The sequence below is a fragment of the Sceloporus occidentalis genome, unplaced genomic scaffold, assembly GCF_023333645.1.
Source record: "Sceloporus occidentalis isolate IW3139 unplaced genomic scaffold, rSceOcc1.0.p SCAF_25, whole genome shotgun sequence".
NCBI classification, from domain to species: Eukaryota; Metazoa; Chordata; class Lepidosauria; order Squamata; family Phrynosomatidae; genus Sceloporus; species Sceloporus occidentalis.
Window position 1 is genome coordinate 3,233,028 of NW_028317005.1, and position 72,089 is coordinate 3,305,116.

Genomic DNA, 72,089 nt, shown 5'->3' on the forward strand with positions numbered 1-72,089 from the left:
TTAATTCATGTAAACAATTTTTTCATATTTAATAAAAGCTATGATTGAGAAAAATATATATTTTTTTATTTCCTTTTATTTGCCAACCTGCCCCCCCAGTTATGCACATCTGCCCCCAGGGTTGCCACTCTGCCCCCAGAAATGCCTTATATTCCCTATTTGCCACTCTGCCCCATGATGTGCCTTTTAACCCTCTATATGCCACTCTGCCTCCAGAAATGTCTTATACCCTCCTATATGCCACTCTGCCCCATGATATGCCTTTTAACCCCCTATATGCCAGAGTGGCATATAGGGGGTTAAAAGGCATATCATAGGGCAGAGTGGCATATAGGGGGTTAAAAGGTATTTCTGGAGATATATATATATATAAACTGCTAACAGCAATCACACTCCTATCAAGCCAAGGTAGCTAGTACATGCTGGAACCTGGGGATGATGGGAGTGTGAGTACAGCTTCCCTATGCCATGCTACCACCACCACCCCCTTACACATCCATGCTATCACACACACACTCATTCACAAACATTTAAATACTCATTCATTTTATTAATCACACATACTTCACACATTAATCACAAAAAAAAACTCTGTAGCAACAATACTAAAAGCACATTTAGGAAGAGCATATAACTCCAATTCCTTTAAGGCATAAATTGTGGTGAGAAGACATGGACATTCAATAATAACACAAAAAGATTTAACAATGGTTGTACAATTCACATATAATGTTGGTAGGAGATAATTAGGAATCCCATCTGGCTGTAGCAAAAAAGAACAATTGATTTCTTCTTATAATAAATTGTATAGTCTCTATAAATAATTACTCAGCTGGCCAATCCAATCATTTCCATGAACATCATATTTTCTAGGCTTATCTCATAAGGAATATGTGCTTGCGTAAATTAGCATTGTTTCTCTATAATCTACATCAAAAAAATAAATGTGTTTCTTCAGTAAAGTGAGAGTTGGCAGGGTAGCTCAGATCCCAACCCATTGAGTATACTATTCACTATACATTATAAAGGGCCATCACTGACAAATTTCTCAGTAAGATCAGCTAAGTTAATTTGAGCAACAAATGTATTTTTCTGCCCATTCAGTTCGTCCAAAAATTCAGGAGCATTTTTGATTCAGGAATGAAATTTGTTGCCTGGTACTCACATTCACTCTCTCGCTCTCATGCTCTCTAAATGTTTCCCTATCTTTTCTGCTGGCCACTTCCGTTTATTCGCATCTACTTTCTGCTATCTTCATAATGCAATTTCTGTATTACGCTAATTCAGAGGAAACCATAGTTCTCCTAAAAATCCTCTCCTTTTGTGAAGGGTCTCCAAAGTCTCAAGTTATAATTACTTCTAAATGTAAAAATATTTTATCTGATAATATAAGCAAATGTATAACACTGGTATACTATGAGTAACAATTTACAATGTTATATATAGAGAAAAAAAATGTCCTACTACTAATGCAAGATATTAAAATGTCTATGGGTTTAGTATATGACACAAAAGAACAGAAATATGACCTTTGAGGTATGAGAGTAAACTTGGTTGGATTTAACACTGAATGAAACAGATGCTAATCATACAGACATGCCTTTCGGTATATTTCAGAGTAAAGGCCACTGTCAGTTTCAGCTATTTTATATTTTGAGGCAATCATTGGAACAAAATTATACAGACAGTGGTTTTCAAAAGGAAGTCTCATATAGGGACAATGTATGTGTTTAATGCACCTCATTTTAATCTACAAAATATTAGTTAAGGTATTTTAGGAGCAATAGAATACACATAATGAAAGAAAATAACCAATAGGCCCATCTTAATTGAACAAGATCAATAAAAAGTGACCATCATTTTACCAGTGACAGCTAAACTAAAGAGACGAGAAAAAGGAAAGGGGAGAGTAGAATGAGAGAGAAGGCAGAAAAGGGAAAAGCAAATGGAGAGAGAATAAAGAAAAGAGAGAAAAGCAAAGGCAGGAAGGAGATGAGAAAGTAGAGAAAAAGAGAGAAAGCAAAGAAAGAAGAGGAGAAAAGGAGGTAAGAGAAAACCAAAGATAAGGTACATACAAGTAAGATGGGAAAAAGAAAAAAGGAAAGAAGATGAGTGGAAAAAAATGTTTTCCTCAGTTTATAAATCCTCAGCACATGCCCACCTCTATATTATAACCCGGACTGGCCATCTGGCACGCCAGGCAAATGCCCATATTGTTCTATAAACACATCTGTAGCTGGAGCTGTAGTTTGTGGCCACCAACTGGAAACGGCAGAATACATAGCGTTCCATAAAAATGCAAGGGCCGTTTCATTATCCTCAGCCTGGCCCTGACTATAGCTCAACCTTTCTCTTACATGTTAGGACATGCATGCCCAGCTTATAAACTCTTCCTCACGCAGATACATCCCATTGCCCTAACACAACATCTAAACAGTATAACCCTCCTGCCCCCATTCACAGGCCCGTTAAGCCATAAGCATAAAAATTCTATGAATAATGTACACCTTATAGTATGTTCCCTATAAGTGCTTGGAAAGTATGGAAAATCTATATAAATTAGGTATTTCTGAAATCAGGACACCTGAATTGATAAACTTGGAGGGAATTTTCCACTTTACCTAAGGAGTATAATCTCTGAACTAACATACCGCAAAAAGGGCAAAATTGCTCCGGGACTTGAGGTACCAAAAACCCCTGGGACTGAAGGGGTTAATTTCTTTGGTGTGTTGATAAATACAGTATATTAGATTTATTGGTTAGTGGTGTAGTTTGAGTTAACCCTAAACCTAAGTGAATAGACTCTATTTTGAAGTTTCTTGACTGACAACTGATCTGCGATTTATTTTTATTCCAAATTGGTAGAAATAATCTAGTTAATATTCTCTACATTGTTCTATGTAGAAATCATGTAACTCACTGCAGAAAATACTAAGGTAAAAATATATTTGTATATCAAGAGCTTTCAATTAAATCAGATTCCCAGGTTGACAGAGTACTCTGCAAATAAAAAAATTATCACTCAACATTCATCAAAGAAATGGGCTGTTTTATTTTTAATGCTACGAAAGGTCATCCTCAGTTTAATATACATTATGGCTCTTCATATTTAGCCTTGTTTCCCAAATGAGCCCATTATAACCAACATTAAAGAAAATGCTTCCGAACAAAAACCATCAAGGAAACAGGTTAATAGGATAGTCTATTCATAACAATTTCAATATATACCTAAATACAGCTCTAATTTAGTTTTTCTATCTCCAAAATGAATAAAATATAGTGGATATCAATTTAGTCAAAGTAAAAATTGTTGGCACATTATACCCTTCCAGACTCATTAACATTTTAAAGATTGATATTAAAAAAGAAAAACCTCCAATTCTGTTTTTTTGTCTGAAAACTATTTCATATTTCTAATAAACACAGCAACACATTCTCTCTATTTGTTGTGCTTACATTATCAGTTTTGACAAAGCAATAAAAGATCAATAGGTAAAGATACTGCTACATGAACAATCCAGTGAGGCCTGGATGCAGCTTACTCACGAGTCAGTTCATTCGAGGTAGTGGTTGATCAAGAGAGATCACTGCTACCACGGAGGCAGCAGTGGATGTAACGGTGGACCCCATGTTAAAGAGGACTAAGCACATTGGATACTGGAACCCAGGAACAGTCATTTGGACCATAACCAATCCAATGAACTAATTAATGAAGAGAGCAACTAGGGAACCGGGAGTTCAAAATGCTTTCAATTTCAAATGCATCACCCATTACAGTCTTCATAGGTGAAGTTCTTGAAGATTGCAAGTAAAAGGATTAAGGAGAAATGCATGAAAAGTTGCAGGCATGCAGAAGGTCCTAGGTAGGGAAGGTTCATAGATTACAGGATTAATATGCCTCAAAATGTAGAAAAGGACCAATAAATTTATGGCCGTGTTTCATGGAGGGAACCTATAAATGGAGGTGTTGGGTAGACAGCAATGTCCCCATGCAATCTCTCTCTCTCTCTCTCTCTCTTACGCTCATTTAATTTCTTTCCTCTTTGGTTTTAGAGATCTATGTGAGCTACAAAAAGTAATCTTTCACAGAGATGCACATCTATATTAACCTTTAGTAGGATGAGATAGAGGGCCTTACATTTCACTATTTTACTTTTAAAACTTTTCCTGTAATCCTCAATTTTTCTATCTTATGCAGAGGCATTATTCATCTAGACACCAGAGAAACCATCTACTGAATATATCGACCAAAAACACAATTGTAAATATGTTCTCTGAAGAAGAAAAGTAACAGGAATGTTATATGAGTCTAATAAAACTGGAATGCACAAATGCACGGACATATTTGGTTACTATTAAGTTGCATTGATTTGATATGTAATATTATATTTTTTTTCACTGGGAAAAGCAAAAAATTACAGTAATGACTTACACATTGAATACGATTCATAGAACATAACCAAATGTTCTCATCCCTAGGGACATTTGAAAAGGATATAGACAAGCTATGAGAATAATGTAATAATGCTGATTCTTGCAGAATCATACATGTATACATATTATTTTACTGATCGTCTACCTTGTGGGAGCGGGGTCCTGACACGCCCATTTCTCCTATAGACATACCTATATCCTTCTGGAGATAAAGTTTCCAGTACCATACACAATACTCCAAGTGAGGTCTGACCAGTGCTCTGTACAATGGCATGAGCTCTTCCTCTTTCTACTGCTAAAATCTAAAACTTTTGTTTTTGTGTGGTGTGACTCAGTCACTGTTCGCATATTAAACCACACAGACTGATGATCACTAGATCACAAACTTTCACCTACAGAAATATCTGCTATCAAATCTCCATTTGTGAACACTAAATCTAATAGGGCCTCCTTATGAGTTGGCTCCTCAACTACTTGTTTTAAAGATAACCCCAGTAGGGAGTTAAGAATATATGCTCTCTGGGCACAACCAGCTAATTTGGTTTTCCAGTTCACATCAGGAAGATTAAAGTCACCCATGATTATAACTTCCCCCTTCACTGTCACTATAGCTATTTCCTCAATTAGATTATCCAGCTCTTCTACTTGTCCAGGGGACAGGGCCGGCCTTAGGTGTTCAGGCGCCCTGTGCGGACTACTTCTCTGGCGCCCCCACTCCACAAAAAAGAAAGGGAAACAATCTTGTAACAGACAACTAGTTTTAATTAGATATTATTTATGTGCAAGTGCAAACAAGTACAAAAATATATAACTGGAAACACTGGTAACAATAATGTTTTGTAACAAAAACATTTTTCCTTTAAATATTGAAAAAAATGGACCCTAGGCAATTATTTCCTTTGCACCCCCTCCAAGCACCCTAGCATGCAATCACTCCCTCCGCTCCCACACCAAAAAAATAATAATATTTGCCACACTAAGAGTAACTAATTATACTGCATGTGTGGCCGCTCGTGCCAGAAAAATGAGAATTAGAATTGTAGTCTATAGAATTAGACACGTATAATTACTTCCACTGCACGAATGCCAGTCAGCCTCATTAATAGGACTGGCCCTTTGTGAACAATTTTGAAGCGGCATGGGGAGGCATGAGATGTAAGCTGTGGGCCCACTGTGAGCAGAGAGCAGTTTTAAAGGACCCAATAGAGAAAAATGCCAGATAGCGAGGTGAGGGGGTGCAAAATGGTATCAAGGACAGGACACCACTGAAAGCACAGCCATTTTGCCTTAAGGTGAACTTCAGCCAAAGTTGTGATGCTTTTAGTGACGTCCTCTCCCCTGATTGGAGGATCAATGGAAAGGACGTCACAGGTAGTTTGCACCACATTATGTTCATGGAGATGTGGACAAGGATAGAAGAGAGAAGACAAAGGGGGAGGTGAAAGTCGTCTGAAAGAAGGTAGGGAAACATTTAGAGTGCTTAAGAGCGCTTAAGAATGTGGGCATTAGGCAAATAACTTCATTCTTAAATTAAAAATGCTCCCCGATTTTCACCTGATCCAAATGGGCAGGGAATGTAATTCATTGCCATTAAAAAGAATGAGCCCAAAAATGAAGCAAGAACATGTCTAATAAAAATAAAAAAGTTAAAGAGCCTGCATTTAATATACTGTCCCGCCTCTGTAGAAGCTGAAATACTGCTTTTAATTATTGTTAAATTATTAAAGTGGCTAAATACTAAATCTAGATACCAACCAAATATGCACTGAAGAAAAAAGGTTTAGAAAAATAGAGTGTCATTATACTGCATCTTACTGCATCTTACTTACTGCATATTAAATGGTCACTTCATCTTTGGTTGTCCATATATATATACAACAAATAAAGTTGATGCACTCAGCGGGTCTTCTTTTTATAAAGTTTACAAGGTTCAACGTTTCGGCTCTCAATGAGCCTTTCTCAACTTTATTTGTTGTACATACTTTTTGGATTGTTAGCACCCGGGCATATTACAACTGCTTCCAGTCAAGTGAGTGCGTTACATTTGTGGAAGTTGAAGAATTTTGCTGATTCTGGATGTCAGCACAATGATCTTTACCTCATTGCTTATTCTGCTGATAGCAGATAAGATAACACTACAATCACCTGTCTACCTCATTTCTTAGTTTACTTATGTCTTGTTTGTGTCTCGGAAGAATGTGTACATATGGTATGTTTTCGTATGTTTTCTTTGCTCTAAGTGCCTTGTTGCAAAAGAATCAGAGTCCGCCACGACAAAGGACAAGTTGTCCCTTTCTTGACCTTCTGTAAGTAAAGATTTCACATGTCTGGGGTGCGGGGGTATTTTTCTTGACCTCTTTAAACCGTGTGTGTCAGCAAATCAAAGTAAATATACCAACAGATGGCTAGACAATATGCTAATAACTAATTAAGGAGGGAGAGAGAAGTCTGCGAACTGGACTCTCCCCTGTGCGCACTTGAATAAAGAAGCTCTTGCTTACTCAACTCATTGAACTGGTGTCGTCAGATTTCTTGCCGACATTCACACTTGGGGGCTCGTCCGGGATCGTCTCGGAAGCGGTAACCGAAGGAGCGGACTAAACCTTGATCCACCTAATCCTTGGCCATCAAAAAGAGGTAAGGCACCTTTTGAAATGCCTATAGTTTAATTATTGGGTGGATGAGGGTAAGGTCGTCCTCGGTATTCCATCCGGGTGACGGGATCCAGAGTTGAGTAAGTAAGACCTATAAGATCTTGAATTGTTTAATTGTAACTATTGTTTACTACATGGTCAGGGACCATTGTAAAGTACCTAGTTGTGAGAGACTAGTGTAACTATTGTTTACTACATGGTCAGGGACCATTGTAAAGTACCTAGTTGTGAGAGACTAGTGTAGCTATTTGAGTACATAATCACGGGCTATTGTAAAGTACCTAGTGGTGAGAACTAGTGTAAATATTTTGAAGTACATAGTCATGGATTATTGTAGCGGTGGAGATGAGGAGTTTGTTGTCGAAAAATGTGCCTAAGGGGACGCCCTTAGAATATATGATAAGAAAACATGGAAAGGAGGCAGGAAAATATATGTCTCATTGGAATGAAAGCCGTTATGTTTGGCCAGCTGGCGGTAGTTTGAATGTAGAAATATTAGATAATTTGAAAGAATGTTTGAATATGTGTGATGTGAAAAGAAATGAGAGAATGATTTTCTTGAAATGGTATCAAGAAGGGTGGGACAACGTTAAAAGACAGAAACAGCAGAAGTTACTAGACCCCACCTGTTCTGCCAATTCCCAATATCCTTGCCGTCCGGCAGGTAACTTTAAGAATCAAAAGGGTGCTCAAACACCTCAACCTGTTGAGACTTCTAAGAAAGCACAGGAGGTGTCTGTAACCCCAGGACCACCTAAGATCCATAATTCGCTATATCCATCCTTAGATCCATATGATCTATGGACTCAAGAATTATTTGACCCACTCCCATATAATGGACCTCAACCAGCAGACCCTAATATGCCTGGTTCTAATCAACACCCTGCAGGTCCAGAAGCAGAGTTGCCACTTTCTTTGGAGCTTGTCCCATTTTTACCACCAGCTCCTATTTCACCCCTAGACCAAGAAAGGCAACCTGATCCTCCTAAAATATCAAGGTCCAATATTCAGCCCACAGGAACATCATGTAGAACTAGATCCAGAAAGCCCTATTTAGATCTTCCTTCAGATTCTGATGCTAAGGAAAAGACATTTGTGCATGCTATGCCCATAAGAGAGATTGGGGAAGCTAGAAATGAGAGAGGTGTACCTCTATCGGTCCATCATCCATAGACACCAGGGGAATTATTGCTGTTGAAAGATCAATTCCCCAGACCTGAAATTGTTGGTCAGTTTTGTAAAGAATTACGTAGTGTGTCTACTGCTTATGATCCAGTGAAAAAGGATTTTATGCAATTGTTTGATTTGGTCATGACTGACGCAGAGAGAAAACAGTTAATTGAAGCTTATAATAGAATTCCTGGTGTAACACCTTGAGCTAATTAACTGTTTATTGAGAGATTGAGTACTGAGAGACAGCAGACAATAGATCGTATAATACAAGCTTGTGGGACTGCATGGCCACAGCGACCTGACTGGGGAAAGATTAACTCTACAATGCAAGGAAAGAATGAATCAGTAAGTGAATTCGCTGACAGAGTAGCGAAAGTTGTAATAGGACACAGTGGTGTGACAGATCCAGAGGTTAATGCAAGACAGTTGATTGTATCTTGTTTTGTAAAAGGGTTGTTACCAGACTTCCATAAGGGTGTCACTAATAATGTTTTAGGATGGGAAGAGAAGCCGCTTTCTGAAATGATAGCAGCTGCTAAACATTTTGAAAAACAAAAGGAAGTGAATAAGGAGCGTCATGAGAAAGTTAGAGAGAAAGAACAGAGAATGTTGATGGAAAGTCAGAGACAGTTCTATTCACAGAACTCTCCGTCTGATGTAGTGGGAGATAACGGACAATCTTCCTCTAGAAAGGAAATTAGAAAGAATGTTATTTGTTTTAATTATAACAAGCCAGGGCATTTGGATAGAAATTGTAGATCTGCTAGTAACAATTTGCTGATGCTGGTTCTATTGAACCTAATACTTACGATGCTGAATTGATTTACCCTTTCAGTTAAAAGAGGCTTTGTGGAGTGCCCCTGCTCTTGGGCTCCCTAACTATGATATGCCATTTACTTTGTTTTGTCATGAAATACAGGGTAATGCCTCTGGAGTACTAACCCAGAGCCACGGAGAGGGACAGAGACCCCTTGCCTACTATAGCACTCCACTTGATTCTGTGGCAGCGGCTGCTGCCTTACTGGAATCAGCACAGGCCATAGTTCAGGGACAGGAACTGAAAGTGATGGTTCCTCATGCAGTGAGTGCATTGTTAACCCGTTGATCGACACAATTTACTAATAGTAGGCTGACTAAATACGAGATTGTTTTGCAGGGTACACCCAATGCCACCGTCCACCGGTGCACAGTGTTAAATCCTGCCACTCTTTTGCCAGAACCAGGAGGAGGGAACTCCTCATGATTGTGTGATTTTGATAGAACAATTACAAACTACTTGCGACTGATTGTATGAGCGACCTTTGACTGACCCTGATATCGAATACTTTGTAGATGGCTCCTCATTTATGGATATTGACGGCAGGCGTTGTACTGGGTATGCTGTAGTTACATCAGAAGGAGAAGTGGAAGCTAATGCTCCCCCACCTCACTGTTCAGCCCAGGTGGAAAGACTCCCTGTCCTTGAGGGCACTTCCAAAATTTGCAAATTAATTTTATTGAAATGCCTAAATCTCTACATTATCAATATGTACTAGTGGTGGTGTGTATATATTCCCGCTGGATAGAAGCCTATCCTTGCCAACATGCAGACGCTCTAACAGTTGCTAAAAAGTTGTTACAAGAGTTCATTCCTAGGTATGGAATTCCTCAGCATATATACTCTGATCAAGGAACTCATTTTACTGCTGAGATAGTGCAGGAGATAGCACATAGGCTAGGAATTGTGTACCATTTACATTGTCCCTACCATCCACAAAGCGCAGGAAAAGTAGAACGCGCTAACGGCACCTTAAAGAATAAGATTAGCAAGATATGTGCCAAGACAGGTTTAAAATGACCAGATGCATTACCTATAGCCTTAATGTCAATAAGAAATGCCCGACACTCAGCTATTAAATGTTCTCCTCATGAACTCATAATGGGTCGACCCATGATATCTGCTAATACTCTAGAGTTACTAAGACATGATCATGCTCTAACTGATGACACAATAGAAATGTATTGTAAAAGACTAATAAAATCTCTTGAGCAATTTAAATCCCAGGTTGCTGCTGTGCGCACGAACACCGAGGACGAAAAACCAATTCATCACATCCAACCAGGTGATTACGTGCTGGTAAAGCATTTCCAACGGAAAAAGACTCTTCAGCCCAGGTGGAAAGGTCCATACCAAGTAATACTGATCACTAAAACAGCTGTAAAGGTAGCTGAAATTACACCGTGGATTCATCTTAAATTGTTAAAGTTAACCATTCCATCGGGCACAATAATCCCAGCTGGTTAACCAACATAAGACGAGATTGGCAAGAGCCCCTCGTGAAGATACGAAGAATGAGGTCATCAGGAGATGCAAAAATGTTTGAGTATATTATCGTTACTTGTTTTATACTAAATGTATTTGCAATTTTTTCTTTTTTCCTTTCAGTCCTTTTCAGGTGTTCAGATCAGAACCTACTAAAAATATAGCAGAGAATAAGATACATTCACAAATTAAACGTGAACTGCATGCTTCTCCTTGGGAAAAAGATAATACCTTTGTAGAAATAATGCTTCTAATGTTTCGGAGCCTTGTTGGGTTTGTGGATATATTCCGCATACTCAGCAGAGCCCTTGGATAGGAATACCTTTTACAGGAGATGATTTTGGAATAAATTTTAATAGGAGCTACACTATCCGCACAAGTAGAACTAGTGCCCCTATTAGTTCTGAGAGAATACCATTAATGGATGTAGGACCAGCGGGTGGGACCCTATGGATGAGGCGGAATTAGTCTAGAGGTGCTCCCCGTAAAGAAGTAGGTTGCCTATCCAGATTGTTAAATAACAATTTCTTGCAGTTTATGCCTATACTGCTAATCTGATGGTATCTAATGAGAAAACTCACATCTCATTACAAACATTTGGAAACAATCTGCAAGTAGGGATTTATTGGTTGTGTGGAAAATGGGCCTATAGAGTATTGCCATTAGGTTGGGTAGGATGTTGTTTATTAGGAAGAATAGTACCCGCAGTTACAATGCATAATACTTTACCGGCAGGTAGAGTTAGAAATTATCGGATGTTTCCTCTGTATCCAAGACGCACATTAAGTCAGGACTTTGGGAAGAACAATTTTGGGGATCCTTATTCCCTATGGTGGGTGTGTGTCTATTATATGATAAAGTTAATGCTTTAGCTGATGTACTTGATGATATGCTTAATCATACTACTGCTGCGATAAGGAAACTAAATGATGAACAAAGACAAATAAGAATGCTTGCCTTGCAGAATAGAATGGCATTAGATTATATATTAGCTTCAAAGGGAGGGGTTTGTGCGCTTCTAAAAAATAAATGTTGTGTTTACATTGCAGACAATAGTGTATCCATAGAACATGATATGGAAAAGGTGAGCGAACTTCAGGAAAGACTTAGATCTAGGGAGACTACTTGGGATCCTTTTGGTCTGGGCGGACTATTTGGTTCACTTGGAGCAAAGCTGATGTCTGGTATGTTTTTGTTGCTTGTGGCTTTTATATGTATCTATGTAATTGTTGTTTGTTGCAAAACACTTATTCAAAAATGTCTCGGACCAACAAGAGCAATGCCACAGATCCAGAAGCAGAAATATGATGATGACTTCCCACTTGATGAGTTTCCCCTAGAGACTTTGTACAGTGACATGTTTGAAGATCAATGTGAGAAGGAGCAAGGCTCATGGAATTGGCCAACTTATAGCTCCACTGGACTCTGAAGAAATTGATTCTTACAGTGAGTCCGTAAGAATAAAAAGGGGGGACTGTGGAAGTTGAAGAATTTTGCTGATTCTGGATGTCAGCACAATGATCTTTACCTCATTGCTTATTCTGCTGATAGCAGATAAGATAACACTACAATCACCTGTCTACCTCATTTCTTAGTTTACTTATGTCTTGTTTGTGTCTCGGAAGAATGTGTACATATGGTATGTTTTCGTATGTTTTCTTTGCTCTAAGTGCCTTGTTGCAAAAGAATCAGAGTCCGCCACGACAAAGGACAAGTTGTCCCTTTCTTGACCTTCTGTAAGTAAAGATTTCACATGTCTGGGGTGGGGGGGTATTTTTCTTGACCTCTTTAAACCGTGTGTGTCAGCAAATCAAAGTAAATATACCAACAGATGGCTAGACAATATGCTAATAACTAATTAAGGAGGGAGAGAGAAGTCTGCGAACTGGACTCTCCCCTGTGCGCACTTGAATAAAGAAGCTCTTGCTTACTCAACTCATTGAACTGGTGTCGTCAGATTTCTTGCCGACATTCACACATTCTATATCTTTTATACATATATTTTATATATATATATATATACATATATTTTATATATATATATACATATATTTTATATATATATATATATATATATATGTATATATATATATAATATAAGTATCAGTGTTCCTTTTAACTGGCCTTATCTATCTATTGATCTGTATAATACTGTTGAGAAATCTTCAAACCAAAACTCAATATTCTTACTAGTTTTTGATGCAGTTCCCTATTTTTTTCTATAATATGCAAACACAGCTATTTGATTCTGCTGATTTGTGTTTTTCAGCATTTTGCAGCTTCTCTGTCAATTCAATTTATTTACATTATGCTGCAAATATGGGTGAATAAGGAATTACAATGGATATGAGACTCACTTCAATTCCCTTGCATGCTCCAATCACTCTATATTCTCAGCCTGTGGTTTTTCCCTTTAGGTGGATATATTAAATATTTAATAAAATAGAATTGTGCGTATATATATATATATATATATATATATATATATATATATATATATACACACAAACACACATTTCTATTTTATTATGTGTCCTGAAAATTATGTTGAACACACACTAATAAGCCTTTAAAATAGTTTAGCTCAACATAAAACTTTGCAATTAATATGCATCCTAGATACAATCCAACACAGTCAGCAATAACTCTATGATGTCTTTTTAAATAACAAAATAATCACTACAAACATTCTTTGAAGAAAGCCGGAACAGCGAAAGTAATCTGTTTTATCAATTGCACGCTGTCATAAAAATGAACAAATCAGCAATATTTTGACTGAAGAAATATATAATACTCCAACTGTAAAATTTGTTCTTTGCCTTCTACATTTAATCTTCCAAGTTCAAACTTTGTAATAGTGTCATTTTGGAGAAACCGATCAACTGAATAAATAAAGAAAAGTTCAAGGAAACTTTGAATATTGGATTATTTGAGATGCAGGTGCCTATAGAAAGTGACACCAGAATGCTTTCAGTCTTATCTCAGGCATGCCCTGTCTGTCTATTTTTAATGATGTATGATCCTGACTTTATCGTGGTTAATGTAATGATAGGATAATTCTCTGAAGGTTACAGAAACCATTTTCTATGTTTCTTGCCTACAGGCTGATTTGCACGATGATTGATAACTAGAACTGGGCTTTATCTCTACTAAAATAGATTCCTGATTTCTGTTCTATAACGATTTCACTCAGGTTCTGGTGTGACAATTTTTTTGCTCTGATTATTCATTAATTAATCAACATCAGTTATCTTGTAATTTCAACTTTACAAAAGGTAAGCAGGATCCATATATCAAGTCCAGAAATCTTAAAATCTTGTTTAAAGTTAAAAGTCCAATTGCTTTATTCTGTGCTTAGTTTCCATCCAGATAAAGTTGTATACACTTTCTTCTGGGACTTTCTGTGGATATAGTAATAAAAGTCAAGGACAAAAAGGGTTATTACTACTAGACGTAACTAAAGAGAGAAAGTTAAGGAGTTTCTTGGAGCGGTGTTGTCAGGACAGGGTTGGCAATGGCTTATTGCTCCCTGTATAGCTGCCATCTACTCCAAATGTGCTGGGCAGTCATGATATATGTTGATAGTCGTTTATTTCATCAAAATTAAGCTCTGAATATCTGCAGAGAAGGGTGTTGTATATGTAAAATATATTGTGATATTACACCACCACTCATATCAGTTCCTAAATCATTGTGGGTCTTGGTAAAGGTAGCCCAGAAGTATGCATTGTCATTCATGCATTATGGATTCCAATATGCATAGAAACAGAATAGAACAAAGTGCCCCTTGGTCCAGTTGTCCAGAACTCAGTCATAATATAAATAGTAATAAATTGCCATGAGTATCCCTCAAAACTGGGATATAAGTAATGGTTTTAAATTTGTTTTACATAACATGATGCACATGAATCTCTTGTAAACCTTAATTAAGAAGTTAATACTGAGCAGGAAGCTTAACATACTCGTGTGGGGAGGTAGTGGGGTACTGTATATCCAACTATAACAAACCATAACACCCCAACCTAACCTTAAATAACTGAGACACACAACAGGCCACAACATTTATTAAATTCACCAATAATATGATTTATTCAGTGCAACCTCAACATATTATTTTAATATATAATAACCCAGAATAACTGATCCTTGCCAACCCTTATTCACAGTGACATAAAATAACTCTTCAGGTGAATCACTTACCCACTTGTTCACCAACTAAATGGCTTCCAATCCTGGACTTACAACTGGCTCAGTGGGCATGACCATTATCCAAAACCATTACCAGAGGTTCGGGAAGGTAATCACTCCTCACTATCACACCACTTACTACCTCCCCCACTCTCTCCACTACCCCACACTCCCATATGGCCTTTGTTGACCCAGCTGCGCCCTCTTCCCAAGGATCCCAAATCCCATGATATTAAGATTCACTAATTTGTACCTATACGTTTAAATTACATTTCAAATAATGACTTTGCAAACAAACAATATAATTATTTTGAAGTCAGTGTTGTCAATTGACAAATAAAGTTAAAACTTAAAAGAGATGTGTGGGTTAGACAACAAATTGCATCATCGAAATTAAAATGGGCTCTGATTTTTGTCAGAAAAAAATGGTCTGAAAATGAATGTGCCAAAAATGTCAATTGTTTTGGTCCATTTGCATATGTCTAATATGTATGACTCCATGGGTAGACAATAACTGCTGTGGACAATACAAAATGCTGGTATCCTCTCTACTTGACATGTTGACATGTATGTCTTTTGAGAAAGATTACTCCTGCACGTAAAAGCAAACAAATAAACCCAGGAGTTAAATCTCAATGATTGTTGAGGGTGGCTTATCAAAGGCAGTGATTAAACATATATATATATATATATATATATATATATATATATATATATTGTAACAAGGTGCGGGGTGTTGTCGTGGAAGGGGTATACATTCCCCCTCGATTTTGCAGGGTTTTATACGACATATAGGGCAGGCTGGTGCTCCACCCCGCAGTTTACATGCACCTGGACTGACACGGGTTCCAGGCCAGGAGTTTAAGCTGACTCCAATGCACTGGTCAGCTGCAGGTAATTAGCTGCACTGACTGCAATATAACCTGACCTGTTGGACAGAGGGAGAGAGAGAGTTTGTTTGGAAGCAGCAGAGCTTGCTATGCACAAAAAGAGACCATCAAAGAGGTTGGTGGGATTACGTTTTGTTTTAGTTTAGACCCTTAGTAGTGAGGGAGTTATATGTTAGTAAGCGCTCAGACGAGCTAGGCTTTTGTTTGTAGGGAATTTGTGTTCTATGTAATCCTGTAAATAACTTCATACGTGGACTACAAATAAATCGTGGGTGATTACCTAACTGAGATGTGGCGTTAATACCCTAGAGGACCGTGCTGTTTGGTACCCTGTGTGGGTGCAGGATCACAATATATATATATATATATATATATATATATAGTTAAAGTCTTGCATTTAACAACACAACAGCTTATATATCATATCATTAATATATGGGCTGTATGTCTTTTGCATATAATGCTTACCATTCTAGTGCCATATACTCAACTAGTTAAAAAGCATCTGAGAAAATATAACTGTATTAAAATTATCCAATACCTGCACTGCTATATTAAATAGATTGATAGGTATCCACACAGTAGATAAATATACTGATAACTAGATAACCTGCTGTAATATGCCTTTCTGAATTGTAAATGATCTGTTAATTCATTGATACCAGCTACTTCATGTAACTACTATTCGACCTTCATTTTGGCCAGCGATGGTTAAGTGGCTGAAAATAGGCTCTGTCAAGTGAAGGGAATGTTCATGTGATGTTGTATTGAGCTATGTTATTGCTGCGACTAAATATGAATTATTTAGTTATCTAGTATGTAACACACACAAGGAACCAATCAATGTCTTCATAACCACCTATCAATGCTCTGTTTATTAGGCTTTAATTTGTTTAGAATATATAAGGCATTAGTAGTGTTTGGGCCTTGGGAATCTGATTTGTTAATTTTTGTACAGATTTATAACTGGGGTGGCATTTCTTTGGTGTTTGATTATCGATTGTTGCATTGTAAGTATAATTCTGTTTTCTCTTATTATTTCACTGGGTAAGATAGTTACATAAATTTTCCCTGACTGACCTCCTTCATAGTGATCTTTGATGATCTGTGCGGTACATTTTATTTTCCATTCTCATCCCATCTATAAATCTTAGATTCTATGTTTAGAGTACAGATTAATCTTTTAATCCTGTGAGTGACATGAGTATTGACTGTCAATGGACTGTCAATATAAAAGTCATCTCTGACAGTGAACATATTCTTCCAGTTAACATCTTATGTAATTATTGAGAAAGCTTATGTGATCCATTTCAACTATTTGGTGGAATCTCCAAGAGCTTATTTCTTGAGCAGTGATTTGTAGGTGAGATAAAAGTACATCCCCAAGGTCACTTTGGTTCACCTATAGTTTGTTGCTATTCAATAAACTTTGAGATGGAATGTTGAACATTAACAGATGTGTGAGTTTAGCGGTATACGTGATATGGGCTTACTTAAAAAAACAAACATATTGTAATCAATTGTCTTTATAAATTTAATTTGATGACTATTCTTAACAACTACGAGAAAAAAGACTTAATTTCAGGTTTGGTAACGTACTTTTCATTTGTCCTAAACACCATGCTATATGTTTCAATGAAGCCATACACTTTTAGATTTTTCCCTTTTATTTCTTGATTTTTTTATTTTTTTTTATTTTAGCTTTACAAAGTTGCAGAGGTTATAAAGTATATAGAAAGTATATATAAAGTATTATAAAGATTAGAAGTATAAAATGGCAAACAAAAAATCAATAGTGTCTTAGAAAAGGCTAATAATGTATTTATAGAAGTAAGAAGGCTTTTATAGTTTTATTTACTTTGGGAGGTATGAATATTCTCCAGGAGACAGTCATTCCATTAATGCTAATTGCTATAACTGTGCATTTGATTTAGAACATTAAATAAGAGTGATGTTTTAAGATTAATTTTTATAGATACTATACCAGAAAACATTCCATTAAAACTGCTTCATTTTCTTTGTCATTACATTGTAGTAGTGCAGGAACAGTTGTAACTACCTCATACCTCAAACATCATTTTATAATGTGATCAGATTCAAAGTGTGATCTGACTGTCCATGTGACTGTCAGAGAGTTGGCTTATAGCATCAGATATCTATGCTTCCCAGACTTTTGTGCCCTAAGTAAGATAGTGGATGATCCAAAATTAACAATATAAGACTATACACGTGTACCACTGGCTTTAACTACCCAAAGTCACCCTTCCTATAACTATCTATTAGATAAAAAAAATCTATTAGCTTGACACAACATAAAAAAGAAATGTCCTGCTTATTCCTGCAATACTTATTGGGGTTTTTTTGGAAACAGTTTTTGAATATCTCAATGCTCTCAGTGACCAAAAAGGGAAACATGAGTTCTGCTTTATATTGTTATGGTGATTATGGTTAATATGAATTATTATTTTACAGAACTATGGACAAAAACTGTTTTAAGTTTTAGTAACACATGGCAACTCCCTTCTTTATGGTATGTTTCACTCCTTTCAATAATATGCCTTTATCATTGGTGTCCTTTAAGGTCCATTGAACCGCGAAATAGGCTGTGCGAATTGTACCATTGCTACTACTGAAACAAACATAAATTTTTGCATTTAACCATAAGAACTGTTGAATAAATGAAAGCCATTCATTATACAGAGTATTCTTTCTAGATAAACCTTTTCACATGGCGGTTCTGTAAAAATGAGTGTAAGCATGGGTAAAAAGGAACATAAATGAAGCGAAAAGAGTTTGCAAGTATCACCTTATCAACAATTTAAATATCAATGAATAAATATTTAGTCTTTTGTGAAATGCTTGAGTTGTTTCATTTGAGTTTCCTTTTCTAACTTTTCTTGAAGAGAATATTTTCTCAATGTTAACTTTCTAAAACCAATGGTAATTGTTAGTATTCCCGTTTCATGAATTAATTCAAAGATTCGATGAAATACTCAGTACAATAATACACTTTACAAATATATCAATGCTGTTTGACCTTCAGTATTAGGTTAAATTCTAATGTCAAATAAACATTTGTGGGATTCAAAGCTAAAGTGTTAAACACAATGTAGAAAGATTTTGATATCTGACCCCCAGATATGCCTTATACCCCCTGTATGCTACTCTGCATCCCTGATATGCCTTTTAACCATCCTATATGGCACTCTGCCCCCAGAAATGCTTTATACCCCCTATATGCCACTCTGCCTCCCTGATATTCCTTTTAACCCCCTATATGCCACTCTGCCTCCCTGATATTCCTTTTAACCCCCTATGTGCCACTCTGCCTCCCTGATATTCCTTTTAACCCCCTATATGCCACTCTGCCTCCCTGACATTTCTTTTAACCCCCTATATGACACCCTGCCTCCCTGAAATTCTTTTTAACCCCTATATGCTACTCTGCCTCCAGAAAGCCCTTTAAAGCCCCCCAAATGCCACTCCTACCCTCCCACGTCCTATAATGAAGCAAATACGGTAATTCTATCTGGACATACACTGATTTGTTTTCTTATTTTTAATTGTGTAGTACAACAGATTATCTTTTATAATCAACATTGAGATATTAGTCTCATTTCCATTTCTGTTACCTGCCTGGCTTGTTTGTGACCATTCTCCTGGATACCTAACCACACCTTCGATGTCTTTGAGTCTGGCTACAGAGAGTGGGCCTCCCGCCAGTCCAGCTACAGAGAGCGGGCCTCCCGCCAGTCCAGCTACAGAGCTGTCTGGTTTGTTTGGAAGGGTTGCCAAGAGAAAGCCTCTTCTCTCTAAAAAGAACATGGCAGCACGCCTTAGTTTTCCAAAGCTGCATCTGAACAAACTACAAGACTTCTGGAACAATGTGATTTGGGCTTGGTTTACAGCCACAGGACCTGGGAAGTCATTGAGTTGACCATGAACTCTTCTCTATACCAAAGTCAAATATGAGGCCATCTGTCCAACACCGAAATTGAATCATGCAACAATGATCTCAAGCACACCAGTAAATCTACAACAGAATGGCTTAAAAATAAAAGAATCAAGGTGTTGCAATGACCCAGTCAAAATCCACACCTCCACTCGAATGAAATGCTGTGGCGGGACCTTCAGAGAGACCTTAAGAGAGCTGTGCATAAACAAATGCCTGCAAACCTCATTGAATTGGAGCAACATTGTAAAGAAGAGTGGGTCAAAATTCCTTCACAATGGTTTTACAAGCTATTGAATCATAAGGTGTACTTAGTTTTTCACAAATGGCTTCTCTATTTTGGCTTTACTTTTGTTGAATAAATCATGACAGTGTAATATGTCATGCGATGTGGTTCATCTGAGGTTGTATTTACCTATTTCTTAGACCTGCTAAGAAACTGATGATTGTTATTATGTTGTGATATGTAAAATCATAGAATTTATATATATTACCCCCACCAGGGTAGTCTACAATTATTGATTGGACTGGCCTACTTATGGAGGCAGGAAAGCAGCAGAGTCACATAAGCAGGCATTGCCAACTACCCAGAAATCAGAATCTCTTGATTTATTGCAAAAGCTTAATCTTCAGTAAGCACCAAAGCAGCAACAATGGAAATAGCTGGTAAGTACAGGTCATCTAGCCATAAAATTGTTACATATATGGTTCTTATCTGCTATCACTTTCTATGTTTCTATGAGCACAAGGTGACTTAGACATACACCCCAGGAATCCATCAAGTATTACCGCATTTGCTCGATTATAAGATAACCCCCCAAAATCTGAATAATAATTTGGGGAAAAAAAGAAAGTCTGATTATAAGACGACCCTATAGGAAAAAAAAGTTTTACTATTAAATGTTAATTCATGTAAACTATTTTTTTGTTTTTATTTACCAACCTGCCCCCAGTTATGCACATCTTCCCCCAGTTATGCACATCTTCCCCAGGCATGCCTTATCCCCTGCTATATGCCACTCCGCCCCATGTTATGCCTTTTAACCCCCTATATGCCACTCTGCCTCCAGGAATGCCTTATACCCCTATATGCCACTCTGACATATAGGGTGTTAAAAGGCATATCATGGGACAGAGTGGCATATAGGGGGACACTTACACACCCAGACACTAATATACCCACTTACATAACCAGACACTAATATACCCACTGAGGCACTTACCTACCCACTGAGACACGTACCTACACAGACATTAACATACCCACTCTGACACTTGGATACCCAGACACTAATATACCCAATCAGACACTTCCAAACCAATACACGCACTCAAGCAACTAAGGCACTGATGCCTCAGCAGGGACTTACTTCTCCCAGGGGATTACGGAATGACGCTGTGTGACCCCGCTAGGCCCCGCCTCCTCCACAAAATTGAAGCGGTCTACCAGATCCGCTTTGGGATCCCAGTCCCGGGGGCCCAGTCCTGCTTCTGGAGCAATCTCCCCAACCGGCTCTGCTTCCCTGGCAGTGGGCGGGCTATCCCGGCTGTAGGAAGGTACGCGCGTATGCAACCTCGGCTGCTGCCGGTACTTTCGCCGGAGCTCAGTGATAGACGCCCGTTGTAAGTGCCGGCAGCAGCTGAGGTTACCAGACAGGAGGATCCAGGTCTCCTGCAGCACTGCGGGGGATCTGGATCTTAGTCTAATATTCAGACCACATTTGAGGTCTGATTAGAAGATGACCTCGATTACAAGACGAGGGGTATTTTTCAGAGCATTTGCTCTGAAAAAAACCTTGTCTTATAATCGAGCAAATACCGTATTAGACTTACAGCAACAGCACACATATTATTTTGTTATACACATAAACTCTTTATATTAATTTGTGCTTCATATTACAAAAGGAATGTTTTTGATCCAGGTCATCTCCTTGTGTACACTTCCCAAATCTACCTTTCAGCATGAAATAACCACCTTACAAATCAACAGAACAAATCTGAATAGAGATACTCCAACTGTGAAAACGGCTCCCACTAAATATCAGATTTACAAAAAATCTAATCAAAATATACCATGCTTAGATTATTCTGATCCTCATAGTCAAACACCGTACCCCAGATAGATTTTATATGTATTGAAGAGAGAAGATTTGACAGTTAATCATAAACTGCAAAACTGTTTGTTTATTTAAATGGAGTTAATTGGTATCAGGAGTAAACTGTAGTAGCATAAACATAAACAGTATGTACCAAAACCATGGTTTTGCATGTAATCTTCTTAATTGGCTAAAAATACATCACACAAAGTAATTGCTGCAACTTTAGGAAGTATTTAGGGAAATCATATATAACATATTCAGCACTTGGTAGCTTGATTCTTGTCGAAGCAGAAAGAGAAAAAATGTATGTGTGTATATATATATATATATAATATATATAAATACACACACATATATACACCGTATTGGCCCGAATATGGGCCGCACTTTTTCCCCCCACTTTAGGTCTTTAAAGTGGGGGTGCGGCCTATATACAGGTTTAGCGCAAGGGTGCGCAATTTGTATCGCCTGACGCCGGGCGGGGGTTTTTGTTCTGTTTTAATTTATCCCTGCTGCGGGTAAGCAGCAGGGTTAGGATCCAGATCCCCCGCAGCGCTGCAGGGGACCTGGATCCTTCTCTCTGGCAGCCGTAGACATCTGCACAACTTCCGCCTATGGTGGAGCACCGGAAGGTTATGTCACGCTGGTGCTCCTCCATAGGCGGAAGATCCGGCAGCGGAGGTCATCGCGCAGACATCCATGGCTGCCGGCGAGAAGGAGGTTGCCTACACGTACACCGGCTGCGGCAATGCGCGTAGACAACCTCCGCTGCTGGCACTTCAGCCAGTGCGTCTCTGTTGCTGAAGTGCCGGCAGCGGAGGTTGTTTCCCTCCACCGGAGGCTCTACTTCCACCGGCCAGCCCCGCTAGACACCAGGGAGTCTGGGGGTGCATTGGTAAGTTGGTGGGGTGGCATTTCTAGGAAGCAGAGTGGGATATCAGCGGGGCAGAGTGGCATTTCTAGGGGATAGGTGGGCATTTCTAGGGGGCATAAAGCATATATCAGAGTGGCATATCTGTAAGTAAGGTGCATTATGAATTAAGGGGGGGGACCTTACAATGGCTATTGGTTTTCTGTCTGTATATAACATATGCTGACAAACTGATAGATACCAAAAATGTTAAAATACATGTATTCCTGTTCATTCATTAGACAAAATACTGTTTTACCATTCCACTAATGTGTAATTTTTCTTTAAGTTTTTTTCTTTAAAATCGCACCAAACTTTAAGGGTGTGGCCTATATTCGAGCCAATTCGATATATATAATTTTAGATGTCTGCATTGGAATTTGTACAGTTTTCTGTTTTAACGAAATTTGCCAATTTTGTCAATTCATATGATTATTAAAAAATTAAGACTATTCTAATCTTCATTTGAATATAATTGGTTCACTCATGTTCTTTCACACACTAACTCACTCTTACACTCTCTCTGAATGCCTTCCTACCTTTTCCGCCAACCATTACCATGCTCTGCTTCTTCTCTTGCATCTTCTTGTTCTTCTGTCATCTTTCTTCATCCACTTCTCCGTCAACATGGCTTATTGGTGAATTTCGAGTACATACAAATTACCACAATGACACTGATGGTTATGGGAGTTGTAGATCTTAAAAGCAGGTGACCATTGATGGAAAAAAATACAGACATTTTCAAGGTATATATTGATGATTTTAATGGCATATCTTCTACAGAGGCCCTTAATCAGCAATAATTTCTCCTGTGTTCCAATGGCACATTGTGTTAGCATTTAAGTTTACATTTTTCAATTGTGTTACACAGCAAGAAATGTCCTTGTTTTCCATGAAAACAACTAGGTGACCCCGAACTAGTGTATGTGTGCCTACCCTGCAAAATACTGTGCACAATATACATGTATGTAGGGCTGCAACAATAACACTAAGATCCAGATCCAGATCCCCCGCATATAAGGCATATCAGGGGGGCACTTAGTTTCCATTACTTTTAGAAAATATTGTGGGCTTTTTTTGTAGTTTTAATAATTGTATCATGTGATCCAGAGAATGTGTGCAACTGTTAAAATCCGAGGGATGCAAGTGTGAAGAAGTGATAACGGATGTATTTTTTGGTAGCTATCCACCTCCATTAATACAGAAAAAAAATATTTCTAGGAAGAACTGTTACAGTGTGAAAATGTTCAACATGCCAAAAATGTTCTTTATGTGTTTATGTAAAAATTGAAATCTTTAATTAAAAGGTTCTTTTTCACTGGTTTCAGAGGTTATGTGCTATTTCCATTATTCCATTCTATTCTTTAATCTTCAAAGCATGTTGAGCTCCGCAGTCCTTATGCTCCCATTTATTCCTTGAGCAGAACATGATGAAAAAAAAAATATCCTTGCATGGAAAATAAAAGGAATAAACGCATATAACATCTAGGTGGAAATGCCAGCCAATCAATATTATAATTAAAGTATTATATTATATATAATATATTTATTATAAAATGTTATTATATCAACCTATTTCAGTAAACTCCGTTAAAGGCACAGTTTAATGTATCCAACGGCATCACCAAAGAAAAGTGGATATTAAAGTACTTTGTGAGTACTTTAAAGTACATTCTTCAAAGGTTTAAAAAACAACAACATAGGGGAAGCGGGATCCAGTCAATGGGAGCATTTTTTTGTATAAGTATGGGGGAGGGTCTATTAGATAATCCTCTATGACATGTAACATGTGTCAAGACATGTTACTGCACACAAAATAGCTAGGACAGATACATATGGGGATTCTACAGAATCGTTTTGCAAGGAAGCACCATGTAAATTGAAAGGCACCATTTTATTTTATGGGGTGTGGCAAGAGGTGTGCTTAGGGGCAGGGCTACAAATTTTCTGAGGCTTTTTATATGCTATTTATAGAAATTGAGTATATGTGCTTATTAGATTTGTGCTAATGGGCCAAAAATGATTTGGACAAATTTTGCGGTTCGTTTTTTGCTCATTCATTTTTGGGCAAAAAATTCCTGCCCATTTGTTTTGGATGAAAGTTGGTGAGCTTTTTGAATTCAGAAACTAAATTCATTGTCCAATGCTCACATTTAATCTCACTCTCTCACACTCTCATAGTCATTCACTCTCACACTCTCTGAATGTCTCCCTACCTTCTCCGCCGACTGCTTCCACATCTCATGGCTTCTTCTCTAGCTTCCTTTTCATCTTTTTGTTTTTCTCTCTTCTGTCTTCTTTCTTCATCAGGATCTCCACGGACACGACCTCCTGGCCAATTTCTGCAAAAATGGCAGCATTTCGGGTGGCATCCTCCAGTCGGGTAGAGGATGCCACTGGAAGCCCCAGCATTTTTGCTGATGGTCATTGGAGGTTATCTTAGGGTAAAATTATCGATCTTATGGGCAAACTCTCTCTCCCGATCCTCCAATCACCGAGAGGTTATGTCTGCAGGGATGCAGACGAAGACAGAAGAGAAAAGAACAAGAAGATGCCCGAGATGAAGTGGAGCTGTGAGACTCAGAAGTGGTTGGAGGAGACAGTAGGGAGACATTCAGAAAAAGAGAGTAAACGAGAGTGTAACATAATGTAAATAGGAGTGTGAGAGAGTGGGAATGAATGTGCCCAGAAAATAAAAAGGAAGGTTCAGAGCTTTTTGCTCTTGTTTTCATTTGTTTTGTGCGAGGAGGAGTATTGCATCATTTTTGGAGATATGTATAAATTATCAAAATATGCAAATATTGTTAAATTTGCATTTCCTATGTCAATTCCAAGTCTAGAGTTTATATTACTTACGTGTAACTTTGTATTACCTTAATAGCAAATATTATGGAACACAATGGATCTCATATTTATCATGTTCGTGTGCTCTATAAGATTCTATGCTTCTATGTATGCCTTCAGAGTAGAAGACCATATATACAATTGTAATGTACAGTCTGAACTCTAAAACTATACATATTTTGACAAATACTATAGCAAAGCAAGTGCAAAACAAGTGAAACAGATACATTAGTATTTTATACTAAAACCCAAGGCATTTATCTATGTTGCATGGAGTGCATTATGATTTTGTGGATATTCATTTTATGAGCTCTGTGACCCAAATATAATCAAAATGCTTTAGGGCACTGAAGAAACGTATAAAAACTTGAAATGCCAAGAAACGAGAAAACTGAAAAGTTACCGATGTGTGAAACCATATAACTCAAATCATTTCTCCACAAATGTCCTTCATTCAGGGGTTATACAGGAATCTAAAGGTCAGACATCTTCGAAATGGATAAATTGTGCTTAAAATAAGGAATATCCAATACATCAGAAACAACAGTTTCTTAAAAGGACAGCCTCTCATGTCCTCATTTCTTTATGTGTAATGAGAATCATCATCATAAGCTAAGCCATAACGTAAATTTACAAAACTAGGAATGTGGTCTCTTACTTTTAGTTCAAATAAAGCTATTGTGTGTGAAGTAATTACTTCCACGAAAAAAGCCAAAATAACTAATTATAAATGATTTCCACAATTATATTTTTTGATGAATCAATGAAAATGACGGTGATCCCTGATGAAGCTCATGAAAATGAATTGCAAAAGTGCCAAAATTCGTCATGGTTCGTCCATCCTTTCCCATGTGTAGCCACCGCTATTACAAGCTCTTTTGGCACCATTACAAGCCGTTTTGGTGCGCATTGATGAGGTTAAACAGGAGGGACTATGGACTAGGGTACATATCAAAGAAGTAGCGACAAAAATGGGATTGGATTATGGTGCACAATATAGCATTGGGGGCACTGTTCTTTCAGTGAGGAAGAGGGATTTAGGAGTAATTATTTCTTGCATAGCAGGCAGTGCAATAAAGTGTTAGAAAAGACCAAGAAGACTACTGGGCTGTACAGCTTAAGGCTTGCGTTTATACATAGACTGGACATACATTTCACATACAGTGCATGCTGTGACGCATAACACAAATATCAATAGCTTTACCAAGTATATCCAGGCATATAATTTGTACAATCAACATCTTTCACATTATAAACATTCATATATTTGTAAGTACTATACTGTGTTGGAGCATACCACCAACAATCATTTACACATTTATCTAACACAGGGGCTGACAAATTTGGTTTGGATCTAGGACCCAGACAAAAAATGTAGGGGCCATTTTTTCCCCAGTCATGTTTTTATTTCCATATATGTATAGTTTCGACCATATCTCCCCTCTCCATTCTCTGTTCTAAGGTGATGTTGACTTATGTTCCCATAATATATAAATGTGAATACAATCACAAACACACACAGTAACCAACACTGCAGTACAATACACACTAGTGACTAACACTATACACACATTGATACTAACACTCTACATATACACATACACTGACACTACAGAACATTACACACAGCCAAATTCCAGCACTATAGATGCACACAAACTGGCTGTAACACCATAGCACACATACATACACTAACCCTCTCACTTTCTCAGACCTGCGTATTCCGCTGCTGTCTCTCGGGGCCACAGAACGTGCCCCAGCATCCTGTAGCCAAGCAGGGGGGCCTTGCCGGGCCTTATACACCAGTACCAGACATACCTCCCAGGTGCCAGGAATTGATTTCTTGTCAACATGGTGACCTGGCGTCTAGGATTTGTCAAGCCATGATGTAACATACTATAAATAAGCAGCAGTCAAAGGCTGCCAAAATGGTGTATGATTTTAATATGTATAGCTATAAGACATAAGGAATATATGATAGAAACATGCTTAAAGGGATTTAACAAAATACAGGAGGGAAGTTTATTTCAAAGTAGGAGAAATGTTAGAATAAGAGGTCATAATCTCAAACTAGAGGGTCAGAAGCTTAGATGCAATGTAAGCAGGTTTTACTTTACTGACAGGGTAGTAAAAAAATGGAACTGACCAAGCAGAAGTGGTAAAGTCTAATATAGTGATGCAACTTAAACAAGCTTGGGATAGCATATGAACAAGAACTGTCCTTGTGTTGGGAGAAATGGGTAGGCTTGATGGATCAAACAGTTCCTACCTGCTGTCAAATACTGTGTTTCTATGCGTACATTGAGCTTGGCGTATACACTATCACAGCGGAAGATTGTATCATATAGGTCAGGGGCGTCCAACCTGCGGTCCTCCAGCTGTTGCAGGACTACATCTAGCATAATGTTAAGGGGCTGGCTTAGGAGGATGGGAGGTGTAGTCCTGCAGCAGCTGGAGGGACGCAGGTTGGACGCCCCTGATATAGGTCATAAACTTCAAAACAAAAATGAATGGGTTTCTAGAAAGATCTTCCACATGTGACCTTTTGTTTATTGTTTGTAGCTGCTTTAAAACTTTATATACTGGTAAAATTCTGCATTAAGAAAAATGTTTATTTTTACAATTTAAAATTGATGAATTTTAACAAAAAGCAGGGTAATTTATTTAATTCCACTCTGATTATACCTCTTTCAATTAAAGCATAGCTGCTTTTAATAAATTAGGCAATTTGTATACTTTGTGTTTAAACATTCCTGATAAACATATTCAGAAGCATGATTTATTTTTAGTGGTACATGACAAGATAATTACTATTTTGCTCTTTATAATAAGCATTGAACTAATTTATTAGAGTAATTAAAATAGACTTACAGATTTAAGATTGATTCATCAATAATACATGTAAAAACAAAAGAAACTTTAATTTGGAATGAATAAACTGCATGAAAGGTTTCCAAGAATTGAAAATGTTAAAGGATATAGGTAACAAATTGATATTTGCTAGCATTTGCAGGTAACAGGTGTTATATTTCCAGGCCTATGAACCAAAGTGGGGGCAGCAAAAGATTAGGAAGAATATTAATCAGACTTCAGACTCTAGTTATAACCCCAAAGTATTGGGACAAACCTCTTAATTATTGAATTCAGGTGTTTCAATCAGACCCATTACCTTTGTGTAATGTTCAGGTGTCCCAATACTTTTGTCCATACATATGTGTAGTATTTAAATTGTTTGGAAACTAGCAAAGGAAATTGAATATTCTTGCTTGAAACCACACATTAAGGTACAGAACTAGCATAAAACCGGTACCCGTACTGACATCTGTATTTATCCCTGTGAAATCCCTAAATTACAGAGACTTAATATGCTCTGGTGAAATCCATAAAACAGCATTATTAAAAGCACCACAAGTAATATAACTGTATTTACTACAACTTTATAGAGGGAATATCAAAATTGTAGGAAATACAGAATTCCGATCCTTGTTTCATAGGTATTGTGCATATATTTCTCAAACAAACCTGTATAGTTGCCTGCAAGCTGCTTCACAAATGTCCCATCACTTGACAAGATTTGTTTACTTCTATTTAGAGTTTATATGGTCCAGTGGCCTTCAAGAAATTCCACGGAACAGATCACTAATTAAATTGCTATGAGTTTTCAAAACATTTTGTAGAACCCTGCTGTAAGCTGAACATTTTGCAGTTTTTCGTCCTTGGATTGTGTAAAAAATAATGAGTTCTAGTACAACTATAGGAATTACGTAATTAAGTAATTAAGAGCCAAGAGGCATATTGATCAAGATTTGGACAATGTTTTCTTAATACACTGATCCTACAAATATATTTTTTTTGTCCCACAGCAATATAACTAGTCACCAACTATAAAACTATATAAAACTCATATGATTAATGTTTGTAGTCACCTTTCTAATAGAACTATATTTTCATGTTAAGGTCAACAAGACCCAGCTGCAACAATAGAGCATTGTCCTCAACACCCTAGTTCTTTTCAGTTTACATTTGAAGAAATCATATTAATTTACTGGATGCCTCAACACCTGCTACCCACCACTTTGTTTTTCCTTTGAAGTACAAACCATGATATTGCCTGAAGATGGCCAACTGTATATGATTAATTGTGCAAAATATACATAAAATGATATTTTCAATGAAACCTGTTGAACTTCTTATTCTTTATTTTTTGCACCTATCAACCCCCATGTAATTTCTGAAAAGATACATAAATGAAAGAATTCACACAAATCAAAAGGATAACAAATAGGCCAACTGATGCCACAACAGGCAGAAAAAAATATTTATTCACATATAAATAAACCTTAGAGCTGGACACATAAGTGCTTAATTAAGCATTGCATGATTATTACAATTAAGTACTGCTTAAGGGTATTAATTAAACCTTGAATTTAGCTGAGCACTGGCTGCCTTCTGTTGATGGGAGAAGGATTTTGTATTTAGATTAGAGGAGACTGATACATGTAAGTGTTACATAAAAAAAGTGTTTATTGCAAATTTAGTATTATGTCAGCAATACAAATATCTCAATGACCTAACATAGTTTTCTGATCAATAAACATAAGGTGGAATATATTTGACAAATCACTTAGATATCTTGACCTGGACCTTGGTGTACAAGGCAGATAAGGAGGAGACAGTCAAGACAGTGGAATGTCAACCAGAATAGTGCAATAGTCAAGATAGGAGAAAAGTATAGTTAAAATGATACCACTTATTGGCTAACTGAGAGTTTAATTGCGAGCTTTCGAGACCAAGTTGTTAGGTCCCTTGCAATGAAGCTAACACAGACTTTTCTAAATACAAAAGCACAATTTACAAATTAACAAAGACTTTAGATAAACACAGAGGTATTGGGGAATTTGTAAGGATTTAGTAAGCGGGATTACCTGTGTCCTTGAGAAAATATGGGTAGGGCAAAGATTGACAGTGGAGGTAACTCCATTTTCACCTGATTATGTGCTACCCATTTGAACCTTAACAAAAAAAAGACTTAAAATGTATATAAATTAATTTGATAGATATGTATTTAATGATTTTATCTTTCAAGTTTAAGTGCTATAAAAAATAAGGTACAAGGTCCTAAAAATGAAGATAATTCACATTGACTTTTTTGAGCTACATGAAGTGCTTTTCCAGTAAATGAAAAGTGTTAGGCATTTAATTGGTTTAGATGAGAAGGAAATGAGATTGTTGACAGTGTTCATTAAAATAGATAATACATTACAGGTACAGAATATTGTGCTAAATGTAGTGGAGTCCACCCCTAAAAACATGTCTTCGCAACAAACCTTTTAATAGACTTGTGCATGTGTATTCAGGCGAACATGAAAACGAACACAAAAGAGTGCGTTTTCGTTGTTCAGCCCTAATACTGAAGAAACGAACATTGTGGCGGCAAAACGTATACGAAGACACACAACACAAAGAATCTTCGTGTCCGTCTTCCTCTTCGTTTACTAATCTCCCTGGTCCCTTCCCCATGTAGCCTACCTTATCTACGCAGCATTGCAGGGGTTAACAGGAGCGGAAATCAGTAGGTTCGCCGTCAGGAGTTAAAGGGCTCTAGAGTCGCTCTCATGGACATTTAACTCCTGCCTGCGAACCTACAGATTTCCGCTGGAGTGGAAATCCATAGGTTTGCCGTTAGGAGTTAAGGTCCATAAGAGAGACTATTGGTCGCCTGCAGGGGCCTCCTCTGGCATCAACCAATTGGCTCACATGGACCTTTAACATCTGAAGGCGGAACTTGGCCTGGGGAGACCATGGTCTCCCCGCTCCAAGAATTAAAGGTCTGTACGAGCGACTCTATTGGTCGCCAGCAGGGGGCTCGGCTGCCATTAACCAATTAAGTGCAGGTGCACTGTTCATCCTCCTGGCACCCAAAAGCCACATTGTAGTCAGCTAGCCTAACATCCATTTTACTGACCAGGATAACGTCCAGTCTAGTGTAACAAGCAGACACTTTAGTTTTTAATTCACAACTGTGTTAAAAAATTTACAATGGAACATTATGTAATCAATATTGAGAATTACATAAATTTAGAAGTACAGTAAAATCCTTTAGAAAGAAATATCAAAGGGCTTATATTCTTAGCAGAAGGAACTGGTAAATTTTGTACGACTTTGCCAGATACATTACATTTTATGTAGTCTCGTAAGTCCATATAAAAATTATATTGGTTAAAATTATAACCCTTCATCGTGTTTAAGATATAGAAAGCGAGTGACTTAGTGTTACTTAGTGAAAAGAAAACTGTCACCAACATGAGTAAAAATCTAAAAATCTATGAATCTACTGTACCCCAAATACAATTATTCCCATCTAGGGATAAAAACTAGACTTGTGCATTCGTCTTCGGGCGAACATGAAAACGAGCACGAAGAGGCCGTTTTTTTGTTCGTTCCGAAGGAACGTAGAACAGAATACAGTGCCGGCAAACCGTAGGCGAAGACGAAGACTCACAATCACGAAGAATCGAAGATTCTTCGTGATCGTCTTCGTTTTTGCCGCGCAACCGCCAAAATTTCAAACAGGAGTGAGCTGATCCTCGTCTGTCCAATCAGCTCACTCTTGTGACGTAACGCTAAGGGTCTCGTCCAATGCCTGTGCTGCTGTTTTTTGAATTCTGAAGGCGCCTTTATAAGACCAGAGCTTGCCTGAGAGATCCATTCATTTTTCGCTGTGACTGCTTTGGCAACACTGCTGTGCTGCATCCGAGCGTTACAGAGAGAGATTGTTCTGTTCTGTGTGAGACTGGTAAGCCTTAGCCTGCCATTTCTCACTGTGTACTTCATCCTCACTTCAGTGCTACTTAATTAATATATTTAATAATAATAATTTGATTAATTTAATTTTTTTAAAATTAATTTGTCATCAACTTTAGTGTAAGTGCTGTTGAGTTGACAGTGCACCCAGTGCCTCAGTGGCACTGGGGTGCCCTTGCCCTGGGCTGGCACTAGTGCCTATTGCCTGTCCTGCTTAAATAAATTAAATAGAATTTATAAATTACAATTTAATAGAATCTATAATTTAATAGTTCATTATAATATTATATATATATATATATATTTGTCAGTCATATATATATATATACTATAGTATACTAGTGTAGAGTGTACTGTAGACATTCATCTACTAGTGTCTAATTTAAAATCAGTAATATTAATTAATATAATTAATAATTGAATTCATTATAAAATTATATATATATTTGTCAGTTATAGTTAGTAATAGTATACTAGTGTAGAGTGTACTGTAGACATTCAGAACATCTACTAGTGTCTAATCTAAAATCAGTAATATCAATAATTCTCTAATTCTTTCTTATCTTAATAGTTAATTAAATTAGCTATAAATAAAAGTAATAATATTAATTAATTACTACTAGCGTATAGTTCAGCTAATCTTATTAGTACTGGTGCTGCAGCTCTATAGTTTGTGCTTTGTTTTAGCAACAGTAAGAGACCAAGTCAATTTTTCTTAATTAATCTTTCATTTTATTTCATTTGTTTTGCTCACCTCAGTCCATCAGTGAAGTGAACTTGTTGGGCTAGTGAGTGCAGCCGCATAAGTGCTGTGTTTTTTTTTGATCAGCAAGCAGTGACGTTAACTGTTTTGCAAAGATTTTCTCATTTATTTTACATTTTATTTCAATTTTATTAAAAGTACCCTTAGTGTTTTGCTCACCTCAGTCCATCAGTGAAGTGAACTTGTTGGGCTAGTGAGTGCAGCAAGCAGTGAAGATAACCGTTTTGCTGTGACATTTTATTTTATTTCTAATTCTTTTCAAGAAAAATTGACTGTGACGAGCTGTACTAAGCAAAGCTTCAAGCTACTAGCTGTAGTACTAAAATAATTCTAATCTTCTTTAATCTTAATCTATAATATATTATAAATAATAATATTCTAATTCATAATCTATAATATAAGTAATTCTAATTCTAAATTCTAATTCATAATCTATATTCTTCTATCTATAATACATAATATATAAGTAAATTAGTTCTAATCTATTAATATTATATAACTTAATATTAATTAATAAATCATATACTGAATCTGATTTAACCTCACTTTAGCTTAGTGGGTTTGAGAGCGTCTGCCTAGAGGTAGACTTATAGTAAGGAAATATAGCTTTAGGCTAGCATAGTGGTAGGCTAAGCTCTTAGGCCCGTGTAAATTCAAATTAAAAATAAAATACTGCTAGTTATTAAATAGTTAATCTTGAGTTAATAATTTCAATAACTTTAGGATTTTGGCAGATTGCACACAGCACAGTGCAGTAGTGCATAGTTTTACTTTTTAAGCAGTAGCACTGAAGAGAACTTCCTCTAATTTTTTTGTCTTTAATTCGTTTTTCCTTTTTTTTATTTTTATTTTTTTATTTTTTTTTTTATAGTTTTTTAAACACTACACTACACTACACTACACACACAACACAAAATTTGAAATGGATCCTCCTTTTGGGACTACCACCACCACCACCACCACCAGCACCACCACCAGCACCACCACCAGCTCTAAGATGCAGCCTTTGCGTCAGTCTAGTCGGCCAAGTAGGCCAAGCTCTCGCTTATCATTTGGGGAAGCATTGCTTGAAGGATCATCAAGTAAAGGAAAGGCACCAAAAGCAGGCAGTAGTAGTGCGGCTAGGCCCACAAGCTCTATGGTTTTTTACGGAAAGCCTAAAGCACCAGAAGCACGTTCAAAGTTAAAGGGTAGCACAAGTAGTACCAGCCCAGTGACTAAAAAGAAGTGCCTTTTGCCCCAAGCAGCATCTTCCCCATCCACCAGCAGCATGCAAGGTACCAAGCAGAGCCAAATTAGCAGCAAGACTCAGAGGGGTCCCAAACCAAAGCGATCTCATTCCTTTGTAGGGAAAACCACCACCACCACCACCCCCGCCTCTACCACCACTAGTGCTGCGCCTACTGTTCCCACTGGTACCGCCACGCCATGTCCTCCTAGTACCTCTAGCAAGCCACCAAGTCCTTACAAAATTTTTGTAAAGACAGTTAGAGAGAGGGCTACACATAGTGGAACTCCACCTAGCGAGGTAGCAGAGGAGCCTGAGACTGAGAGGCCAAGTGCAGAGTCTATTCTTCCTGCTCGCACTACTACTAGTCACGAGTCTCACGACGATATCAGTCTTAGCTCCAGCCTAGCAGGAATTCCATTCGATCTGGCTAATGAAGAGCTAGACTATGAGCCAGAGGAAGTAGAGGAGATGAGTGGTCAGGAATCAGATTCCTCAGGGAGCAGTGTCCAAATGACTAGTGCACAATTTTCCCCTGAGCCTCCACCTTCTCCGCTACGATCATCACCACCACCAGCAGCAGCAGCAAAACCTAGCAAATCTAAAGCAATTAGCAGTCCCACTATGGCCAGTACTGTTACCACCAGTCCCACCACCACTAGTTCTGCCTCTGTTCATCCACCCCGAGCAGTAAGAGCAGCACCCAAGGCACACTCCAAGGCTATGCGCGCCCCAATTTGGGAGCACTTTGAAAATGTTGAAGAAGGGCGCTATGGAAAGTGCAAACATTGTGGGAAGCTAATAAGCAGAGGGAAAGTGTCTGGCCATTTTACCAGTGCTAGCATGAAGCATCACCTCAGCACTCAACACAACGCTGTGCTATTGGGGAAAGATGCAGAGGTAAAACTTAGTGCAGGCAGCATAGCTGGTGGCCGTGGAAAAACCCCAACAGCTTCTTCTTCTGAGCCAATAGCAGCAGCAGCAGCAGCAGCAGCAACTAGTGCTGGCAGCCAGAGACCAAGGCAGGTTGGAGCACTGCATGCCCAGCCCACCCTGGAAGAATTTGGGGCATTCCACTCCAAGAGAACGATGCCCAAACAGCAGGCCAATAAAGTAACGCGACTTATTGGTCAGTTCATTGCTGTTGGAGGGGCATCCTTCTCCATGATTGAAGGGGAGCCTTTCAAACAATTGATGGCGGCTGTGGCTCCACAATACACAGTTCCGTCACGTTCCACTTTCAGCAGGAACATTGTCCCCTCGCTGTATCGGTCCTGTGTTGCAGCAGTGAAAGAGGAGCTTTCCAAGGCTGCTGGTCAGTGTGTTCATTTCACTACAGATTTGTGGAGTGCACCTAGCGCCCAGCATGCCTTTCTTTCTTTGACAGCACACTGGTGGCAGCCCGGTGTGTCTAAGGAAGTTGCTGCAGCAGGCTACCGATCATTCCTTCTCCATGCAGAAGTGATGGATGAAAAGCACACTTCCCAAAATATTCTGCATGCGATTAGGAAAATGTTTAGCCTTTGGGTGGGAGCAGAGGCGGGCACCAATGTTGAAGTTGGTTTTGTGGTAACGGACGGAGGTGCCAATATGGTGAAAGCGCTGCGAGATGGTCATATTGTTGGTGTGCGCTGTGCAGCCCACATCATCCATCTTGTAGTGAAGGCAGCAATGTCAGAAGGAACTAATGTGGCAGCAGTAGTTCTGTCCCGCTGCAGAAAGATCGCTGGGCACTTTCACCATAGTGTTAAGGCTAGCCAACTTTTGAGGGAAGAGCAAGAGAGGTCAGGTCTTCCCGTACACTGCCTACGTCAGGATGTCAGTACACGGTGGAACTCCACGTTAGACATGCTAGAGAGGATTTTGGAGCAGCAGAGGGCAATCCATAATCTTGCCTCAGAGCACAATATTGGGATTACCTCTCCATTGAATAGGGAGGATTGGACAGTGATCGCCCAGCTAGTGGCAGTCCTTAAACCATTCAGGGATGCCACAGAAAATTTAAGCTCAAACACTGCCAGTCTGGCCCAGGTAATCCCAGTGTTCTCCCATCTAGGCAGCAAGATGGATGTGTTCCTTGGAAACCGTGAGGCTGTTCAAGGTGGCACTCTACATCCTGACGTAGCAGCCATAGTCAGGAAGCTGAAGGATCTGCTAAAAGTACACCTTCGCAAGCGAATGGAAGAGAGTCCCGAAATGATGCTAGCGTGCCTTTGTGATCCAAGAATTAAGGGAAAGCTAGCTTTGAAATTCAATGTTCTCAGTAGCTACCGGGAGCAATTGGTCAACAAGGTGCGTGACTGGCAGCGTAAAATGGGAATGCTGTCCGAGGAGGGTGAGGTGCAGGAGGAGGAAGAGATGATGTGGTCTGCTACCCCTAGCAGCAGCATCAGCAGCAGTGCCACAAGCAGCACAACACAGCTGAGTGGAGCAGCTGCGTTTTGGGAAGAGGCACTTGGCAGTATAGTTGGACCATCTGACAGAGCTAGCAGCAGAAAGGAGAGTAGTGCTGCTGAAATGGTCAAACTTTACCTCTGTGAAGTTCCTTCTGCTCCTAATGTTGATCCTCTTAGCTACTGGGATGAAAAGAAGAGTGTGTGGCCTGCACTCTCATGGGTTGCGCAGCAGCTTCTATCATGTCCGCCAACCACTGTTCAAAGTGAGCGCGTGTTTTCTATGACTGGAAACATACTGAGTCCACAGCGCTCACGCATGGCACCTCATCTGATGGAGCAGATTGCCTTTCTTAAATTCAATCTGCCCAAATTGGGTTACCCAGCTCTTAGCTTGGAAAGTTAAATTTTTTCTCTCTAATGTTTAAGGTAGTTTCTCCCCCTGGTTGCACTTGCTGCGGTGTGGCAATGCCTGCTACCTCCGCTGGTGTAGCCAATTTACGCTAGGGCCTAGTGTCTGAGCTCTGTAAGTCCGCTCCCAAACGCCTAGGACTGACAGTCTTTGGATGCTTTGCCCTGGGGTGAAACAGGTGAGTGGGTCGTCAATTGCCCACTCATTCACCTTTTTCCGTTTCCAACGCTGCTGCTGGTGGTGGTGCCAGTATCTTTTGCCAGTTCGCTTCCTGGCTGAAATCATGCCTCAGATGTCCCTAATGGAAAGGGTAGTTTCTCCCCCCTGGTTGCACTTGCTGCGGTGTGGCAACGCCTGCTACCTCCGCCGGTGTAGCTAGCTTATGCTAGGGCCTTGTGTCTGAGTTCTGTAGGTCTGCTCCCAAACGCCAAGGACTGACAGTGCTTGGATGCTTTGCCCTGGGGTGAAACAGGTGAGCGGGTCGTCAATTGCCCACTCATTCGCCTTTCCCAATTCTGCTGCTGCTGGTGGTGGTGCCAGTGTCTCTCTTCAATGCCAGTTCGCTTCCTGGCTAGTGTCATGCCTCGAATGTCCCTGATGGTAAGGGTAGTTTCTCCCCCCTGGTTGCACTTGCTGCGGTGTGGCAACGCCTGCTACCTCCGCCGGTGTAGCCAGCTTACGCTAGGGCCTTGTGTCTGAGTTCTGTAGGTCTGCTCCCAAACGCCAAGGACTGACAGTGCTTGGATGCTTTGCCCTGGGGTGAAACAGGTGAGCGGGTCGTCAATTGCCCACTCATTCGCCTTTTCCAATGCTGCTGCTGCTGGTGGTGGTGCCAGTGTCTCTTCTCTGCCAGTTCGCTTCCTGGCTAGTGTCATGCCTCAAATGTCCCTTATGGTAAGGGCAGTTTCTCCCCCCTGGTTGCACTTGCTGCGGTGTGGCAACGCCTGCTACCTCCGCCAATGTAGCCAGCTTACGCTAGGGCCTTGTGTCTGAGCTCTGGAAGTCCGCTCCCAAACGCCAAGGACTGACAGTGTTTGGATGCTTTGCTCTGGGGTGAAACAGGTGAGTGGGTCGCCAATTGCCCACTCATTCGCCTTTCCCAATTCTGCTGCTGCTGCTGCTGGTGGTGGTGCCAGTGTCTCTTCGATGCCAGTTCGCTTCCTGGCTAGTGTCATGAATCAAATGTCCCTAATGGTAAGGGCAGTTTCTCCCCCCTGGCTGCCTCTGTCTGCGGTGTGGCAACGCCTGCTACCTCCGCCGGAGTGGCCAGCTTACGCTAGGGCCTAGTGTCTGAGCTCTGGAAGTCTGCTGCCAAACGTCTAAGACTGACAGTGTTTGGGTGCTTTGCCCTGGGGTGAAACAGGTGAGTGGGTCGCCAATTGCCCACTCATTCGCCTTTCCCATTTTTCAATGCTGCTGCTGGTGGTGGTGGTGGTGCCAGCATCTCTTCTCTGCCAGTTCGCTTCCTGGCTAGAGTCATGCCCAAAATGTCCCTAGTGGTAAGGGCAGTTTCTCCCCTCTGGCTGCGTCTGTTTGCGGTGTGGCAACGCCTGCTACCTCCGCCGGAGTGGCCAGCTTACGCTAGGGCCTTGTGTCTGAGCTCTGGAAGTCTGCTGCCAAACGTCTAAGACTGACAGTGTTTGGGTGCTTTGCCCTGGGGTGAAACAGGTGAGTGGGTCGCCAATTGCCCACTCATTCGCCTTTCCCAATTCTGCTGCTGCTGTTGGTGGTGGTGCCAGTGTCTCTTCGATGCCAGTTCGCTTCCTGGCTAGTGTCATGAATCAAATGTCCCTAATGGTAAGGGCAGTTTCTCCCCCCTGGCTGCCTCTGTCTGCGGTGTGGCAACGCCTGCTACCTCCGCCGGAGTGGCCAGCTTACGCTAGGGCCTTGTGTCTGAGCTCTGGAAGTCTGCTGCCAAACGTCTAAGACTGACAGTGTTTGGGTGCTTTGCCCTGGGGTGAAACAGGTGAGCGGGTCGCCAATTGCCCTCTCATTCGCCTTTCCAATTTTTCAATGCTGCTGGTGGTGGTGGTGGTGGTGGTGGTGGTGCCAGCATCTCTTCTCTGCCAGTTCGCTTCCTGGCTAGAGTCATGCCCAAAATGTCCCTAATTGTAAGGGCAGTTTCTCCCCCCTGGCTGCCTCTGTCTGCGGTGTGGCAACGCCTGCTACCTCCGCCGGAGTGGCCAGCTTACGCTAGGGCCTTGTGTCTGAGCTCTGGAAGTCTGCTGCCAAACGTCTAAGACTGACAGTGTTTGGGTGCTTTGCCCTGGGGTGAAACAGGTGAGTGGGTCGCCAATTGCCCACTCATTCGCCTTTTCAATGCTGCTGCTGGTGGTGGTGCCAGCATCTCTTCTCTGCCAGTTCGCTTCCTGGCTAGAGTCATGCCCAAAATGTCCCTAATGGTAAGGGCAGTTTCTCCCCCCTGGCTGCCTCTGTTTGCGGTGTGGCAACGCCTGCTACCTCCGCCGGAGTGGCCAGCTTACGCTAGGGCCTTGTGTCTGAGCTCTGGAAGTCTGCTGCCAAACGTCTAAGACTGACAGTGTTTGGGTGCTTTGCCCTGGGGTGAAACAGGTGAGTGGGTCGCCAATTGCCCACTCATTCGCCTTTTCAATGCTGCTGCTGGTGGTGGTGCCAGCATCTCTTCTCTGCCAGTTCGCTTCCTGGCTAGTGTCATGCCTCAAATGTCCCTAATTGTAAGGGCAGTTTCTCCCCCCTGGCTGCCTCTGTCTGCGGTGTGGCAACGCCTGCTACCTCCGCCGGAGTGGCCAGCTTACGCTAGGGCCTTGTGTCTGAGCTCTGGAAGTCTGCTGCCAAACGTCTAAGACTGACAGTGTTTGGGTGCTTTGCCCTGGGGTGAAACAGGTGAGCGGGTCGCCAATTGCCCTCTCATTCGCCTTTCCAATTTTTCAATGCTGCTGGTGGTGGTGGTGGTGGTGGTGGTGCCAGCATCTCTTCTCTGCCAGTTCGCTTCCTGGCTAGAGTCATGCCCAAAATGTCCCTAATTGTAAGGGCAGTTTCTCCCCCCTGGCTGCCTCTGTCTGCGGTGTGGCAACGCCTGCTACCTCCGCCGGAGTGGTCAGCTTACGCTAGGGCCTTGTGTCTGAGCTCTGGAAGTCTGCTGCCAAACGTCTAAGACTGACAGTGTTTGGGTGCTTTGCCCTGGGGTGAAACAGGTGAGTGGGTCGCCAATTGCCCACTCATTCGCCTTTTCAATGCTGCTGCTGGTGGTGGTGCCAGCATCTCTTCTCTGCCAGTTCGCTTCCTGGCTAGAGTCATGCCCAAAATGTCCCTAATGGTAAGGGCAGTTTCTCCCCCCTGGCTGCCTCTGTTTGCGGTGTGGCAACGCCTGCTACCTCCGCCGGAGTGGCCAGCTTACGCTAGGGCCTTGTGTCTGAGCTCTGGAAGTCTGCTGCCAAACGTCTAAGACTGACAGTGTTTGGGTGCTTTGCCCTGGGGTGAAACAGGTGAGCGGGTCGCCAATTGCCCACTCATTTGCCTTTCCCATTTCCTTTTCCATTTCATTATTTTCCTTCTGATACACAACCAACCAAACATAACACACACAATAACACATATAACACATATAACACACAGTGACATCACACATAACACACATACACACACACTTACAATGCACAAAACACAAGGACCTTTTCCTTGTTATTTGCCCTGGCCTTCACTCACTAATAGCATTACATTAACACTATAACTCACACTTCACCCTATAACATTTTTCCATCCACATACCTGCCAACAGACCCAACTTTTTCAGGGACAGTCCTGCTTTTTTCCAGTCCTGTCCCATCTAATTTAGCTAAACTAGGTATGCAAAATGCAAATACACATAGGTAGTTATAGCTCGGTAGGTAACGCTACTATAAACATTTAATAAATATAATCAAGTACTAAATAATAAATCTAACTTTAAAATACATTTAAATAAACCCCTATTTTTTTTAAAAAAAAAACATTAAAATTAAATTATTATTATTTAGACATAATCCATCTTTAACCAAACCAGTGCACTGCTACTAATCTTAAACATAACCGTACATTAACCCTAAGCTATTTTTTAGTTCTTGTCCAACATTTTTCCATCAGCATACCTGCCAACACACCCAAGATTTTGGTGGACAGTCCTGCTATTTTCCAGTCCTGTCCAATAAGTAAGTTGGGTTGTTGCAAAGTATGCCATTGTAAATAGGTAGCAAATGTTAGGCATGTAAAGTGGTCCAAAATCAATTTAAAAATGTAAAATATTCCCTATTCTTTTATTAAACATCTATGGACAGTACACCTCGGTATGTGTGTGCAACTCTATTGGTCGTTTCGGCAGGGGGCTCGCCTGCCATCAACGAATGAAGTGCATTCTGCAGTTCTGCAATTCACTCGTTGATGCCAGACCAGCCCCCTGCCGAAACGACCAATAGAGCTGCACACACGTACCTTCACGGCAGCTGCTGCTGCTGTGATGTGTTATTAACCCCGTATTAACCCCTGCTAGGCAACCAGGAGGAAAACGAAGATTAAACGAGCACGAAGAATGTCCGCGAATATTCGCCCGAAGAGAAGACAGGAATGGGCGAATATTCGCGGAATACGAAGATTTTTTTTTCCCCGAAGACGAGCACGAAGACGAACACGAAGAGCCCCCTGGTGCCCAAGTCTAATAAAAACCTTAAATGCCTCCTGAGCTAAAGTATATTCTTACAGCACTATAGAAATCACCAAAAATAGTTTTAAATAACGAATATCTTAAGTAGTGATAGTTTATGGCTGTTAATATCATGCATAGATTTTATAAGTAAAGTACGTGTTGTATTATTTATTTTTATTATTTATTATAGTCACCTGAGATTTGCAAAGGAAACACGGTTACAGACTGTGAATTGTGTTAAAAAAACAAAACTTTGAGAAAACAGAAAATAGTTTGATTAAACATTGTGATCTTTTCCTTCACGATTAAGTAAGAGAGATATTAACTTTATTGGTATTTCTGTTTTTTTCATACCATAGGACCAGGAGGTTTTTTGCCATTTTTACTATATGTTTGTTAAAGCGGGATTTTCTATATTTGGTGTACCCACCCAAATTACGCATTATTTTGTTCAGGACAAATAGAGCCTTCTTTTGAAATAAAAACCAAATGTATTAAATATAATAATCATTAGTCCTAATATGTTAAAAAATCTATGGTAAAAAAAAGCTTTTTTTTTAGGGATTTCTTTTACACAGTAAATGGCACTGATAAAAAGAACTAAAAGATATTGTGACACAAACAATATTATTTTCTTAATTTTTTTTTGTTATTGGTTTTTTTTTTAACTATATGGATAGAAATCTCTTTGGGGATCTCTCTTTATTATTATCTTTTATTTATATAGCACCAACTATTTAGGTAACGCTTATATAGTTCAGCATTGGTGATCGCAATATATGTTATTAGCCAGCAGAGAGAGCAATCATGGATCCCAGCAGCATCTGGACCGACAATTCTGGGTCTCTTCTCTTCCCCAGAGACCTTCTGGCAGGTGTTAGCATTAACATCTACTGTATATGAAAGTCAGATCTTATGATAGCCGACATGTTGGTATGAGAGAATTCAGGCTGTCATTACACAGCTAAAGAAATGTGGATATTTGGACCGCATTGTACCTGAGAAAATGAACTTGACAAACCTTGTATCCCATTGGAGTTTAAGGATGGATTTTTTTAAAAAAATGAGATTTGCTATACTGTCCCAATAAGACCTTCAAAAAGGAAGAGCTGAATACAGAAAGTGTTAACTTTAAAGTGAGAAATTCTGTTTAGTTTATTTGAACATGGGATAATGTCAAATGAAAATGTAACTTACGATATTCCTTATCATGAATCAAGACGGGACCTGTGATTAGGCTATGTGTACGCTTCCCTTAATGCACCTGCCCAGGATGAATGACTATTCCAGCAGTGTCAAGGGTATTATATTAAAGAAAATATTGAAAAGGAACAGCACATATTTTATATGTCTACAAAACACTTCTCCCTCCATTTTGGATTTACTGCATGGCACTTGGTCTTGAACATGTTATCACTGATATGTGGTATGTCAATAACAGTATATAAATAGTGAAAGCAGCTCTTTCATATGTTACCATTTTAGAAATTGCTGTTAACAATTGTAAAAGTAAGCCTATCCTGAGCTCATTTCAAACAAAGCAAATATTGCCATTTTTCTTTCTATGTTTTATGCTTTTATATGGTAATTATTACTTTCTGGTTTTCTGTCCTTAGGATGTTTTTACATTTAAAAAAATATAATATTTGGCAAGTACTGATATGTGAATCTATGAAAAATAATACCTCTGCAAATGGATAAGAAATGCCCCATAAGCTTTTCAGTTGATTAATTAACAAATTCAAATTGTAACAAGAAAATAAACAAAAACAAGCAATTAAGATGTATAACATTTCATGCCTCTAGAAATGCATGAATGATATATTTAACTGTATTTGGCAATGAATCTGGTAGGCATGCTTAGAGGAAATTACCTATGTTCTACCTTTCAAAATATAATATCACATTCCCAATTTAATTCTGTAGAATTGCTCTACCCATCAGTTTAGAAGAAATGTAATTATAGATTTTATGGTAATCTATGCAGGTGGAATGTGCATCAACTGGAAATGTTATTTTTCTAAGTGAGGCAATTACTGTGGCATTTTCCTTTCACTCTTTCTGAGTAATGAATAATGCTATGGCCATCTGTTTTATTATAAGATATTGCAAGCCATTCCTTTTTTATTGAACAGAACAATGCAGTGTGAAATAAGTGAAAGGGAGTAAATTGGAAAGGATATGCAATGAATGGTAAAAATCATTTAGATTTGAACCTACACTAGATTCCCTACAAATATGTATTGTAAAAGTCATGTGCATCACAATGTGCACTTGTACAGACCTGAATAGACCTGAAAGTAAGCAGATTTATGTTAGATGTAATAGAATAACAATATGCAAAACATACTTTGTTATTGGTTTGCCTCCTGTATATGAGTTATAGGTAAATAGATTTTCTTATATGACATCAAGTTCTTTGTCTCTAAACATTCTTATCACAAAAATTGGAGTTTGTCTGTATAATGGAATGTACCATTTTGCTCGATTTTAAGACGACTCTCCAAAATTTGAATATTAATTTAGAAAAAAGAAAAAGCCTGAATATAAGAGTACCCTATAAGAAAAAAGTTGTATTAGTAAATATTAACTGAAAAACGAAAAACTAAAAACACCCAAAAAACACGTGTAAGGTGATGGTAAAAGAATAGGAACCAAAAATTACTTCTCTAATGTATCACTGCCGCAGCCCAACCAGAACGCTCCTCTCGGCAAGGAAGTGATGACGTTTTTCCCAACATGCATCGTGACACTGTGAGGAGCTTGATCCGTTGCTAGGATACGACGCAAGGAAGTGATGACGTTTTTCCCAACATGCATCGTGACACTGTGAGGACCTTGATCCGTTGCTAGGATACGACGCAAGGAAGTGATGACGTTTTTTCCCAACATGCACTGTGACTAAAAGCATTCCGGAGGACATTTAAAGCGGACGGCTACAATCAATTTTTATTCTATTTTTACTCACCACGATTGCGGATTATCATAGCGGATGACATCAATTGATATTTATTTCTCCTGAGGAAGCCCAGTGAGCGGCGAAACGCGTTGAGAAGTTTTTTAATCTGCATGTTCCTGATCCACTACAATGGACATTTAGTTTGAATAGTGACTTGAATTCAACCATCCTGTAAGTGCTTTTTTTTAACTTGCGCATATACTATTAAGGAAGATACTGCACCATATGGTTGTTTTCTTTATTTTATGCTCTTAGAGATTTTAAAGAATAAAGAACAGTCTTCATACCTCAGACGAGCCTGTTGTGCTGGCACTGTTTGTGAGTGCATTTCACACCTTTTACATAGCTTCTTGTTCTTGACAATATTACACTATAAGATTATTTCTTTTTTCTATGTACACATGCGCCCCGAATTTTGCTGGTTAGTAAATATTAATTCATGTAAACTATTTTTTCATATTTAATTAAAACTATGATTGAGAATTTTTTTTTGTTTCCTTTTATTTGCCAATCTCTGCCCCCCAGATATGCCTTATACCACCCTATATGGCACTCTGCCTCCCTAATATGCCACTCTGCCTCCCTGATATGCCTTATACTCCCTATATGCCACTCTGCCCCCCCAGATATGCCTTATAACCCCTATATGTCATTTTGCCCCCTATATGCCACCCTGCCCCCCTTATATGCCTTATACCACCTATATGCCACTCTGCCCCACTCTGTGCGCATCGCACAGACATCCACCGGCTGCCAGCCAGGAGGATCCAGATCCCCTGCAGCGCTGCGGGGGATGTGGATCTTAGTCTTGTAGTCAGACCTCTATTGATAGTAATAATAATAGTGATGAGGCGCTAAATATTGTACTATTAAATAAATAATTATATAAAAAATTAAAAATTACATATGAAAAATATATATAAAATTATATATAAGTGATTGTAAATAATGCTGCAAATGCTAATAGTATGACCCCAAAATACCTATAGTAATAATAAAAATATAATAAAGTGTTGCGCCTATAATTGTAAAAGTGACAATCAATTGATTACACCAAAATAATGTGCAGTGAAAATAAAAATAAAAAACAATACTTATATTAATTTTCCAATCTCCATTCGTTGTATCAGAATCATGTATCAATATGTAGAAACAAAAAAGAAACAAAAGATCATAGTGCTTTCAACAAATATATATGAATCAGGTGTATCCTCTATATGGTGTTTCACTCACATGGGGATGAGCAATGAGTTTGCTCTGACTTGTTCAAATATATAGCAAAGGAGTTCCGGCTCCGTTTTCGTTTATCAGATTGTTTTGGGAAGTTCTCTCCGAATCCCTTCTTCGAGTGTTTTAGCCGTCCACACAGCAAGAACACGAATCAAACAGTACAAAATAGAAAGGCTGGGAGGTGAGATATAAATGCGTATTTAATATTTAAAAAAGATGCAGCATGCTTACAATTAAAAAAACAATCTGTAGCGCATCTCTCCTTTCCTTTCCGAGACGGGCGACTTGCAGGTGTAACGCGTTGACGATCCAACACTCAAACGCGTTTCGCCCAATCAGGCTTCTTCAGGTCACATCTTTTTAAAATATTAAATACGCATTTATATCTCACCTCCCTGCCTTTCGATTTTGTACTGCTTGATTCGTGTTCTTGCTGTGTGGACGGCTAAAACACTCGAAGAAGGGATTCGGAGAGAACTTCCCAAAACAACCTGATAAACGAAAACGGAACTCCTTTGCTATATATTTGAACAAGTCAGAGCAAACTCATTGCTCATCCCCATGTGAGTGAAACACCATATAGAGCAGGGGTGGGCAATTAATTTTCCCATGGGGCCACATGAGAAATTGGAATGGTTTTAGAGGGCCAGACCTCTACAAACTACAAACTCCGAAGCCTTGTCCATTTTGTTAACTTATGTGCTGTTTAATAAAGTTATTCAAGCCTACGTCATTGGTAGAGGTGCTTGAATAAGTAAGGCCTGAATAACACAGTGAGACACACACAGACACAGTGAGACACACAGACACAGTGAGACACACACAGACACAGTAAGACACACACAGACACAGTGAGACACACACAGACACAGTGAGACACACACAGACACAGTGAGACACACACAGACACAGTAAGACACACACAGACACAGTGAGACACACACAGACACAGTGAGACACACACAGACACAGTGAGACACACAGACACAGTAAGACACACACAGACACAGTAAGACACACACAGACACAGTGAGACACACACAGACACAGTAAGACACACACAGACACAGTGAGACACACACAGACACAGTAAGATACACACACACACAGTAAGACACACACACAAACACAGTAAGACACACACACACACAGTAAGACCTCCCTCCCTAACCCCCCTTCTCAGTATCTCCCCTCTAACTCCCTAACCCCCCCTTCTCAGGATCTCCCCCCCCGCCCCGGTCACTTACCTTAAACTCCTGTGTTGGAAGCGTGAGGCGTTTGTCTCGGGTGCCGGCGCTTCACTGCTGATCGCCGGCGTCTGACGTCATATGCCGGCGCCCAGCGTAAAGCGCCGGCACCCGAGACAAACGCTTCCAACACAGGAGTTTAAGGTAAGTGACCGGGGCGGGGGGGGACACCGGACTCATTGGTGAGTCACCAGGACACTCTTTGCGGGCCGGTCCGAGCTATTCAGCGGGCCGGATGTGGCCCGCGGGCCGTGCTTTGCCCAGGTCTGATATAGAGGATACACCTGATTCACATATATTTGTTGAAAGCACTATGATCTTTTGTTTCTTTTTTGTTTCTACATATTGATACATGATTCTGATACAACAAATGGAGATTGGAAAATCAATATAAGTATTGTTTTTTATTTTTATTTTCACTGCACATTATTTTGGTGTAATAATCAATTGATTGTCACTTTTACAATTATAGGCGCAACACTTTATTATATTTTTATTAGACCTCTATTGAGGTCTGATTAGAAGATGACCTCAAATATAAGACGAGGGGTATTTTTCAGAGCATTTGCTCTGAAAAAAACCTCATTTTATAATTGAGCAAATACAGTAATTTCACTCAGAGGTCCAAATATTTTATATTGTTGTTTATTTACAAATCATCAGCATCGAAGAATTGCTTTAAAATGGGGTAGACACATCAAGCCAAAGACAATGATATCCTATACATGAATATTTGTAACAGTATAAGGAAACAGTAAGCAAATAGATAAACATATCTCTAGCCAAACTGAAAAAAATCATGTGTTAATACATAGCAACTTAAAAACCATATACAAAAACAAAATAATATTCTTCAAATGTTCTTTAAGTGTAGTCTTCAGCTGTTCTTACAATAACACTACAGTAAAGTGATCAGCCACATGATAACCGCTCAGAACCAGTTCACATTTTGCTAAGAAGATAATTCAGTGAATCATGAACTGAGTTTCATAATTAATAAAGTAAACACCAAAGCCACCAAAGTCCGTTCACAAGACAGCTTTGCATGCTTTACCTAAGCAGGTCTACCCAGAACAAAGTCTGTTTTGGTAAAATGTCTGTACAAGTATAATTGAAATCTATGTAGGACATTAAATGCTACATAAAATCAATGTCTCTCCTGTTAATTGATGCATTAAATGTTTAGAAAAAAGGGAGGACCTTTTTCCAGAATGAAATATCCATAAAAAGCAGAACAAAGTCCTCAATTTGATGTGCTAATGCATTCATTCAATTTCAATTAGCCTGTTTCACATTTTTTGATTTATATGTTTCCAGGCTGAAGAAAAAAATCTATTACAGCTCCACTTACTCTGTCAGAACAGATAATGACAAAAAAGTGTCTTAACAGTTGGTAAGGCTGCTGCTATGAATGCATCACTGTCAGAAAGATGCACATCCTGCTAGCTGTGTTATTTTTTGTATATCACATTGTGTTTAAAAATAATTATAAGGGTTTTTTATGTCACATTGCTTTTTTCCCTTCTAAATAGGTACAATATACAGTCATGTGAAAAAGAAAGTACACTCTGAATCTATGGTTTTAGAAATCAGGACATATTATCAATCATCTGTTCCATAGCAGTTCTAAAAATTGGGTAAAAACAACTTCAGAGGAACAACAGCACTTGACACAGTACACCTTGCCGTGATATATTCAACAAAAATAAAGCCAAAATGGAGAATAAGTATACCCTTACTGCTTCCGTTGGCTAAGTAGGAGACAGGGGCTGCTAATCAAATTTCTTTGTTTGATTGCTCACAAGCATGCGTGACCACCTCTATAAAATCCTAAGTTTGCTGGTCTGGAGCATGACTGGAGGAGGGCCTACCTGGCAGCCCCCTTTTCCCCCTCCTCCCATAACCACAATAAAGACATTCACCAAATGTCATTTTAACCCCTTCAATCCCAGGGGTTTTTGGTACCTCAAAGCCCAGAGCAATTTTGCCATTTTTGGGGTATGTTGGTTTAGCAATTATTCTCTGTTCCTGTGAATAGTGTACCCATGTAAACTATATATTGTTTTTTTCAAGGAGAGATTGAGCTTTCGTTTGATACCATAGTTGGATGATAAACTGAAAATTTAGAATGAGAAATTTAGTAAAAACTAGCGAAGATTAGAAAAATAAACTAATTTTTTTTTACATTTTCCCTCTGAATCCTCACAAAATTAGGTAAAGTGATGGAAAACCCCCTCCAAGTTTATCAATTCAGGTGTCCTGATTTCAGAAATACCTAATTTATATAGATTTTCCAGACTTTCCCAGCACCAGGGAGCATACTATAAGGTGTACAATTTTGTATAATTTTTATGCCTATGGCTTAATGGGTTTGGGGGTTGTGAACGGGGGCAGGAGGGTTATACTGGCTAGATGTTATGCTAGGGCAATGGGATGTAAGGTTTTTTTAAGAATTTTTTTATTATCTTTTTTTATATATATTTTTTTTAATTTTAATTTTACACAGTAATGGTAAGAGGTCCTCCTAGGGACCTCCTGAACATGCCAGTGATGTCACAGTGACATCACAGCTCACATTATAAATTTTTTTAGTATTATTTATATTATTATTTTAATGATTTATTTAATATTATTTTTAAATCACTAACCGTTTTTTTTTTCAGCTTTTCACTTACAGGACGGGAGGGGGAGTGAGAGAGATGGTTTCTCACTCCCCTCCCCACGATCCCCCTGCACCGATCACACTGTGATCTCTATGCAGGTCCTCACAGACCTGCATAGAGATCGTAGCGTCTCTGTGCCTCATCGGAGGGCACAGAGACGCTACGGGGATATCCTGTCCTCCGATGACCTTCCGGGTTACGTCAGCAGTGACGCAACCCGGAAGGGAATGCCCGATTGCGCATTTGCAACTGTGTGATCGCACGATCGGGCAGTTTACAGTGTACAGCCGGCTTCTGCTGTCAGTGGGGAGTCCAGGCTGTCAAACGACAGCCTGGTCTCCCGTGCAGCGGCAGGGATGTGTCCCTGATACTGCACGAAGGGCTGGACGTACCGGGACGTCCATAGGGTTTTCTTTGTGGGCGTTTTTTGGACGTCCCGGTACGTCTATAGGGGAACGAAGGGGTTAACAAATTGAGTTTATTTATTTATTTCTTAACAATGTCAATAAAAGTCAGATATGGATTAATTTGTCCACGGTGCAATCCAACTTGCATCTCCGCACCGTGACACTAACACAATTAAAGTGTCAAGGGTTAAGTACCATTAACCCTTTGTAAACTTTACACCAATGTGTTGGGCGCTTAACGAACGCCCCTTTTAACAATTAACCAAACACCATCAAACTGAAACAGTAACCAGTGAAACCGTCAATGAATAACACCATCTGGCATAGGCGTGTAAACCGTATACCCGCTGTGACTGTAGGCGTCCCTTGCCCGTCAGCCCGTGGCACCACGGCACCCACGGCACCCTCTAGCACCATGCCAGCATAAAACCTCCACAGCCAGGGAATGCGACCACTTGCATTCTACTGACCCCCCACCACCGCCAGAGCCCTCTCGATGCCCGTCTGGATATCAAGCAACCAAATATCCAAACCCACATCGGACAAATGGACCCCATCCTGACGAAACAAACCCGAGAGATCCCCCTCCAAATTGTCATGCCGAACAATGACGGCACCCCGGAAAGCCAAAAACGAGAAATGGTCTTATTCACCTGTTTCCTTGCACGCTCCACACCAGCGTAAGAGTTAGCCCCCCGCCAACGCAACCGGGTAACAATATGAGACCAGATAAAAAACGTGGAAGGATAAGCTGCCCAAAACTGTTGAAAATCAGCCTTCATATTGGAGATCAAAACCCGCAAAGGAACCTGCACAAGATCATTCCCACCCACATGAAACAACAGAACCTGGGGCACCCCGTGTATGCGGACATGGCGAGACAGTTCCCTGCCAACCCTGTCCCACCGCATACCACGGAAGCCCAGCCACCGGATCACCACCCTATCCGGATCAAAGCCAAGCTGCCTGCCAGAGGGACGAATCGCCGCCCGCCTCGCCGCCCAATACACGTACGAGTGCCCCAGGATCCACACGACCACCTTACCGGAACCTAAAAGAGAACAAAGAACAAACATAAGAGCGAGAAACGCACAACCTAAAGCAGATGAGGCCTGACATAAGAACGAAATCTATTGGACTCCCAGCGCCCAATCCTCATCACCACATCCTGATCCAACCCTCACCTAACCGCCTCCGTGGCGGCCCTAATCCTAAAGGAGTGCGTACAAACTCGGGAACCGGAAGACCCAAAGCACTCAAGCAGTGCCGAAACACCGCCACAAATTGGTACCGCGACAAGGAAGTGCCGTCCCCATGAATTAACAAGGAACCGTCCACACAAGGCCAAACTGCCAGAAACGCCACAGCCACAGCGCAGGGGCAAACAGGACTATCCAATAAGCTGTGAAGCACAACGAAACGACCCCTACCAGCCTGATCAGTCTTAGACCGACGAAGCCGTATGCAAACCCGATCAGCCTCTAGAACAAATTCCGAGAACAACAAACCACCTTGAACCTTCCTATTAGGGCTGACCAGCTCGTCCACACGAAAAGCCCCAAAAAACACTAAAACAAAAGCCAAACGAAATAAACACAACTCAAAATGGGACACACAAACCTCAGACAACCGTCCCACCAAATCCACCAACAACCCAAAAGAAACCGGCCTACGAGAATCACGGGAATGAGACCCCCTCCGGAACCCCCGCAACGACTGCTTAACCAGAAAATTCTTAGTCAAATCACGCTCGCCCTGTGCCTTAAACATAAAGGCCAGAGCAGCCATACGGCGGTCCAGGCTCGACACCGACACCCCTGAACAAAACAAAAACCCAATATACCATAAAAGGACCTCAGACTTGGAATCATCAGCCGAAGGAGACCCAGCCTGGCAACAAAACTCACCCCACTCAGCCCAAACCTTCTGGTAAAAACTCCAAGTAGTAGGAACCAGCGCCCTCCTCAGGAGCGACCCTGCTCCGGCTCGCCCAGCTGCCACACCCACCTGGGAAACTGCGTACCAACTCTGTCTGCCTGTGGGGCGAGCTGGAAAAAACGCTCCCACTGCAAACAAGAAAGAGAATCGGCGATGCTGTTATCCACCCCGGGAACATGCACTGCCCGAAAACACATATTCAATTGCAGGCAAAGCAAAACCAAGCGACGCAACAAGCGGAGGACGGGAACGGAGGAGGTGAGACCATTCACGGCCTGCACCACGGCCAAATTGTCACAACGAAAGCAAACCTGCTGGTTCGCCAGCTCAACCCCCCAGATCTCCACCGCCACTACTATCGGAAAGAGTCCCAAAAAGGTTAGATTCCTAGTGAAGCCGGGCTCACCCCAACCATCCGGCCATTGCCCCACACACCACCTACCACAAAAATAGGCTCCAAAACCAAGATGCGTCAGTCCACAACTCAATGTCCCCATTAGCCACAGGGGAACCCAACCAGAGCGACTTCCCATTGTAATCCTGCAAAAAACGATCCCAAACCCACAAATCATCTTTCAACTGAACCGTCAACCAAATAAAATGATGAGGAGCCGCGACACCGGACGTGGACAACGACAACCTACGGGAGAAGACCTACCCCATCGGGAGAACCCGACACGCAAAATTCAACTTCCCCAAAAGAGACTGAAGCTGCCGCAGAGTAACCTTAGAAAGCCGCAAAAAACTGCTCACCAAAAACCACAGCTCGACCACCTTGGACTCCGGAAGCCGACACACCATTTCACCGGAGTCGATTTCAATACCCAAAAAACTCAAAACTGGACAAGGGCCCTCAGTTTTCTCAGGAGCCTACGGAACACCAAAATCAGCCTCCACCTGTTGGACCGAAGCCAAAAGAACCGCACATTGAGAGGACCCCGGAGGCCCCACGCACAAAAAATCATCCAGGTAATGGATAACAGAAGGCAACCCAGACACCTCCCTAACGACCCACTCTAAAAACGTACTAAATGCCTCAAAATAAGAACAGGAAATGGAACACCCCATAGGCAAACACCTGTCAACATAAATGCCCCCCTGCCAGCGACAACTCAACAAGTGCACACACTCCTCATGAACCGGCAACAGCCGAAACGCCGCCTCAATGTCAGTCTTAGCCATCAGAGCCCCCTGACCAAAAGACCTCACCCAATGGGCCACCCTATCGAAAGAGGTATACGAGACAGCACACAACTCCGGGTCAATGCCATCATTAACAGAACGCCCCTTAGGAAATGACAGATGGTGAATGAGGCGGAATTTACCAACCTCCTTCTTAGGAACTAAACCTAACGGAGAAATTCTCAAACCTGGGAGAGGAGAAACGGAAAACGGGCCCGACATACATCCCAGCCGGACCTCATTAGCCAATTTCTCAGAAACAACCTCAGGATGAGCCAAGGCGGACTTCAAATTTCGAGATGAAACCACCCCCAACACCCCGCCAAAGGGAATCCGGAAACCCTCACAAAACCCACCCGACAGCAAAGCAGCGGCCTCCCTGTCAGGGTACCTACTCAGCCACGGAAGCATCCTCTCCAGCCGCACCGGAGTCTCCCCTCTTGGAACCACCAAAACCCTTGCCCCCTTTGTGGCGCTTGGGACATTTCGCAAGGGAGTGGGACCCATTACACCCGGAGCACTCGAGCTTGAAACGACACAAGGTGCCCCACTTGCACTGCCCCTCGTTGAACTTCCAGCAAAACCCCTTCTGCATACCAGCCGCTGTTCCCGGAGTTCCGGAAGCACCGGCTGCGCCTGGAAATGTCTGCCCCGCGGGCCGCCCAGGGGCCATAACACGTAACCACAAGGCAATGTCCTTGTGGTCCCAGCGCAAACCCGGTCTACAAGCCATCCGCTGCCGAAACTGCTCATCATACCGAAGCCAAGACTGACCCCCAAAGGTCCGATAAGCCTCACCAATACTATCCAAATAACAGAAAAGGCCAGTACAATGCTCCGGCGCTTTCTGCCCAATCACACTGGCCAATATTGCAAACGCCTGAAGCCAGTTAGTAAAGGTGCGAGGAATCAACCGATACCGCCGCCTCTCCTCATCCTCCTTCTTACTGGCTTCCCCTTTCATAGGCTTATCCAAATTAAATTTCTCCAGAGGGAGAAAATCTCAACATACTCCCCTTTCCAAATTTTTTCACGGACCTCTTGTTTTAAATGAGTGCCCAACGGGGCCTCAAAACACACATAAACCTCCCCACGAGAAGCATCAGCTAAGCGGACAAGGTCATCACCCCCAGACTTCTCAGCGGAAGCCCCGACAGTCCCAGCAACCGTACCTGCAACCACATCACTAGCAGCCACCACCGGACCCGCCGTAACTGACGCCGAAGGGACTTGCTCAACCACAGGGGCCGGTCCCGAAACCACGGAAGGCGCACCGGATGGAACCCCAGCCCCCCCATAAGAACCCCAAACCCCAGCCGGAGAAGCAGAACTAACCTGGCGTTTACACGCCTCTAACAAGTCACCAAAACCCGACAACAACTGTCCTAACAAAAGGGAGGGATCAGCCCGGGGCCCAGCAACACCCGAACCCCCAGAAGACACCCCGGAACCCCCCCAACCGGCAACCCAGGAAGCGGAGAAAAAAGTGAAAAAAGGGGGAAGGGAACAACCATGCTCACCAGAAGGCTGACCACCAGCCGAGGTGGATGTAACAGGCCTGGCTGTAGAACTGGGAGACGCAGAAAAACCCTGCCGCAGTAAGGCAGGTGTGCCCAGAAAATCCTCTTCAGCAGAAGCAACTGAGTGTTCCCCTTCCAAGATGACCGCCGCTGATCCCCGTGTGGCGGGCGCCATATTAGGTAAGGCGCGCGAAACACCAGACCGAGTGCCCGCCCCTTCAGACCGCATGGCGGCTGCACCAGCAGGAACAAGCTCCCGAGCGTCAGCCTCGGAGCGTACAGCTCCCTCACCTCTCACAGGTGACTCAGGAACACGCCGGCGACTTGGACGGCTCCGTGGCAGCTCCCTGGAAACTGCAACACCGGACGGACCCTCGCCAGGATCACGGGACACCTCATCCCCTGAACCGGAGCTCCGGGACAGCCGGACATTCGCTTCAGCGGTCTCGGACTGACGGGGACGAGCCGCACGGCCAGACCGCACCATCCGCGGATTTCGTCTCTTCGCAGGCCCACCGGAAAGGATGGGCTTGCTCTCTGAACGACGGCTACGCCTGCCGCCGCCTGCTTCAGGGCTCAGCCGCTCCGGAGGCCGGGAAGGCCTCGACCGGGTACGAGGGACATCGGGGGCCACGGGACTCGGATCCACAGATGGGGGCACTTCAGACAGCAACCCAGCAATCCTGCCACGAAGCCACTCAGCCCTGGGACCCTCCAAGGACTGCAGCTCAGAAATAAGGTCGTCCATGGTAAGTAAAGGGGTTAAACAGCAAGAGCAGAGCAATATTTTCTGACAAAAGGCAGTTAAAGAGTAATGCCCTAGCCTGTAGGGAGCCAAATTTATAGCCCATATTATGGGGGGTGTCACCAGGGGCTGCTGACCAACCCCGAGTGACCCCCTAATCTGAAGATTTACATATAGCTGGGCAGATTAGTAAATTAATTTATAAAGTGCAAGAGGTGAAAGTGGGGGAGGAGAGGAAGGGTAGCCCAGGCCCCCCCAGTCATGGGCCCCTGCGTCCATTTCTCTCCCTCCGGGGCTGTGCTTTCAGGTTTGTGTTAACACAATGCTAAGGAGGAAAGACATAAGCATTTATATTAGAGAAGAATTGATGTTGTTTATCAATCTGGGAAGGGTTAGAAGGCCATTTCCAAACTATTTGAAGTGCCTCATTCCACAGTGAGAAAGAATATTCCAAAGTGGAAAACATTCCAGACAGTTGCCAATCTTCCCAGGAGTATAAGTACCAGCAAATTCACTCAAATGTCAAATGTGCAATGCTTACAGAAATTGCAAAAGAACCCAAGAGTTACATCTCAGACTTGAGAGACCTCAGTTAGCATGTTAAATGTTAAAGTTCATTACAGTACAACCAGAAAAAGGCTGAACAAGTATGGTAGAGTCAAATGTGAGACCATCCGTCTGTCAGCTAAAGCTTGGCCGAAATTGGGTCATGGAACAGGACAATGAACCAAAGCACACCAGCAAATCTACAACAGAATGGCTGAAAAAGAAAATAATCTTGAAATGCTGTGGTGTGACCTTAAGAGAGCTGTACATAAACAAATGCCTGCTAACCTCAATGAACTAAAGCAACTTGTAAAGAACATTGGGCCCAAATTACTCTACAACGATGTGAAAGAATGGCAAAGTCATACAGAAAACATTCACTTCAAGTTATTCCTGCTAAAGGTGGTTCTACAAGCTATGGAATCATAAGGTGTATTTAGTTTTTCACACATGGCTTCTCCATTCTGGCTTTATTTTTGTTGAATAAATCATGTCACATTGCAATATGTCATGTGTCGTCGTTCATATGAAGTTATATTTACCTAATTTTTAGAACTGCTAAGGAACAGATGATGACTGTACATTGGTCATCTTCTTTTATGGAATACAGTACATTTAACATTCCTTAACATTAATATCTATGATTTTGCTATCAAATGTTGCATGCGGATATATCCAAAAGTTCACATTTTAGAGACAAAGGTAAAATATTTTGTACAATTAGCATTTTTGCAAAATAAATAAAACTGTGCGAAAAAGTTGTAAAAGTGATTACGTTTAACAGCTCTTTAGCAACAGTCTACATTCTCAATAGTTTTTTTGGGGGGGAGAATACAAAGATAAAGTAGGGTTTTGGGAGCTTTACTCATTTTAGAATGCTGAGAGCAATCATTATCCTAATTAGTCTCCGTCCACTCTGCACACTATTCTGGATCATTAAGCTACCTCTCAAGATATATGCAGTAAAGTCTAATTACCTTCCCGAAATGTTAATTAAAAAATATGATTGATAATATTTTTTTTCACTTTCACTTCTTTAGAAAAATGAATAGCTAATGGGTAAGCCAGAACTATAATAATTAGACTACTATATTCTGGAAATCACTTTTTCATGTACAGAAAAGTGTTTTACAATGAACTGAAGGTGATATCCATTTAGTGCTAATAAATCATTTGAATCACATGCTTGAGGTGCAATATGCGAATCTTAGAAATTCTTATAAAATTTGACATAAATTTTTTATAAAATGATAAGATATAAGATGGTGTTGATATGGGTTCTGATTGACAGAATATGATTTTAGAAGAAACTTAAAGGGACACTCCAGCCATCATACACATTTAAATACATACAATATCGTGTGATCCCTTTAAATTTTAATGGTGTTGCTTATGCAAATGCATGCCGTGGTTCTGGAGATTCCTTGCATATGCATTTTCTCCTTTTCTCACCCAACAGCTACTTTGGTGCAGGTATGCTCAACCAAACACATTCTACTTGCACTTACCTCCAGTCAGCTCCATCACTAGTTTGGTATACTAGTGGGGGTATATTAAAAACCTCATTTGTGGCAAGAGCTCTCATTTATTTCAGTTGGGTAAATTACCTGCTGCTGACTGGCTGATTGAAGCGTTCTGTTTTAATGAGGGTGTCAGTGACATTCAACTATGTGGGGTATGTGTCCATTCTTTGGCCATGGTATTGGCATTCAAAAGACCTACCCAGTTTTATGTGGAAAGGAGAACATAATAAGTGAACCATTCTTTATGTAGAAACATGTATCTAGAATTTCAGTAACTAACCAGCAGCTGAGGAAAGGATATTGTGTGTCCTTTCTAGACTTGGGTGCCAGCCAACTCTTCGTGTTCATCTTCATGTTCATCTTCGTCGGGTTAAGAAGCTTCATATTCCACAGATATTCATCCATTCCTGTGTTCGTTTCAGTCGAATATCTGTGTACATTCTTCACAGTACACAATATGCAGCAGCTTTGGCACTAGGATTTGAAATGTCCGTACGAGCAACTCTACTGGTCGCTTGCAGGGGCCTTCTGAACCAATTCATTGTACTTAATTGGTTGATGGCAGATGAGCCCCCTGCTGGCGGCCAATAGAGTTGCTCATACAGACTTTTAAAATCCTGGTGTCACAACTTGGCCTGGAGAGACCAATAGAGGCGCTTGTACGGACCTTTAACTCTTGGAGCGGGGAGACCATGAACTCCTCAGGCCAAGTTGCGCAGTCAGGAATTAAAGGCCGTGTGAGTGAGTTTATTGGTCACCTGCAGGGGCCTCCTCTAGCATCAACCAATTTGATTGGTTCATGCCAAAAGAGGCCCCTGCAGGCGACCCATAGTGTTGCTTGCACGTCCCTTTAACTCCTGACGGGGAACTTGGCCTGCCTCCCCGCTCCAAGAGTTAAAGGTCTTTAGCTCCTCACAGCAAACCTACAGATTTCCGCCTCCTTTATCTACGCAGCATCGCAGGGGTTAATGGGAGCGGAAATCCGTAGGTTCACCATTAGGAGTTTAAGGGGCCATAAGAACCACTCTATTGGTCGCTGGTAGGGCCCCTGCAGCCGACCAATAGAGTCGGTTGCATGGCCCTTTAACTCTTGACACGGAACTTGGCCTGGGGAGACCATTGGTCTTCCCGCTCCAAGAGTTAAAGGTCTGTACGAACGACTCTATTGGTCGCCGGCTGGGAGCACCTCCTGGTGCCGCAACTTGGCTCTAAGAGTTAAAGGTCCGTACGAACAACCAATAGAGTCTCTCATACGGACCTTTAACTCTTGGAGCGGGGAGGCCATGGTCTCCCAAGGCCAAGTTGCGTGTCAGGAGTTAAAGGGCCGTGCGAGTGAGTCTGTTGGTCGCCTGCAGGGGCCTCCTCTGGCATCAACCAAGAAAAGGAAGATGAGGGATGAGAGAAAAAGGAGAGAAGATACAGAAAAATAAATTGCCCCCATATAATTTTGAGGGTGCTCTTTAAGTCAATGTGCCATGGAACAATGGGTGCATATGTTGCTACTCAACAATTTTGAGCTGTATCACTACAAAGCAGCACTACAGATGTTTTTTTTAACTGCAGCATTTTTATTATTAGCATACCGAGACATTTTGGACAATACTATGCTTCCAACATTGTGGGAACAGTTTGTGGAATGCTCTTTTCCATTCTAGCATGGCTGTTCACAAAGCAAGTAAATGACTATGATCGGTTGTAGTGTAAGACGACTCATGGTGATGGTAGAGAATAAAGGGTTGGAGGTATTTTGTATAATTATACAATCTAGTGTAAAAATGCAATAGCAATTAGTGGGCCAGTAAAAAAAAAATTGCCATGTCATAAAACTATAATATACAACTAATGTGCATACCTGGGAACTCTCCGGGTCAAACCCCGAATTCTCCGGGTTGCGGGAGCAGGGTCTTGACACGCCCCGCTCCCCGCCTATTCTACCTTTAAATGGGGGTGTTTCCCGCTGATGCCCCTCATGTAAGCGGGAACGCCCCCGACGTCAGTGAGAACTCCCCGCGTCCCGCAAGGGAAGGTTCCGGATAGCCGGAGCTGAAAAGTTCCCGGGTATGCTAATGTGGGATGCAATCACAGAAGTTGTTTTAGGGCAAATGTAGTATTTTAAAGACTACTTAAATAGTTATATGTAAGGTAGGTTGCTACCATTTCCAACCCCTTTATTCCAGTACTTTTACCAAATATTTACTGTATAAATATATATTAGAAGATAGGAGTGCACTTCTCAAAGATTAACCTAGGTGGTGCACTTTGCCTAAACTATCATCAGATGAAAATTCATATTGTAGCACATTCTAACAAGAACAGTTAGCATTCTATTAAAAACACTAATTTTCTTACGGCCCTTTTCGTTGGCAGTCTATGTAAACCGTTGAAATTCTTGTTCATTTTTTTCTATTCACAATCCTTTTCACATATTAGAGCAAATTAAATATATATCTTCCTAAAGGGTGGCAAATATTTCTAATATAAAATAACATTTATTTTAGTATTATGAGGTTTCTACTTTATCCTAAGTTTGCTAAAACCTAGCCACCAAAATCAAGCCTTTTCATTTTGCAGTAATCCTAACCATGAAGCAGTTTGTGCTCACTTCTATATAAAAATAAATGATGTATCATATTTAAAAATCTGAACTTCTATTACCCAATTTCGGCTGAAATTAGACACAATACTACTGTATTTTGGTTCTGAGTAAAAAAAAATATGAATGTTATAATGTTTGATATAGTTACTAAATTACCTAAGGTCCACTTCTAATTGTCAATGTTTCCTTTTGGAGACATTTGGTTGAAAGTTATGGGACTATTTAATCTTATGGTGGCAGAATTCTGTGGTAGAATTGACATATCTAATTCATTTCTTAATTAATTAATGCTAAAATTAACTCATCAGTGCTCCCTTACTAAGGCTTTCTTAATTTAACAAAAATGGAGAGATAACATGGTGGTGCAGAATAGTCATGGAAACTTCAAGGACAGATAGTTTTAATAGCTGCTGTGACACAGACATTATATCCTATGATTGTTTTGTATTTTCTTTCTCTTTTGTTTTTCTTATTAATACAAAGTAAATAAAATGAAAACAGGGCAAGGTGTGTCTTTATCATTACATATATTAAACAATAATTATACAATCCGCACCTGTTGTCTCTATAAGTCAGATTGTTATGCTACATACTACTTGTTATGTCCACCCATTGTACAGCGCTACGGAATTTGATGGCGCTATATAAAACAATAAATAATAATATGAATTATTTGCTGAATTTAAACATTTCACCTTGTTGACTAAAAGCAAGATGAATGCTAAGCCAAGCTTAGTTCTTCTGCCAGGATTGTTTCTCGTGCTGCCACTTACTCGTATCCTGTATTTGCCTTCTGACCAGGATTGTGCATTTCTGTTTGCAAAACATGTTCTGTATAACATGGCTCCTTCAAAAACCGGTAAGGGTCCTGCACATGTCCACTCAAAGAGACTCAACACTTGGTGGATAGCGGTTGCCCTCAACAGAACTCACCACCAGATTCCAAACGTGCACCTTGATGCTCTCCAAACAACCCTCCCGTGGGCCTAACAGGTGGTTGCTGCATAGCTAGGAACAATACAGATTTTGTGTGGAAGCTATGGGTCAGTGGCAAATGGCCTTGCTCCTTCTGGTTAGCCCAGACTTCTTAACCTAGGTAAAAAAAAAGCATTCCAAAGGTGCAATATACTGCTCTGATCACCATATATCATCGCATAATTTGCACAGTTCAAATTGTGTTAAGATTTCGAATTACTGTTTTAGCTAAACACTAATAAATCAAGCATGTCTCTAATACTGTGTCATTAAACACCCATAACACAAGCATAAAACATAGGGGTAAAAATATATAATTTTATTTGGATACACATGGGATAGATTTATGAATGTGTATGTTAATTCTTGCACTGTTCTGTTATCCCAAAGGAAAGCTATCCCTTAATACACAGACTGTCATACACAGATTGCTATCACAAACAATCCTCATCAAGAGGATAATACTGCCAGATTCACTTAGCATCATTTGCCCTCGTTATAGGTTTTCTGTAATATGCTTGGCTTCTGTCATGTGCATAATTGTAAGATATATGCACTAGATTCAGAACTACCGTACTCCTTACCCTAGCAAATATTTACACTTTGCAAATAGGAATAAATAAATGGTGGTTTATTTTATTATGCTCTCTATCCTCTCCTCCTCTCTCCCTTTCTCTCTATATATATTGACCCATAAGTTTTAATTCAAGATATACACACATTAGTGTATAAAGCAAAATTAAAAGCATTTTATTGCATTTTTAAACAGATGCTAGAGATTTCTGAAATACTGTTTATAACATTAAACAGATGAATTAGAATTGGTACAAAATCAAATATACAAACTGCTTATTCCATTGGAATATTATTGTGAGCAATTATTAAAATAGAACACTAAACTTGATTTTCTGTTACATTGACTCATAAGCAATACATTTTATAATTCTTTAATACAATGCATTCTGGCTGAAAACCTATACATGTTGTTGTATAACCTGTGATACAGTATATGATCAAAAGTATGTGGACACTTCTCCTAGTTTAGGTGTTTCAGCCACACCCATTGCTAACAGGTGTACATAAACAGCCATCTCCATAGACAAGCACTGGCTGTAGAATGAGTCACACTGAAGAGCTGAGAGACTATAAATGTGGCACTTTTACCGCAGATCAGTTTGTGAAATCACTTCCCTGCTAGATCTAGTCCACTGTGAGTGCTATTGTGACATGAAAGCATCTAGGGGTATCAACAGCACAGCCACAAATTAGTCCACCAAAGCATGTAAAAAATGCATATCATTTGTAGCATCACTAACAACAGAATAGACTTGTGCAAACGGACTGAAACAGATTTGGAGAGTTTTTTTTGTTATGTTTTTGGTCCATTTGTTTTTGGACAAGGAATTTCCAACCCTTTCAGTTAGTATGAGATTCAGAGGGCTTTTTACTCGATCTCATTCACATTCTTTCTCATTCACTCTCTCTCTCACTCGTTTCCCTACCTTCTCCACTTAACGTTTCCATGTTCCTTACCCCTCAGCTTTCCTTCTCTTGCCTCTTCTTGTTCTTTTGTCTTCTTTATTCATCTGCTTTCCCCTGTGTCTTTTTTCTTACAAAGCAGAAAATCATTATGAGCAATGCCAATTGTCAGCTGGAGGGGTGTTAAGCACACCACCACTGGACTCTGGAGCAGTGGAGATGTGTCCTTTGGAGTGGATAAGTACCGCTTCACTCTTTAGAAGTCTGATGGGTCAATTTACGTTTGCAGGATGCAAGGAGAGCTCTACCTACCAGAATGCAAAGTACAGTACAGTTTGGTGGAGGATGAATAATGGAAAAACTGTTGTTTTCCAGTGAAGGGTAATGTTAATGTTACAACATACAAAGTCATTTAAGACAATTGTATGCTTCTGACTTTGTGGAAACACTTTTGGAAAGGCCCTTTCCTGTGCACAAAGCAAAGTCCATAATATTTGGTGTGAAGGAACTCAAATAGGCTGCACAGAGCCCTGACTTAAACCCCAATGAACACCTTTTGAGTAAATCAGAACACTGATTGTGAGCCAGGCCTTCTTGTCCAACATTAGTGCCGGACCTTAAAAAGGCTCTTTTGGCTGAATGGGCACATATTTCCTCCTGTTGTAGCTGCCAAGGCAACTGCATATTAATGCCCATGGATTTGGAATGGGTTCCAACAAGCTTTTATAGGTGTGGGGGCAGTAAATCAAGATTAGTTTATTCCTTAACATATTAGCCCTCTCTGTCACAGATGACTACCAGAGGTTAATGATGCCAGATCATTGTGAACTATATGTTGTGTGCTATACCCCCATGTGTAAAGTATCAGTACAGAAAGTGTGAATGTGATGCAATCAGTAGTACTCTGGACAATAAAAAAAAAAAGTCAGGGTCCCAGTGAAAGTTGTGTTAAAGGCCCCTTTGCTATGTACACATCATTTTTGGATCTACATGGTTATTTCTCCGAACATGTGAAATTAATACTGGCTTATGTGGGGTTATAACTTTTAATGTGGTACCAATTTTGAGCAAAGGCAAGCCAGTGATAATATCATATGCAGTTACACATATTAAGATAGATAATATTTTGGTTAATGCTTAGCTGAATGATCACAAACGTGTTGAGTAAACTGCATTAGGGTGATTATCTTGATAACAATCAAAGTCGGTGTTTATCAGCAGGTAACATCTCTTATATTTTTTATAACTTTTTAGTTGTTCATGGTAAAAGAACCATTTTAAAAAAGCCAATACAACAAGCATTCCTTTCACAAAATGTTATTTCATTATATAAACATCTGTTAATGTCATAAAACGTCATTAATACTAAATGTGCTATTGACGGCAGATGTATTTTACTTTTCCTGCTGTCTTCACTAGCATGCAAATGGACCTTATCTGGTTTACATCAATGTCACCTTTCAACTTTTATTTTATTTATTCCAGTGGACATGTTTTTTCAATGCAGTGGTTTTTCAAACCAGGACCCAGTGGGGCATGAGTCAACACTTAAGTCCTCCCATTCAATCTTAAAGGAAAAGCCCCATGAGAAAAAAATACAGTGATACATAAGGAGTCAGGGTATTTGTTTAGTAGATAGGACTAAGATTACACAGTTAAATGCATAACCTGACTAATAAGCAACTGTCCAAAAACATTACATCATACAACAACTGGAACGGTTTCAAAATATAAAATACCAATGAAAATACCATTTCTTTTGAAAAAAAATATTTTTTATCCGATGCTAGTAATAAATATGTAATTTTTTTTTATAACAGTGTAACTTTACAGAGAGAAACCTATATAGATATCTAGTTTAAGGCAAACAGTGCATATAGTGGTAAAAATACAACTCCCTCAAAATTTTCCCCATAAATAAAGGACCAAAAAGTTAATGTTATAGAAATAAAATATTTTTCATAAAAAACTCTTTCCTCTCCTTGGTTAACAGATGTTGTTGTACATGCATGTACATTGCACATGCAGTAAATATATGTGACAGGAGACAATGTATTTTCAATTTGCAATATGCAATTTAGGCATACATAAGAAGGCGATAAGTTCCTTAACCATGTGAAAGAAACAAAAAATAGTTACAAGATATACATGTCCATATGTATGCATTTTTTTGTAGCAGTAGTACATTTTTTGCTTTTCTTGTGCACTTACTTTTCAAGGTCACCCTAATCATCAGTTTGGTTGATGTAGTAGTCCTCAGAAGCTAATTGGTTAATATTTTTGTTGCAAAAATTAAATCCCTTTAAAACATATTGTCTACTTTTATTTTATTTTTTAGAGACTTTTATTGGGGAAAAGGGTTTTATATTGTGTGGCACATGTGAAGTCACAATATCAGATCTCTGTATGATAGCATAGATCAGGCTTTATTACTAGCATTCCTACCAGGTGATCTCCCAGTAGGTAGCAAGCAGCCATATTAGACTGCCTGCTGCTTGGGTTGGTTGCCTAAAATCAGAGATCATATATTTGTTTTACTTATTTTTTATTGTGGGAAAGCTGCTGAATGGTCTATAAACCTGGAGTACAAGCAACAAAATAAGATTGTAGGTTTATTCTAGATATTCTTTGACTAAAACAAACATTTTGAGTTTGCCATTCTCAGGGAGCATACATTGATGTGAACCATGCCACAAAAATACATCTCAGAGGACCTTCAATCAAGAATTGTTGATTTAAATAAAGCTGGAAAGAGTTACAAAGTAATCTCAAAAAGTTAACATATTCATCAGTCCACAGATGTTTGGGAAGAACATGCAGCACTACGTATTTTGTCAAAGGCACAGCATGCTCATGTGAAAACATTATACCAATGGTGAAGTATGGTGGAGGGAGCATTGTGATTTGGGGCTGCTTTGTTACCTCTGAGTCTGGACAGCTTTCTATCATTGAGGGGACAATGAATTCCCACATTTATCAAAGTATCATACATGATAATGTCAGAATGGCTGTTTACCAGCTGAAGCAGGACAATCACCCAAAACACCGTAGTAAATCTTCTACAGAATGGTTTCAAAAAAAAGAAAATTCCCCTTTTGGAGTGGCCTGGTCAGAGTCCAGACTTTAACCCATGATAAATGCTGTGGAATGATCTTAAGAGAGCCATTCACAGCAGACATTTTAGAAATATGGCTGAGTTTAAGTGGTATTGTCTAAAATTTCTTCCGAATGTTATGCCAGTCATGCCACAGCTACCAGAAGCGCTTGCTTTGAGATTATTTCTGCCAAAGGAGATTCAGCCAGTTATTAAATCCATGGGTTCACTTAGTTTTTCCACCAGCACTGTAAATGCTTAATAGATGTGTTCAAAAAAGACATGACAGATTCTCATTGTTTGTGTGTTATTAGCTTAAGCACATTGTGTTTGTATATACATGTGACTTGTAGATCAGATCACATTTTATAAACAATTCATGCAGAAAACTAAGTAATTCCAAAGTGTTTCTTGCCACTGTATGTGTTTGCACCTCAACAGGTTCAACTTTAAGTACCTAAAAACAGACCAAGTTATAGGTTCTGAGGTGTTTTACAGTAACACTCACATAATACCTTATTTCTTCTATTGTATCTGTTTTGACGCTAGAGAAAAATCGGACTGTAAGGTTATATCTAATGAAATCCACATCAACCAAAATACTGCTATTTGCAACTTTATAGTCTTGCTGTTCAGTAATGAAAAAGAATAAAAAATATATTACTTCTATAAAATTTTGCATTACTACTGGCTGTGTATCGTTATCAAGAAGCCTAAAATGCATCCATAGTGACATGACTAACTTTTACAAGCAACATTTGTATTCCTTTTTTCTTAGCTAAAGACCTTTTGATAAATAGATGTTAGCTCTTTTCATGTTTTGCTAGCTACATTTATAAAATACATAGTTTTCATCCAACAATAATACAAATATGCTACTATGTCAGATGCAGTGAATATGGGGCTGGAAAGTGGTCAGTATTTGATTAGCTTGACCTCAAGGTTGACCACCCCACCCACTACACGACAGTCTTGTTGATTCAGCTCCATGGTGAGCAATACAGGCATGTTGGGGTTGGATGAAACTTGCCAAAATTATGCAGTGAGCTAGAAGGTTGTTAATATTATATCATATCATGAGCTATATTATTAATATCATGAGACATGTGTTACATGACCCTGCAGTGGTAAGGAGGCACATCTGTATGTGAAACAGTATAGTGTTAGATTGAGTGTGTGTTAGTGAGTGGTGTTGGAGTGTGCGTATATCTATATGTATGGTGTTAATGTGTGTTTCTCCATGGATTTAAACTGTGTGTTAATATATGTTGGTATGCCCAAAATAATATCAGAGCTGTAGTTCTGTACAGGACTATTTACACTGTTCAGCTCTGTGCATCACCTACACACTGCCTCAAAGCAACAATGTAACATGCAAAAAATAAAGAACGTTTGGGCATACTGGATACAGTGAAAACATCACAATTTATTGCCTATAGTAAACACTCTTTATTTTTGCATGGTGTTGCTATTCTTGTTACTGTATGGTGTTAGCATAAGTATGTGTTAGTATGTTTTTAGTGTGTGTGTCTGTTACTGTACAGTGCTAATCTATGGCATTAGCAATAATGTGTGTAAGCTTATAATATTTGTGTGTGTTTGTTGGTGTATGATTTTAGCGTGTGTGTTATTGTGCACTGGAGAGGAAGAAGCAAAGTACAAGGAAGTAAGAGAGTATGTGTGGATACATGTGAATATTGTTAGAGTAATTGTGTTTTATTGTATAGCATTAGGGTGAGTGGGTGAATTTGTGTGTTAGTTACGGTGAGGGGCGGGGCATCAAAGAAATACTGCACCCAGGCACCACTAACCCTAGGCTCACCTGTGCTATTTTGGTAACCCTAATTTGGAGCTCTAATGTTATCTATTTGGGGTATGTTTGATTAGAATAGAGATCTGTTCACCACACATGGGATGGTGTACATCACAGAGAAAGGTGGTAGGATAAAAGAGGATACTTAAAGCATTTTCAATATAGCTTTACACCTTGCTGTCCTGTTAAAGCCTAAATAGGTTAATGCTGGTTCTGATAGAAAGGTATCAGAACACAGTGCATTGCAGTTTGTTGTGTATGAGGCTGTGTAGCCGCAGACCAGTCAGGGTGCCCATGCTGACCCCTGTCCACTGCTGAAAGTGCCTACAATGGGCACGTGAGTAAAAGAAATAGACCATGGAACAATAGAATCAAATTTTCTTTTACATCACGTGGGTGGCAGGTGAGTGTGCCTCGCTTACCTGGAGAACACATGACAATAGGATACATCCATGGAGTCCCTGCCTCGCAACTTACAGGACTTAAAGGATCTGCTGCTAACATCTTAGTGCCAGATACCACAGCACACCTTCAGAGGTCTAATGGAGTCCATACCTTGACGGGTCAGGGCTGTTTTGGCGGTAAAATGGGGACCTACAAAATATTAGGCAGGTGGTCATAATGTTATGACTGATCAGTGCATAGTTTGTGATTAAAGTTGTTATGTGAATCCTTCAATAAACTACACCAATTACATGTTTATTAGAGCAGTGGTTGTTAATTACATGACCCACTCCTGATGGATTTAAATGCATGAATTTTATTTCCCTGCTACTAATGTCTAATATAGTTTATGCATGTATTTAATTTGAGTCATTAGTAGTAATAAAATAGTATGCTTATTGATGCTTGTTGATGTGTGATTATATAAATCACTAAAATGGGACTGTTTTATTTACAGAATAAAATATTAGAGGATTAAAGTTTCTTACTCTAATGTTAACATCAACTTAAAGCTAATCTGCCCTCCTTTATAAATATTTTTAATTTTGACCTTCGTGTGGGAAGCCTAATAGTGTCATTATTTTTTTACGCATCTATAAAAAACATATGGACATATTTTACTTGACTTAATCATGCAGCTTTTTTATATTTGAGTGATTGTAAGTATATTGTAATGGTGTTACTGAAAATAACAGGACTTTGCAAGTGAGTTGAAACATTTCAGCTTACTGAATCAACTATGCATTATGAAGGGCAATCCCCAGCAATATTTTTTTCTGCAAGGAAAGTCGAGTACATCCCATATAGGTGGAATTGTTTTCAAAGATATAGCTATGCATTATGCAAGACCATCTCAACCATTCTTTTATGGGAAATATTACTCTGAATCAGGAGTAAGTTAAAACTTAAAGAATATAGATAATAACATTTGTGCTACATTTACTAATTACCAGAAACATATGTATTGTCAGGTCTTGTTAAATGTGATTCTTTAAAAATAAAATATACATAGTGAGTACAAACTGTTTAAATCTGCCTGATGTGTCGCCATATGCAAAGCAGCTACTTCAATAAAGTAGGATTTTGTTACTATTACAACATGGTAATGTTTAAATGGAGTAAAGTCAATGATTTGGAGGGCCTAGCTTTTGCAAAGTACAACATATCAATTCACATTTCAAATGCTACCCCCTATTCGATCATAAAAGATTTATATAACTTTCCATAAAATATTAAAATTTGTTCACCATCTTACATGAGCTATTTATCTTCAACAAGAGGAAACAAATGAGAATACCAGAAAAGAACAATTTGCTTTCTGTCATTTAATGGTAAAATGAAAACCAAATGCTTTGTGATTGTAAAACAATAAGAAAGTCAAATGTGTGCAGATAAAAAAGGAAACTAGTCTCATCTTTTAGAAATGTTTTTCAATGTGTCGACACTGTTCTTGATGATAGATACAAAATGCTGCCTCTGAGATACATGATGGAAAGAAATAATATATAATATAACAGTAGTGTAACCTTCTCTGGAACAAGTCGAATAAAAGAATAGAATATATTCTTTTTCGTTATTATTAATGTACAACTACCATCTAAGGTCATAATGTCAGCTGAAGGCAAAGGTCTGATACTGTGTTTTGATTGAATGTCATAAGATGGTAATACTATAAGTTGATATATTACAAGAGTTAAAAATACCTACACCATACATAACTTGTATGTTGTATTTAATTGAGATACAACATATATCTCTTGTTTTAATAATGAAAAACACAAGAAAAGCAAACACACACCGCTGGTGTAAATAAGTAAATAATACTTTCCCTAGTTAGGCAACAGCACCCAAATAAGCGTTCCTCCAACACTTAGTATTTTTCCACTCTTCCAAATGGTGCGCACATCCATATAGGGGAAAAACATTTGGACAGAAAATAGTGTACCTCCATATGGAATAGAGGCTTAGCAGTAGTACAAATAAGTAATGCACTCACAGTTCCAAGGACATAAAACGGCTCATCATAAAAAGTCTTTAATTCTTCATAACTGGGAAAATGTAAAAACCCAGCAACAATGGCACAGCATGACTCAATACATAGATATATATATAGATAAGGTAAAGTCTATGTTTGCTGTCTTGATATGACACTTGCTCTCTCCTTTCTCATTATATCATGTCACTTACCAAATCCTGCCATCTTCAGCTAAGGAATATCTCTCAAGTGTGTGCTTCCCTCAAAAATAGGCTTCTAAAATACTAATTAATTCCCTTCATATCAAACCTGGATTCTCTATATTAACAGGCTTCCCCCACTCCCACCTTTCACTGTTCCAGTCCAAGCTGAACACCACTGCCAGACTACTGTTTTTTAATCTGCTGCATCATTGTGCCATTGTGCCAGTCCCTTCACTGGATCCCCATTCCATCCAGTATAAAATGTAAAATGCTGACCCTAACCTATAGGACCCTATCCTATAACTTGTGTCTCTATTCTACATTTCTCAGATCTTCCCAGTTACATATCCAGGATTTGACCTGTACTGTGCCTATTCTCTAGAATTCCATATCTCATTCTGTCAGACTCTTCTGACTCTTCCCTACGTATTCTAATGTTAAACACTCACTAAAGATTCATATATAAAGAGAAGCAAACAATCTAGCCTCCTAATACCCTCACCCTCGGTTCTCCTTCAAGATTTCCATGCCACTGACTTTTTCATATTACCCTTACATCAATCAACAGAAGATAAGTGTTAATTTGCACTGGGTCCAGTTTATTTTCTATTGTATAATTTTGAACAGGTGATTGTGCCCTATTTTTACACTTTTGCAGCATATTGATACGTAATTATTTTTTCTTGATTAAAATTTTGTCCCTTTCTTTTGGCCACCTTACACTTCTTTTTTTGCACTTTACTACAAAACATCAAAGTCCCTCTCATTCTGTCTCATTCTTCCTCAGCCTCCTAATCTTCTGTATGCTCTACAATGATTTATATAATGTTATGTTAATATTCATTTTCATGATCCCCACTTTGAAATTTGTTGGGGTAAATGTAATATACCTAGAGTTGTCATATATTTTACATATTGCAATCACCATATTTTATGTAAGCATCCATTAAATAAATAATTAGTAATGTACTTTATGTTTTCAGGATTATAAAGCCTGTTGAGTCTATGCCTACAGTAGACCCATTTACATACTGCTGATTTCAAAGCCATTGACTGCTGGACAATACCTCATCAAGGGGATATAAGCAAGACCAAATAAAAGCTTAATACTGTAGTAGTAAGAGTAAAACCACAGGTTTTTAGTCCTGTTCTCTAAAGCACATGTCAAAGCAGCTTATTTAAAAAAATGGTCTGCAGCATTGTACAACTAACTTTAAGGTGAATGCAGTTTAGGTTTATTTTTAATGAGTGAGAAAATTGCAATAATCATAGCTATCACCTGGTTTTAGTCAGTAACATGGTTTGGAATAGTTTAAATTTAACACTATACTTCTATGTCCCACTGATCTCAGTCATTTGTAGATGATTGTATTTCACAAACGACCACTTTTCAGTGCTTTATAACAGGCACACCTTTCATTTGAACCAATTTCCATACTGTACATATAACATAAAAGGAATTAGTGCTAAAATATTTAAAAAGCCAGAAACTGAAACATTTTGCTTGCAATTTTGTCTTCAGGATAGATGCCACTGATTAAAAAGCCTAGTTTATGTTTAGCAACAACCCCCAAGTATATTTAACTTGCAATTTGTTTTTTTTTTCTATATATATGTTTTAGAAGACATACATGTTCCTTTATTATTATTATTATTATTATTATTATTTATTGTTTTATATAGCAGCATCAAATTCCGTAGCCCTGCTTTATATACTGGACCACATGGTATTTTATTTTAAAAAATATATTTTTGGGTTTGGGGTCAGTGAAGGTCCAGCATTGTGATCAAGTAACAGAATGTCCAGTTTAAAATAATGACACCATTAAAAACAGAAGTATATAAAA